At 39.3% G+C, this 72,089-nt stretch overlaps 1 protein-coding gene and 1 long non-coding RNA gene across 5 annotated transcripts; one reads left to right on the forward strand and one right to left on the reverse strand.

The window, feature by feature from the left end:
• Nucleotides 1-1,518: 1,518 nt before the first annotated feature.
• On the forward strand, nucleotides 1,519-52,748 carry MAP3K7 (mitogen-activated protein kinase kinase kinase 7). Of its 4 annotated transcripts, none has more exons than XM_082049718.1 (17): nucleotides 1,519-2,152; nucleotides 14,703-14,813; nucleotides 16,426-16,491; nucleotides 17,443-17,488; nucleotides 18,403-18,541; nucleotides 19,663-19,787; nucleotides 23,235-23,363; nucleotides 25,460-25,590; nucleotides 27,057-27,138; nucleotides 28,307-28,458; nucleotides 29,087-29,246; nucleotides 31,766-31,846; nucleotides 37,929-37,996; nucleotides 44,000-44,108; nucleotides 46,902-46,963; nucleotides 47,514-47,629; nucleotides 49,600-52,748. In XM_082049718.1, exons 1-17 carry the CDS (start codon nucleotides 2,063-2,065, stop codon nucleotides 49,778-49,780), a joined length of 1,848 nt encoding a protein of 615 aa, XP_081905844.1. In that variant the 5' UTR covers nucleotides 1,519-2,062; the 3' UTR covers nucleotides 49,781-52,748. The 4 variants fall into 4 exon arrangements, with proteins under 4 accessions (XP_081905844.1, XP_081905845.1, XP_081905846.1 ...); XM_082049719.1 differs by having other exon boundaries at nucleotides 37,932-37,996; XM_082049720.1 differs by lacking the exon at nucleotides 31,766-31,846 and having other exon boundaries at nucleotides 1,520-2,152.
• On the reverse strand, nucleotides 28,786-37,909 carry LOC309438408. Its single transcript, XR_014183789.1, has 3 exons — nucleotides 34,218-37,909; nucleotides 33,551-33,657; nucleotides 28,786-29,213 (listed from the first exon to the last, which is right to left on the reverse strand). It is a non-coding gene; the product is annotated as an uncharacterized lncRNA (long non-coding RNA).
• Nucleotides 52,749-72,089: the final 19,341 nt, after the last annotated feature.

Genomic DNA, 72,089 nt, shown 5'->3' on the forward strand with positions numbered 1-72,089 from the left:
GCAACATCAACTCAACACATTCAGGATATGAGTCTGCTCCCCACGAACACAGAAATCGCTTGAATGATGTAGTCACACTGACCCAACCTGTTCTGGAGGCTTGTTTCATCTCACATGCAACACAGTCAACCAGTACAGTCACCATGACTGCTTGTCTGGGATTTCTGGATTGCTACAAATCTGGAAACCCTGGACAAATTACTAAATCTGACTGTCTAGAGAAAGGCAAGAGCAGAGTAAACAACCCAAATGACAGTCTGTCACGTGGTGCAGTAGCTGTTGCATAGGTGCTCTCACTTTAGTTTTTCTAACAACAGCTGAAAGCATGTCACTGCCCATCTTCATCCCTGATCTTCGCTTTCCTAGTAAATTGCTTAAACAGCTTTTGCAGACTAGCTCTGTAAACCAGAGCCTATTTAAGAGAATTCACTGTGAAGCACAGCAATTCATTAGCATTTTAGCAGAAGAAGATCGAGGAAAGCTTACTAGATCTACTAAAATTACATACTATTAATAGTATTGTACAATAACATAACTTTTTATATATAGCACCAAGGCTAAACATATCAAAATGAAGCACAGCTGTCTCAGTGAAACACAGCAGCTACACCCACTCATCCCAGCATAGAATTCACACCGCGGGTCACCCTGAATACTCTGCCGGGGAGATTTACCACCAAAACACTGATGTGTTGTTTCAGCCACAAGTGGAAGCAGCCACCAGCTGCTGGAAGAGTGGGATGAGATTCCCATGAGCTGGGGACTGGAGAGGGAGCAGTTAAGGTCTACGTTCATTCCAGAGTCCTATCCCTTTACTGCTATGTGTTTACATCGTTCACTTAATTACTCTCCGCTCCCCAGCTACCCTCCTACACGCATGCTTCCCCTTGAGAAAAAGCCGCTAAACAGCACAAGCCACGCAACGCTGCAATTCTGCCTTCAGAGCGAACGCGTCCCCAGAGGCACGGTCCCCCCACAGATACCTCTTCCCCTTAGGAAATACATAAATACATACATATATATATATATACACACATACATAAGGAAAAGGTACATTCAGCACTCGAGGCGCGCTGCCCCGCACTCGCACGGCGGTAACGCGCGGCGTGCGGCTGCCTCAGCCCGGCCGGGGCCCTCTGTCCCGCCGGCCTCCTACAGAGCAGAGACAGCGTGCGGCCCCGGGGAACAGCCGAGGCCGTGGGGTACGCGGGACCGGGCAGCTGTCTGCGGTCCCGGGAGGACCCCCTGCCTCTGGCCCTCCGGCTCTGGCAAAGACTTGCCGCCAAGACAGCGACGTCCTTCCCGCCCAAGAGCAGCCAGCGCTGCCCGCCACTGCCACGCTCCCCCGGCAGCCACCACCGCCCAGCCCGCTCCTGCCGGCCAAGGCCGCGGCTGCTCCCCCTGGCGGAGGCGGGCGACGGGGCGGGGCGGCGGTGGGCGTGGCGTGGCAGGGGCCGTGGCCGTGGCCCCGCCGCGGCCGCCTGAGGTGGAGCCGCTGCCGGCGCGTTTCCCCTTCCCGCCCCCTCCGTCGGCGCTCCCTCCTCCGCCTGCCCGGCCGGGGCAGCAGGAAGCGGCTCTGATGTCAGCGGCGGCGGCCGCGGCGCGGCTCTGAGCGGCTCCCCCACCCTCGCCGCGGCCCCCTGCCCTGCTGGTGCTGCCGGAGGCGGCCAGTTTAGGCCCCGGGGGTGCCCCCTTCCTTCCACGGGGGACGCGCGGCCGAGGAGGTTCCCAGGCTCCGCAGAGGCCGCGGCCTAGGGCAGTCAGCGCGGCGCTCCGCGGGGGTGCGGGCAGGCGCGGGATGCGGAGCGGCGGCGCTGCCGCCGGCGGGGCCTCCGCCCGTCGCCACTGAGGCCCGCGGCCGCCGCGGATGCGGCCTCGCCCCGCGCGGAGGCCCAGGCGGCGCCTCGGCCAGGCCCTCCCCGACCTGCGCCCGCGAGGAGGGCGGGAGCCGCCGCCTCGCCCCGCGTAGCCCCGGCCGCGGCCCAGGCCCTCGGCTGCCCGGCGCCGAGCCCTCCGCTACCGGCCTGCCCTGGCCTCTACTCCCCCAGGTGAAAGAGGAGGGATGTCCGCTGCCGCCTCCGCTGAAATGATTGAAACCCCCCCGGTCCTCAACTTCGAAGAAATCGACTACAAAGAGATCGAGGTGGAAGAGGTGAGTGAGGGCCCCGCCGCCGGGCGGCCTCCCCCCGCACCCCCCGGGCGCGGCCTGCTGGCGGGCCGGAGGGGCCAGCCTGGCCCCCGCCGTGGCGCCTGCCGCGGCGCTGCCGCCGACGGCCCCCGGGGTTGCCCTCTCCGGCGCCGTCCCCGCTGGCGGAGGGGCCCTGGAGGCTTCCCGGGTGCTTGCGGCTGCCGGGACGCCCCCATACCTACCCGGGGGTTCCCTTCTTCTCTGGATGCTGCAGCGGTTGGCACTGGAGAACAAAGGCGGTGTGGCTGGGAGCGGAGGTGCCAGCTCGCTTGCACCAAACCTGGCACTAAGCGCTCCACTGTGGAGAAGTACAGACTTATTCAGGACTTAAAACTTAAAGTTTTGCCACCCACTTTATTATGGATGGCAAATACAGTTGTCAAATTTTGTCACAAGAGGGAAGTGTTAATTCTGATGTTTCTTTCAGATCTCTGTTTCTGTATGCCCTGTTCTCCTTCTGCCACCTAACTGAACCATTGTGTATATAATCATCATACCAGTGTTAATTGTATGCTAAATTTCAAGCTCTGTCAGCTGTAAGGATGTACATATCTGTTATTATTATTTTTTCTTAACACAGGCTAGTGATGTTGCTCTCATGGGTCTGTAACATTTCATTTGTGACTTGTGTTATCCAGGAAGTGACATTTTAGTTATCATATAACATAGCTGAAAGTAAGTATTTCTATTTTTTCTGTAGAAGTTTAATAGTAAAATTATTGGCTTAAATTCTTTGAGGCTGAAATGAGATGGATAAAGTACAGAATTTCATATGTACTTTTCATCTGTCTGGATTTCCTGTGAAAGTAGGATAGGTGTGATCTAGGATAGTTTATATGCTTTACTAAAGAGCTTAGTAGTATGTGGATAACACAATGTTGTTTAACTCTCAGAATCAGACAAAAATATTGCTGCTGTTGGATTTTTTTTTTCCTTCCTCCCTTGCTAAGGTCTCTACAGGAATGAAGTTGCTTCACGCAGGTCCATACGGAATTTAATGAGGCCAGCTTGTAGAGTGTGGACCTAGAGACTCCTGAAACAATCTTTGTGTTTTTATTCATAGCTTAACATTCTCCAGTAATACATTCTTTTTCTTAAAAAGTTCATGTGGAAGTTAATTTAATTTCGTGTAGTAGCTTTTATAGATATGACAGCCAGTGTTTCATATTTTAACAGGTTTGATAGATACTGACTTGTTCATAATCATTATTATGCTGGGCTCATGTAGCCATAGGAGAGTTCACAGAACATAAAATCTGCAATATTTCCATAGGACACCAGGGCACTTTCTGCTGTATTCAGATAGTGTTGTGGTAACTTTGGCTTTTACCATAGCAGACACTGGAAATTCTCACAAGACGATATCTTCCAAAAGACTGTATTTTCCCCTTTCTATGAATATGGCAAGCATGATGATTTTTGACGCTGTAAGTCTAATAGTTCCTCTTCCCTTTATGCATTTAATTGAAGTGAGACAATTTTATGACATTTGGGAACTGCAAGTATTTTTGTGTTTGATAATACGTGGACATCTTTGCAACACCTACTAATGGACATGCTTTGGGAGAAATGGCTTTTCTCACCCAAAGAAGAAAATCAAAGTTGATAGGAATGTATCCATCATAAAAAAGGTGCCTTGTGATGGCTCACAGAAGTGAGTAGCACTTCTAATATGTTACATATAGCCCTTCAAATTAATAAAATGCTATACAAATCTTTAATCTTCACAACACCCTTGGGAAGGCTGTTAGCAAGGATTGTATCGCCCTTTTGCATGTAGGAAATATGGAGCTGCATGGTGTGTGATTCGTGTAACTAGAATTCATCATTCCAAGGCTTAGCGTTCAGAGCGTGTCGGTGCTCTACGTACTTGCCTAACACCTGTGGAGACAGAACTATATGCACGAAAATGTATGCAGAGATTATACCTAAGCAGCAATTTGTGCTCTATTTAGTGTGATTGTTGCATTATCCTCAAAGTAATATCTCTGTTGGAGATAACAAAACTCATGTGATATAAACAAGGGAGCTCTGTTGAAAGTGTTCTCTTCATGAGAAAATCTGATGGCAGCTGGTGTAGCATTTGGGGTTACGTTCTGTGTACCTGTCCTACTAGAAATTCTTATAGGCAATGAGGAAACCATAGTGCTGAGCACAGTCTGAACATCACTGTATAGAGAAAGAAATAAGATCTACTTTACAATGAGAGAGGTGAATTGGCAACTGTACTTAGACCTTGCTTTTCTCAACTGTGGATGTTGACCTCTTACTCCTGATGCAGTTCCAGCACAAATAGTCAACTTTGCAGTCATAATATTACGTATATCTTTACTGAGGATTTCCTGTGCTCTCACTTCAGTCTCAAGAGTTTTCAAGGATTTTTAAATGGCTGTAAAGACACAAAATGTTCAAATTTTAATATGCTTGGTTTCAAAATAGAGTATCAACAGATCTGCAATGGAAACTCAAATGAGTGCTTATATAATCATAGCTTTGCTGTTGTATTATCAAGGCTGTCTTGTCAGCAGATAGCAGTCCCACTCTGCCACTGGTTTATTAATAGATAGATATTGAAGTTCTGGAATACTTGCAGGCCCTGAGTCCTTGCTAATAAATGTGAGATCTATAAGTGGTCTTTCATTTAGGTTTGGCTCAACTACTGGATAATATCAAGAGTATACTTTTTTTTGTTTTTTAGCTATCGTGCCCATGACTACAATCTAACTGTACCGTAATGTTATTTCCTACCAGTCGAACATGTCTCCAACTTCAAGCTGCATTTTCATTATTTAAAGTGCTTGGATTCAAGTAAAATATAGACATAATTACTATGAATGAGTTGGAGTCAAATCAAAATTGATGTGGTACAGTGTGAGCACCTTTGGAACTACCACAGGTAAAACAACACAAAACTTGGGTTGAACATAAATGTTCCTTCCTTCACCATGCAAATTATTGACTTTGATAATGTATTAGATAGACAAATCATTAGAAAGTGAATAAATAAAACTATAGTATTTATCTGAAAATTTAATATAACTGAAATCAAGGTAACAAAAGCCCGAGAGCCCTATTTTAAAATCTCCTATTTAAATCTAGCCTAAATGCTGCTGTTTCTTCTTCTCAGAGAAGAAACACATCATATCCAAGCAATGAACAGACTTTGGTTTTGAATTGTTCTGGCGACCTGCTCCCTGCCACTCTTTGCTGAAAATCCCCTAGCCCTTCCTCCATCACGTAACCTGATAACAGTCCCATACCTGACCAAACTGCCAACATCTTCCTCACAGGATGCGTATGTGCCTTGGATTGCACAGCCAAAGGATGCATGTCTGGTCACGCATGATGTGGCCCTGCCCAGTCTCTGGCTGATGTTGCCAGGTTGAAAATCATTGCCATATTTGTGGAGTTGCAAGTTACTTTTGAACAGTCTAAGAGCGTAAATTCTTTGAAAACTGTTGTTTAACAATCAGCTGAAACACTGTGTCATACCCTGGAGTTTATTTTTAAGAATCTATGTGGGCAACAGTAATAAATTCTGAGGAGACTTAGGGTAATGTTTTCTTTTAGGTGAACAGGTAAGCTTTCTAAATATTTATTTTAGAAAACCTACTTAAGGTGGCAGCAACTAAGGATCTGCAATTTATGGCATGTTCACCTACCTTAGACATTTTTGAAACAGTTGAATAATTTCATTAACTGCCTGAGAAGTGTGCTGAGAACTACGTGTTTTCTTTGCAATTATAGTGCAGAACAGTTCAGAGACAAGAGAATGAGAAATACAGTATGACAACTGGGTTTTGCTCCGCTATATTGTAGTTAACTTTTTGAAAATTAACGAGACGCGGTAACCGATTATGTCCATTACACTACATGGTAAAGCGGATTTATGTAAACTACTGCAGAACATGGTAGTGTTAATACCTCCATGTATAAGACATCGTAGTTTTTATGTCTTGGGGGATTGTGTCCAGTTGTGGAATACCCATTCTAAAATCATGCAAAATTGGGAGGTGTTTGGATGAGAACCACAGGTATGACTTAAGATCTGAACAATATTCTTTGATACCTGATGTGAGTACAAAAGGCTTAGTTCTCAAGAGCTGAGGGTGGTAGTTAGGAATCCATTTGAAGTCAGTTGCATCTTCAATTTCTCAGCCTTTTTCAGAAAGTGAGCCTTCAAGGTGCAAAATTTGGCATCTAGAAGCAAAGGTGAAAAACATGTTGAAAACATAAACCAGAATTTCTGTGATTTCACTCTAAACACATTTCTGATTTAATTCAAATTACTATTTTAATTTGTTTAGTTATGCTAGTGGAAGACTATCTTCATTCATCCGCATAAGAAAATAGCTGAAGTATCAGCTGGAGTGTTAATTTATAGCAGAAGTTACATAATGCTGATTTCATGTGGATGAAATTTAGTGTGCAGTAAGTGTTAGAAAATGGCTAATAAACTAATTAAACTGCCTTTACACTTATTTCTACACATGCAGATTTATTGAATGAATCAATTTGTGTCCTGTAAAATAAACTTGGATTTTACTCTCAGAAATAATACATGGGAAAGAAACCTCACAGCCTCTTCTATTCCAGTGATGAAAGCAAGATGTGTATTTATGAGAGAATAATAAAGTTCCATGTCTAATGCAGCAGCTAAGGTCACAACTGCATGACAGTGTAAGCACTATCAGAAATTGGGTTGGAGGGAAGGCCTTTCCCTAGGAAAAAAACTAAAACAACAGAACACCCTTCACATGTCCCTTATTTATCCCACCCAGTATATTCTAGCAGTACCTTACTGCCTGCAGAATGGTTGTTTTTTCCAAAGACCAGTAATTTTAGACTGCATAGCCCAACAAGCCCAACTCATGTTGTAGTCTTTCACACTGAGTGCCTCATTACCCAGCATTTTGTGCCTAAAACTAGAATCTCCTGTCTGGGCTGCTGTAACAGAACAAATTGATTCATATTAGAACATCAGACAAGTGTTTTGTTAATGGTTTTAAATTACTAGTCATTAAAGAGTTCTCAAGAGTTCACTTCTTGAGACAGATCTGTAAAAGTCTATCAGTATGTAAAAAGCTGGAGTGAAAGCGTAACCTGATAAACTGTTATCTTTGCTTGAGATGCATGCGTTTCTTGGAATGACTGAGCTATCGAAATGCAAAAAGTGTTGGTTGTGTCTTCAGAGCAAAAGAAGAATTTCTGGAAATACGCATAGTTTTAGGAACATATATGATGGTACTTTGATTCTTCATAAATTTGTTCTGGGAAAGTTGAAAAAGAGAATGATTTCTTAAAACACAACTAAATTCAGACAGCCGAGTCCCTAAATAATAGCTGTTCAATGTTGTGCAGCTCTAACAGATGATGTCCTAAATATGGACCAACTGCATTAGTTTCTGGCAATGTATATTTATTGAGAATATAAATTGATTTTTAATAACCAAATTTTTCATTAAGAAATATTTTTTCTTATGGTGTTTTGTGTAACTTTAATTGAAAACTGAAACTTGGAAACTAAATCTAAACTAAATCTAAACTAAATTGCTTAGTTTACTTAGAATTAGTGTGGTTCTGTACAGGGTTTTTTTGGGGGGGGAGTGGGCAGGGAGAGAGGTTTGGAATTTTTTTTTTGCTGCCCTATGAATCCCAGAAAGGGAAAATAACATTTAGAATTTCGTTGGGCACTAATAGAAATAAACTTAACCAGTCAAAGAATGTAGCTGTAAGAATTGGCATATCTGAACTACTTTTGAAAAGTACTGCTAGGGTATTGGCCACAGTCATTTGAGGCATGGGGCTGATTTGCTTCAACCTGCTTAATAAAGCATAGCACACACACAGGAACCAAAGTGGGAATTTGAGACTGGTTGAATGAATGATAGAAAATGTAGGCATGTATTTTAGGGGCTGTATACTGCTGTCTGTGTGGAAGCATGGACTTTTTGTGGTGTTTGTTTTGTTTTTTTTTTTTTAATTGCTTGTCTTACTTCCCAAAATCGTAAACAAACATGTCATGTACATACTGCAAATTATGAAGACAATTCTCCAAAGAACACTGCATCTGCTACCCAGGGAGCTATTATGTTTTATTGCTGTCTTATATATCCAGCAAGGTTTTTTTAGAAAGAAAAGCACTAAGTATCCAGCATGCAGAGCTAACTAATGTGGAAACCTCATGGGTAGAGAGGAAAATTTGTTATCTTTGTATTTTTGAGTGAATGAAAAAAAATCTGTGCAGTTAATGCAAAACTGAAATTAATTCTCCTGTAGTTTTGACATTTGATAGGGGAATAAGGTACATCTGAATAAACGGAGATGCATTTTTCTTGTTTTACTTTGGGGGGAAAAATTATTGGTCATATATATCCCTTATGAGAAAATGCATCCTTGAGGGCTTAACATATCTGCAGTCTCTATTTCCTGCATGATTTCTGGTCTACATACTTACCAGTCAGTATAGTCTACATACTTACAAGTCAGTATCATGTATCTTTGTTTATGTAGAGCATCTGATACTATTTGTACACAGAGGCAATGTTTGTTCCAGGGCTCTTGTATGGTTCATATTCTTTAAATAAGACTCTAAATACATTATCTGGAAAACATGCAGATGCCACTGTCTTTTGCCATGTCATTTTGTCACACAGTAAAACAGTTTTTTACTGGTTGGAATTTTATAGGGAGAAGAATAAATGTGTATATACTTCTTAATCTTTAAAGCTCTTTAGGCATTTCTGCAAGTTTAAAATGTGTCTGTGCTGTGTACTATCTGAGTGATACTCCACAAACTTATTTCTATTTTGTGGTAAAGTAGAAGCCCTCGTGTTCTATTTCTAAACATGTCATCTGCCCTATATTTCTCTTTTTTCTTCTAGAAGATATTTAGATAGCCAAAATCTTTTACCAAAAGAATGTGTTTATTTTTAGATCATTTTCCAAACATGCAGTGCTACAGATCAACTGCTGTTTATTGATTTGTTGTGTCAATAATTCCATTAACTGTGCTTCATATAATTCAGAATATGCACTACTGCCCAAACATATGGTGTGGCACCAACAGCAGGGGACAAGAAGGAATGAGCGTGAAGAAACTAAAGTTCAGGCAGTGCCTCCCTCCTGTGCTATTAAGTTACTTAGTTCCAGCACACGGTGCTGAAAGAAACTACGTAGTGTTTAAACTATTCTGACAAATTGTAAGACTCACTTCTTTAAAGAATAATTTCAGTGAAAACTTAAAGGAAGAAAATTAAATGTAAGTGGAATCTACTACGAAAACTCCGTTCTGTCAATTATAAAGGATGTTTTTACAATGAGTAAGATATTTTTTCCAGATTAAGTAGGAAAGACATACTGGGCTTTCACATATGGTAAACTTCAAGTTTGTATCGGATCCGTTGTTGTTTCTGACAGTTGGTGCTTTCGTATGCTGTCCAAGAGGCTGAGCTGCTCTTCTCTGTTTTCCCTGTATCCTAGGTAAATAGCCAGTGCATTCATGTCCTCTTCTCAAGTTCAACCCTCTGCCTAAGCAGGCACCAAGTCACCGATAAACTGTTATGAAACCTTGACTGCATAGTCATTTATCAAACTCTTTTCACCAGCCATCAAATTTGTGTATCTGATGGTCACTCACAGCTTTCTATTACATAATTAAGATTTAGATTGCCTGGTAAAACTCTTCCTGTTGGTACCTGACACCGATTTTTAGATTTTTAATTTTTTTTTAGTCATCTTAAAGTGCATCTGTTTCTTAGAATTTGTTCTACTTTTCAAGTAGAGCCCAAGTATTGTGACATTCATGGCACAATGTAAAACGTCACACTGGTGGTGCACTCGTTTATGTTAGTTTCTCCATTGAATAGAAATGTTATTTAAAAATGGAAAAATTGACAAATAATGGTTTCTCTAGTATGTGAACTGGAAATACCTGTGCCAATTCTTGGTATTAAACTTGCAAATAGTCATGGATTTATCTTCAGGGGAACAGTATGCAGTTGTATTGGCTTATGGGTTGAATATGACCATGTGGAATGAAATGCAAGAAACTGTTGGGGTTTCTTTTTTTTGGTTCTACATGTAATTTTATTTTTATATACATGCGAAAACTAAATATATGTAGTATATATTGCATATATATGCCCTCCAAAGGGGCCTGGATAAACTTGAGAAGTGGGCCCATGAGAAACTCATGAGGTTCAACAAGGCCAAGTGCAAGGTCCTGCACCTGGGCTGGGGCAACTCCCAGTATCAATACAGGCTGGGGGATGAAGGGATTGAGAGTAGCCCTGTGGAGAAGGACTTGGGGGTACTGGTGGATGAAAGATTGGACATGAGCCAGCAGTGTGCCTTTGCAGCCCAGAAGGCAAATCATATCTTGGGCTGCATCAAAAGAGCGTGGCCAGCAGGTCAAGGGAGGTGATTCTGCCCCTCTGCTCTGGTGAGACCCCACCTGGAGCCCTGCATTCAGCTCTAGAGCCCTCAGTAGAGGAAAGACATGGACCTGTTGGAGAGGGTCCAAAGGAGGCCACAAAAATCATCAGAGTGCTGGAACACCTCTGCTGTGAGGACAGGCTGAGAGAGTTGGAGTGTTCAGCCTGGTGAAGAGAAGGCTCTGGGGAGACCTTATTGTGGCCTTTCAGCACTTAAAAGGGTGACAGATTTTTTAGAAGGGCCTGTCGCAGTAGGACGAAGGGTAATGGTTTTAAATTACAATGGGAGATTCAGGCTAGACATGAAGAAGAATTTTTTTTACAAGGTTGTTGGTGAAACACTGGCCCAGGTTGCCCAGAGAGGTGGTAGATGCCCCATTCCTGGAAACATTCAAGGCCAGGCTGGACGGGGCTCTGAGCAACCTGATCTAGTTGAAGATGTCCCTGCTCATTGCAGGGGGGGTCAGACTTGATGACCTTTGAAGGTCCCTTCCAACCCAAACTGTTTTATGATAAGCATAATATTAAAATTATACCTGTAATACATATAATAAATTTGTACGTATGGGCATATACAAGTCTTTTCAGCAAGGAAGGATATGAGTATCCAAAAAAAGTAAGCACAATCCACCAGAAACTGTTGTGAATTATTAAATCAAATTGCTTCATTTTATTGGATGTATCTGAGATGTATCTTTTAACTGATCTATATGCACTGTTTTCAAATAGCAACTTATTTTCTGTGTCACTGGATTAAATGTAACAGCCGTGGTCAAAAAACATGGAAGAATGTGAGAAAAGGTACAGTGAGAAAAGGAGCATTCTAAAAGGAGTCTCAGTCTTGTGCCATAAGGCCAATTGTATCCACCTAGGAAAAATTATACGTGCATCTCCTTTTCCCAAAGTGGAAGGAAGCATTCTTCCCAGTTACTTGACCAGTTTGGGTTCTTCCATATCATAAGGGAGCACCAGACCTTGAATTGCTGTTGCCAGTGCAGTTCATCCTGCCAGAGTTGCTCTGTGACATCCTTCTCTCCTTAACTATCTGTCCTTAGTACTTCTCAGGTGAGAAAAGACTGATCTCTGAGTTACGTGACAGTGGGCAATTTCCATGTGTTCAGTAAATCAGTAGTTGTGACATGCAGACTTATGGCACACACGCAGTCTAATGAGATTTTTCTTAAATTGGAGGTCTGGTCATGTACCGTGCAAGGTGGGTAGAGGGGCTGTTATGGACAACTCTTGTGCCAGTAGAAGAGGCTGAGGTCTTGCCAACCCCAATAAATTGGGCAATTTTATTCAAAATGTGGTCTGAGAGAGGAGAAAATATCAAGGGAGACTGTTTGGGACTTTTAGGTCTTCTGGTGACTCACTGTTTCCAGTTTGTTTATGTGTACTATTTTAGTAGACTGCTTGACTATCATTCATATAGCTTGGTGTTTCCAGTCTCAGTTGTGGACTGCAAGAAAATAGCTGATGTGTGATATATGAAGAGTCCCTATATGGTAGCTATGGAAGGAGGTTACAATCCAGAGGTCCCTTTATAGGGTCTGTGAACCACTGTTGTGGAGGGTGAGAAGCCAGGAGACCCTGAAAGGCTAAGAGCAAAATGAGAGAAAGAAAATGCTTCTTTGTGTGTATTAAGGAAACCAGAAGAGGAAAATGCCATTGATCACCATTCTTGGGCAGTCATCTCTCACAGCCATATGTAACCTTACAAAAATAGTAAGCATACTTCTCCTTTCCTCATTTTTCTTAATGCAAAATCTTGATTTTTTTTTTTCATTTATATTTTTCCCCTCTTCAAATTGTGCCTTTGATTGCAGACTCGCTCATATTCAACATTAATGTTTAACAGGTCTTGAGCTGTGCACCTGCAGCCTTATCTACCCCATTCTCAGGGGAAATCAGCTTCAATATTTATTTATTTATTCAGAAAGCATGTAGAGAGAACCTAACCCAAGCGTGGTTTACATACATGGTAGTCAGTTTGCTTTGACATGGAGCCTTGACAAGTACAGTCTGGTGCTTGTACATTCCTGGCTACTGAGTTGCCTTCTCCAGATTAGCACTCTTAATTTACATTCCAGATTATTACTATACTGGGGGGCATCTCAAAAAACAAAGAGGTAAATTTATTAAAATCATTTCCTCAAAGTATGAGCATTCAGGCAGCAGGCAGTTCACGTTGTTTCAGCACTGGGAATGTGTGGTTATATACTGATCTACAAATCTCACTTTTAAGAAACCATCCCAGTAAGGAGTGAATTCACTAGTGAACTTAAAATTAATTATATTGTATCTCTATATTTTAATTTTGACTATTCCTTCCTCCCTTTCTATCCCTAGCCCCCCCCTTCTAAGAATATTTTCCTTCTTTATTGGATAAAGTCATAAATAACTGTGATTTTCTGGTGAAGAGCTTTGTAATTTTGGAAGGTGCGGTTTTCTATCCAAAATAATATTCATATTGTGTGCATTACCCATATAAGGAAGAGAGTAAAATTAAATTCTGCCATAATAAACTGCTGTGATAATCACATTTGTAAATGCTTTCAGTCCATTCTCTCCCTACTTTTCTTCCTTTCCCTTCTCATTCACCTCCCAAAAAAGTGTTTATTTCGTTAGAAGCATCTGTGGTGTTCTTCAGGATACATTACTTGAAATGAAGGACTAAGAACATGAGCACAGAATGCCATTAAAGCCAACAGTGAAGAAAAGCTGCTAGGGCCAAGTACAGAATGTGAGACCAGCCCACTTAGCTCCTTGCCCGTTTCTTGCCCCCCACCTCATCCTTGTCATCTGCCCTGCCTTGCATTTTTTGAAGTTGGAGGAACTCCTGTCCTTTAGCTTTTGTGCCTTTGTGTACCCTTCATTCCCTCCTCTTCTTTCCACCTTTCTTTGGGCCATATGTGTAACAACTTGCTTGTCTGTGGTTTCCTGTAGCAGCTGGAGTCACTGTTTTGGTGACCCTCTAGTTTCAACTTTACATTGCATATGCATGTTTTGTTGTTATTTCTGTATGTTGCCATTTTTCCCCTGAAGAGCACAAAAGAAGTGAAATTTTCATTTACCATAATGTATAGCTCACCAGTAACTGAACGTGATCTCGTAGAAAAAGGACACTTCTCTCTAACCTGCTTTCGTTTTCATGCTTTGTTTCAAAGAACTTCTCCAAATAATAATGGTGTTAGAGCTTCTTTACAGCAAATGTTAAAGGATTCGTGAATAATATACTCTGCAGAAGCTGCCACGACTGCTTTTGTGAAGTTACAGTGAAGACTTATGACTCTTATCTAGTTTTGTATATTTTTAGGCAATGTTAATTCCAAGTAAACTAGAAAGCAGACTTCAACAAATAGAGAAAGCATAGTTTGTACAGCTGCTGTGTTTGTTTAGAGGAGTCTCAGGAGAGTTTACCGTTCTCACACTATTGAGGCATCTGTAAGAAGATGAAAGGATAACTTGGAGCACATTGAATACCTTATCCAGGCTTCAGCATAGGCCTGTGCAATTGTTTGCATATGCATGTGCATTTCAGAAGTTTGAATTCGTGTTACTAGCAAGCATAAATGAATACAACAGATAGATATAATTTCACTGGTCATATCTGGATACATTCAGAACCCGCCTAGATGCGTTCCTGTGCGATCCACTCTAGGTGAACCTGCTTTAGCCAGGGGGGTTGGACTAGATGATCTTCAGAGTTCCCTTCTAACCCCAGCCAGTCTGTGATTCTGTGATCTATAAAAATAAATTTGCCATCTTTCCTCTAATTTTCTTCTGAGTTAAGAAGAAAATAGTTAAGATCACATTTTTCCAAAATACTATTACTGCATGTTAATAATAAAAAGTTTTGTATGTGTTTTTTCCAATTCTTCTGTAAATGATCTCTGGAGGAAGCTTAGCTAAGCACCTGTTGTGCTTTTATGGCATAATATTAAATTGCTTCTGCAAAATTCAATTATTTGTGTCTTCAGTTTTCTAAGTTAAATTTCTTTTTTTGTTTGCGAAGTTCTGCCCAGCGAACGAATCCACTTCAAGTTTTAACTCATGTGTTTTGTATTGTCTTGTTCTAGGTTGTTGGAAGAGGAGCCTTTGGTGTGGTCTGCAAGGCAAAATGGCGAGCTAAAGATGTAGCCATTAAACAAATAGAAAGTGAATCTGAAAGAAAAGCCTTCATTGTAGAGGTACAGTAAGTTTTCTGGAAAACATGGGGTTTGGTAGAGATTGTTCATGAGTGCATTTAGTGTACTGACAGCTGTGTCTGTATTACGAGGTAAATGCAGCTTGTGGTACCCAGTACAGGTCTGGACCCCTTGTCATGCGGAACAGAACACCTGTCAGAGCACACAGTAGCGCCATTAGTTTACTTCCCATGAAAACTGGAAGACAAGGAGGGAGAGAGGAGGGCACACAGGTCAGGGAAAAACCAGTTCCTGGATTCTGTCCTGATGTCTAGTCAGTGCACAGCGGAAATATCCATTGGAATCCTGGAGCCAATTAACGCTCCAGGGGCTCCAGCGTAGCTTCTTCACACCATCAGATCCATGCTTGAAACAGTTGCTTAGTTTTTTCAGTAGTTCAAATAATTGCATGTAAGAAAAAAAGAATGAAAGTTTATTAATATGTGTAAATCACTTAAGGGCAATCACTCCATTCAGTGTCTACTTCTTCAGAAAGATCTTGAGTAGTTCAGAAACACTGATAAACTTTCCGAGATACACAACATTTTGTAGAATCAAAAGTTAGACATGTAGTTTAAGTGAGATACATTATGACATGCTGCTTAGTATTTAGTCAGTAGGAATCTAGGATGTTAAAGATATACCAGATATGTTAAAAATAAATCCGCATAATTTTGGAACTAAAAATGTAACACACTGAAGGGTTAAAGGAAGCATATTTGTATTATAATAGGCCTCTCTATATAAATATCTATATATAGTTTATTACTGTGGAAAGTTCTTAATGTTACTACTTTGAGTCTAATTTAATACTGCGTACATCTGATCAGACTCTTTAGAATTTTTGTATTTGAAAGAGGTCTGAGAAAATAATCCCAGAAATACTTCAGTAGTTACTGAGATTCAGGAAAGTATCAGTTGTAATAACTCCGTTCTGTTTTTTCAGAACTTCTGAAGTTTATAGAAAAACTAACATTAGCTCCCTAGATGATGAACAGCATAAACTGCTTCAGAAGTCTGTGTAAAGGGAAAAAAAAATCCTTTTTTACTTCTACTACCTCCCAGTAAAGAAAAATTTCAGTGCAAAATACTCTGATTGTCATAGTATAATCAGCAGTAGGTTCTTGGAACTATGTTACATGGCTTCTTTTATAGGGTCGTGAGTAGTTTGGTTTGTTTTTTTGTTTTGTTTTGTTTTTAGAACAGTAGTTATCTACATTGTGAATAAAGCCATTATGATTCAGATTGTTTATGTAGTCAGACAATAGGGATGCCAAAACTGGAGGCTCTAGGAAGAGCACCAGACCTGTAGAGGTCATAGTTGCACAGTGCTTATGACTTGGGTGATTTTACAACACCATGAAAAAAAATACATTCTTTAAATTTAATTTCATTAAAATTTATTTTAAATACAACTCCAGTTAGACACGAACCTAATTACATAAATTAAAATGCACACAGGGACATCAGTCTTACAATTCCTAAAGTCACCACCTAACATTACACAGATGTATAGAAGTGTAATTGCTGTTGTGGTGTATGAATTATAGATGTGAAAAGAAAGCATGAGCCCTTTTTTTCTGTGGTTTGAAATAAAGTGTGATTTGTTTTGCAGCTTCGACAACTGTCACGAGTAAACCATCCCAACATTGTCAAGTTATATGGAGCCTGTCTAAACCCAGTAAGTTACAGCTTTATCAGGACCACAAAAGGTGACTAGCTTAACATGTGCAAGCACCAATGCACAAAGTGTGTATTTTATATACAAAAATGTATATTTTATATTGATTTTGTATGTTGTAACCATAATAAGAAAGTATACAGATATGTAGGTCGGTTGATATTTTCAGGTTTGGGGGTGTTTTTTGTTTGGTTTTGGTGTGGTTTGGGTTTTTTGTTTGGTTTTGGTTTGGGTTTTTTTGTTATCCCCTATGAGAAATAAATTCAAGAAAACCACAAAGCTATTTCTAAATGCCTATTATACTTCAGTTTGCCAGAGTGGCATCTGGTGCATTACGTATATAGTGTCATTCATATCTACGGTCGTATTAATTGCAAATCAGAAGAATGAAAAGAAAATACATTAGCAACACATGATTCACAGCTTGTAAATCAGTTCCTATTCTCACATGCAATTTTCTGGATAAGTAAATCCTTTCTGCCACAGCTGCGAACAGTCCCACAAATTCTCAAATCAGAAAAGCAAGTATCATTGACAGGACAGACATATCCTTAGCTAATTCCAATATCGGCTATTTAATTGGTTAAAATAATGCTGCATACTAGTGAAATTATTTTGACATGGTATTTTACATTTTTTATAAGTCACTTAAAAAAAAAGTAAAGGCACGTGAATTGCAGTTTGAAGACAGCATTTGCTTTTCAAGATTGTGGGGGGAGGTAGGTCATTCTCTTTTTACTAACTTACAGAGGGAACTAAGTATGAAACTGATTTTTGGTGTTAATTCTTAAAAATACACCATTCGAATTAAGTCTTCATAGATTTTCCATTAGCTTAGGTACAGAGACTTTGCAGTTCCTCTCAAAGAACTTTCCTTTCAGTTTACAAAAGCTATTTTTGGCCCCTACATTTAAAACATCCCTATTTTTTTGTCCCCTCCCTCCCCCAAAGGTGTGTCTTGTTATGGAGTATGCTGAAGGAGGTTCCCTGTACAATGGTGAGTATCATTTCAACACAGCGTCTTTCTGGAGGTAAAGTGTTAGAGAAAATATGGTCTAATATATAACTATAGGTCCACACCTGAAAGGAAGTTGTAGGATGGAGGGTGTTGGTCTGTTCTTCCAAGTAGCAAGTGATAGGACAAGAGGAAATGGCCTCCAGTTGCACCAGGGGAGGTTTAGATTGGATATTAGGAAACATTTCTTCACGGAAAGGCTTGTCAGGCGTTGGAACAGGCTGCCCAGGGAAGTGATGGAGTCACCATCCCTGAAGGTGTTTAAAAGACGTGTAGATGAGGTTCTAAGTGACATGGTTTAGTGCCAGAGTTAGGTTAATGGTTGGATTCCATGATCTTGAGGGTCTTTTCCAACCAAAATGGTTCTGATTTGAAGTTCTTTCATACATATCTCCATGCTTTGAGATACACAGAAGTCACCTGGACAAAAAGAATTTTAAGGAGAAAGGAGTATACTTTTAAAAAAACACTTTTCAGTCGACTGGTTTGTTTCTTTATATTAGTTTCTTATATTTTATACCAGTCATCTAAGGTTTTCTAGTGGAACATCTGAAAAGATTCTCCCTTAACTTGTAAAATCCCTGAACATTTTGTTTAAGGATCTATTCCCTAACACTTTGTTTAACATAGACCTGAGCAGGGCTAGCTGAGGACAAGCAACACCTTTCATATTGAATTTTAATATTTAAAATTATGAAAAGCATGCTAAAAATTGGAAAATATTTTGACATTTCCATTATTGTGACAGTCTGCAGAAGGATATTTTCAGTTGCAGTGCTGAGGCATTGATAATTACTTAGATTCCATAGAGCTTTCTGACTGGTATGTTGTTAACTCCTTTGTATCTGTTGTAATATGCAATAAAGTTCTTTTTAGTTTGTGCCTTTGTTTTGCAGTGCTGCATGGTGCTGAACCTCTGCCTCATTATACTGCTGCACATGCCATGAGTTGGTGTTTACAGTGTTCCCAAGGAGTCGCATATCTCCACAGTATGAAACCAAAGGCTCTAATTCACAGAGACCTGAAACCACCAAAGTAGGTTTATGGCTCATAATTCTATGTGTTCTTGCAATGGGAGTTTAACATCATTTACAAAAATTTCTCTTTTTTTGAAAGAAATGCCTTTAATTGTTACTAACTGTATTGGATGTACTGTATTCTAAATGAAAGCTGTGCATTTGAAACTACAGTTACAGAATGATGGTGCATATTACAGGAAATGGACTGTGCTCAGTTACTTTCCATTGAACTGGAACTGCTCCTGCCCTGCATCATGGAAGAGGATTTTTATAGGAATTGGATTTCTAATTACAGGCATTTAAAATGCCCTGATTTTACAGAGGGTTGTGGTGTTGAATAAGAGAACATTAGGTGGGGGGCTTGTTTGGTTGCTTGGTTTTAACAGCATATTTAATCTGATACATTAGAGCTCTTTCCCGACATGACCATCTCTGTCTCCTCCTTCTGCTTGTTCCACTACCACTGCCAGAATCTCCCATCACTTCCCACTGAAACAAAAATGGGTAGTTTTCTGCCTGGTCAATTTCTTGATCTCACTCATTTTACAGCTTCAGATGTGGCTTCACAGATGAGGTGGAAACAGAGATTTGGGGATCAGCAGGGGGATTTTGGTGGTAGCCTGCAGTTATTACCAGATAAAATTACAGCTCGAAGCCACACTTTATATCTTGAATTCTTTATTGTATCCCCAGTGTTGATTTAGAGAACTGTTAACATGTCACTTTAAATGCTTTCATTTAAATAAATAGCTACATTGACTGACATTAATGGCAGTCTTCTGTGGTAAAATTGTTACAGCACTTGTTTTTCAGACTCTGCTTAGTGGTTTACTATGGCTAAAGACATTTATCTAAAATCTAGCATGTAGAAATGTTAATGCATTACAATATATATTGGATTATTTTAAAATATTTCACATGTTCAGATTTGGCACAAGTGACCTTAATTCTCAAATTATGAAACTAAAGCACTGAGAAGCAAAGCCTCAGATACTCAACTATATTAAAATTACAGTTGTTGGGATAAAAATATCAGTGGTTTATTACCAGACTGTTTCCTCCTACAATTTTAATTTGGTTTTGTTTGGTTTTGTTCTTGGTTTTGTTTTTGTTTTGTTTTTTTTTTTCCTTTGACAGCTTGCTCTTGGTAGCTGGGGGGACAGTTCTAAAAATCTGTGATTTTGGTACAGCCTGTGATATTCAAACACACATGACCAACAATAAGGGAAGTGCTGCTTGGATGGCACCTGAAGTTTTTGAAGGTAACAATAATTTACAGTGTCAATATTATGTGATCTTTCTAGATATGCAACTGCAAATTAATTTGGTATAGGAAGTAAGAGCATCATGTAATCTTACTTTATTTCAATCAGTGTGCTGAAGTTTGAGGTGAAAAAGTCTTGGCGGAAGTCTGATTTTTATTTAAAAATCTGCGTGATTGTATATTGCCAAATGGTGTTGCAGAGTTTTGAACAGCACCACTGAATTGACTCTCATTTTAGTATCAGACAGTTAATTACATGAAGATGTTGAACCTTTTTTTGTGTCACTGCTGAGATTTACGTAAGGAGTACCTTTAGACAGCTGCTGTTTCTTATTTTATAAGCAAGTAAAACACTGCCAGAGGGCAATTTCCCCACGATTGTTCTGTTTCCGAGATCCTTATGTCATTTCAAACTGTTCTGACATTTAAATACAGTCGTTACTTTCACTTCCTATTCTGATCAGCTTTTATCTTTAGAATCTGCCTGTTAGTGTCTCTAAATTGAACATAATTGCCTTCATTTTCAGTCCTCCACTTTCTTGTAACTCCATTTTTGTTTGCTTTTTGTGTAATCTAGAGTTTTGATGTACTTCCTCTTTCCTACATACTGAGGAACTTGTTATTAACAGTTAATTTAGTTAAGTGGGAAAACAAGCTATTTCTTGGAGCGTAGCTGGGGAGGACTGATACTTGATAATTGGATAGGTATAATTGCTGTGTGTTTTTCAGATACATAAGCCAGTGAATATTAGATTGCAAATTGAACACCTTTTAGCCAGTCAGTAATTCAAATTATTATTGCAATTAGCAGAGTGGGCTGGAGAAGTCATCTTCCTGCTTTAGGAAGCAGATGGTCCTGGTTTTGATCTATTTGGCAAGTGCCTATGTGCAGCAGTTGCTTCCCAGATTCTGGATCCAAGTGGCCTCTTCTCTTTTACTGTCCTCGTTCCATAGAGAAGCAACAAATTATGTGTGGTTATATGCATTTTTAGGAGGTGTTTCCCCTCCCACACACCACTTGTGGAGCTTTTGTTTTGAAGTTACCTTTTTTCCCCGCATATTGCTTGGAGGACCCACCCAAGAGTGATCTGTTGCACTTTGGTGCCTAAAAATTTCCCATTGTGTCCCTTTATATTGAGGCACCTATTCTATTTCTTTAAGTCTATCTAGGAGTGCTTCTTTCCTTAACACTTGTTTACTATTAAATTAACTTGTATCAATAAGAGATTTTTTTTTCTTCTAGAAATAATCAATGGGACAATCAGTGTTAAAGCTAGATTTTGAGTAAAAAATCTTAATATAAAACAGATTTTGAAAGAAGTATATTGTAGTAGGAGCTTACAGTGCATATCCTGATTCCTCTGGTGTAGGTATTCAGCAAGGCAGAACAAAGAAATCTTTTACTGCAAATTTATTGTTGAACAGCAACAAAAGCCTTCTCTTCGCAGTTGGTTTTATATACTTTGATCTGGAAGCATTTATTGATAATGACACAAATCTTTATAAGAGTATCAAGAAAAGAAAGGAAATAGCTTCATTGATGCAGCATACCGATTACTCTTGAAACAGTCATTAAACTACAAAAATTATCACGTCAAATGTCAAAATTATTAAAAATTTATTTGCTTATGCTACTGCATCAGAATTTACCAATGGAATAAATGCTAATATTATTTGATTACTGTTCTACTACTAACATTTTTAGATTAGAACAATGAAGGCACAAGATAGTGTAGATAGCAGAGTGCTTATAGAAGTAATTGTTCTAATATTAAGATTTTTTTCCCCCCATTTTAAACATTATGGCACCAAAAGCCTTGTACAGACCAAACCATCTAAATGAAATAATCATTTAGATCAGTATAAAGCTCCAACCTCAGAACTCTCATTAGAAGAAACAATTTTTAAATTGCTTTGGGATAATTGGATAAATCAAGGAATTATTGTGTCAATCTGTTATCCTACCTTGCTCTGGTACATAATGAAATGATACAGAAAACTCTCACTGCTTTTCAGAATTAGTCCAAGACTTCCAGGCCACAAAACAGAATTTTCTTGCTCAAACAGGAGAAGAACACTTCTTCCCTGTCATACACTGTGTGTCACCGAAGTGCTGTGGCTGTGTAGCTGAGAGAGACTGTTTTACTTCCCTTAGCAATCTGCCTTTATTTACAGATACTCTTTTTTCCAAGCACCTTTGAAAATAAGCTGACAGATAAAGCTGACTTTGTTGTTCCCCTTCAGTAATTTTTGAACTCGTTAGCCATGTTTGGCTACTTTGATAGAGGCATAAAGACTTTTGGAGATGCCAAGTTCTTAGAGAGTTTTGTAAAATCAGTAGCTGGGAGAAATCCACGTTAGTACCTCTCACTTCGAGGGGACTTGCGGTTTGTGCTGCAGCCTGGCTCTCCTGTCTGCCTTGCACACTGACTGGGGCTGCAAGAACTAGAGTGAGAATGCCCTGCTCTCCCTGCACAGTTCCTCAGAGGTCTGGCAGCAGAGGAAGATTGCTCATAAAGGGAGTGGAGACTGTTGTGGCTGGATGTGATGTGATGAGTACCCACATGAAAATAAGGTTCTTAAGTTGCTCTGTTTATGAAATTATTTATCTCAGTGATGCTTTCTGATTACATGTTAACAAAATAATCTCTTGGCTATTCCATGCCGATTTTGATACTTGTTCAAAGACAGATAAGCAAATCTCTATAATTTATGTTCACACATTTATTCTCATGTCATTAGCCATTCACATTTATTTTTAGTATTTCCATGAGTTATGGTTACAGAGCATACATTCTTTATTTGCAGTCTCTGAAAATTTTTATTCATTATTATATATCACCTACGCATCTTCTGCACCTTTAACAGGAGTCTTAGAAATATTGAATTTGCGGTCAAAGAACTTTTAAGTAATGACATGATAAAAAGTAAGAATAATAAACAGGAAGGAAATAAGATGGTGAGGAATTGAGGAATCTAATAATTTGTTCATGTAGTAACTTACTAGTTCTGCTAAAGACCTCTAATTAATAAAGAGGAATGGATATGACAGAAATGTTAATGGCTGGCATATTGTGACTAACGTGGAAGAAGTGAGTTGAAGAAAATTTAGAGGAAGTAAGCGTAGTGAGTTAAATCCTGAATGCAGGAGATCTTTGCAACTTTATAAATTGCATTTTATATTATTTAAGAAAACTGACACATTCCAGGATGCTTCCAAGTGAAAGAATTTATTTCCGGAGAGAGGCATTCTTAACAGTCTTACAGTTAAATGATTTCAGTCTTAAGTTAGCATAAATCGGCCAGCTTTATATAACTCTTTTTTCTCAGCAAAACAAATGTGAAGTGAAAGGAAGCATATAGAGCTATTTATCAGCTCAAGCTGTACTTCATTTTAATGCATTATATAGAAAAGAGGCAAATTATGTTGATGGCTTTCTTCCAGGTAGCAATTACAGTGAAAAATGTGACGTTTTCAGTTGGGGTATTATTCTCTGGGAGGTAATCACGCGTAGGAAACCTTTTGATGAGATTGGTGGTCCAGCTTTCCGTATAATGTGGGCAGTTCACAATGGTAAGTTGAACATACTTTATTGCATTTGAAGTTGTGTATTTGACCTATAAATTTGCTAAACACACTTAACTGTGCAGCTTTAAATTACTAGTTTTTCCATTTTATGCTTCATTAAATATGCATTTTTGTCATAAAGACTTAATATATAGACACTACCACTTTTGTGTCAGTGTGGGGTTTGTGTTATTTGACTGCTAAAGTGCTTGCATCTCCCGCTACGTATAACTAGCATGTGAACAAACAAGGGAAAAGAGACACATTCTTTTTGTTATGACACTACATTCTGAAAGTGATCCAAATCAGGTGTTACAAAACACTCCACAACCTCTCTGTCTGGATGAATGACAATTTTATTAGCCAAGTTGTTTGTTGTGGTTTGGTTTGGTTTGTTTTCCTTTAACTGGGCATCTATAGTAAATGTATGAGTTTAAGTAACTTGACCTGTCTTTAGAAATGCCAGAAACTGTCAGATTCCTGCCAGGACCATTAGGCATTAAACATATTACTTTTTTTTTCGTCTGTTTCTTTGTTGTTGTTCTGCTGTTTGAATTGTTTTACCTGTGTGTCTAGGTACCTGCAGTCATGGAGCAGGACTCTACTGTGCTAGGTACTATACAGAACAGATTCTCAGGAGCATAGAATATAAACAGGAGACAGTGGTTGAGTTCAAACAGACAAAAGAAAGCAGTGGTAAAACACTGGTCAGAATCATAGACGCTAGTATCTTCATGCTAGTGGTGTAATGTTTTTGACAGTGTGTGTTTGAGGTACCATGCCAAAGCAGAGTTTTAAGAAGAATAAGGTAGTGATAGCGAAGTAGTTCAGTGAATTTCTGCAAAGAGTTTCTGCCGTTTGTGAAAGACAACACCAAAGAAAGCACAAACTTGTTTGGAAGATGTAGTTAACAAAGAATCACTGAAGGCTGGTGCTTTGCCTGAGTGTCATTGCTTCCATACTCAATGATAGAAGCTTAAGGTGAGCACAGGCATCCTGTTCAATGAAGAAAGAAAGGGATAGACAGCAACAGGATGGATGAGCATTATAGTCTTAATAATGCACGAAGACAGATGTTTGCAAATGGCATTTTTGAATGAAGAAAGAGATTTTTCAGGGGCACGAGTTATTGACATTGGGAGTGATGATTGCCTTGCATAAAAGCATTAACTGTAAAAGTAAGTGTAAAAGTAATAGTCATAAATCAGAAAGCCTCAATAAGGTGCAAAAGTGTCCCTTAGAGGAAGACAAATTCCCTATCTGTCCCAATTTTTGCTCTAAGAACTTGTCTCTTTTTCTCTTCTTCCTTTTCCCCCTTTGCTTTTCTTTTTTAGGAAGGAAGTGTTAGTGTGCTTCATCACACTTGAAATCATTGTGGCACTTCATGTATTACTTGTTGTACTTAATACATTTTTAAATACTTGCTGCTTTCTATGCAAAATGTCCCTGCATCTTATGTAGCAAACACAATTGAATGTCAGTTAATTGTACTTACTCTTGAAATAGTAAGAAGAATAGAAACTTGAAAAAAAAGACAGCTAAACAGTTATGCAGCAGTTGAAGTAAAATACATAATTAAAAATGTGTATAGGCCATGAAAAAGTCACATGAAATTGGTACTTCCAGTGCCTAGTAATTTTTCAGGAAGTTCTTAAAAGCAATATGAGCCCTCAAAAATACTTTTTTCCGTTTTTTTGTTTTCTTGTGAGTACAGTGGTAGGAACCAAAGACTGTCACTGCTTGCTTTGTAGCTTGTTCTAGAGCTTTATTCTTCAGAAAGCGGTAACATATTCATTAGCCATTGTATTACGTTGTATTGGGTCAGTCCGTAAATTTATTCAAACAACTACTACAGGAAAAGTTTAATTTTCTTTCTACTTGTTTGTATGTAATTGTAACTTGTATGTAGTGCAGAGGAACTTTTTTGGTCATTTTTGTGTTTGTAAGAGAGAAAATTAAGTACATGCTAGTTCTTTCAGTTGACACCTAACAGTACCTTTTTCCTGCATGTATTTAGCAAAATGCCAGAAATAGATCAGTCGATGTCAGTTGTCCTTTAGTCTGTTTAACAAATTAAGGGTTTTTTCTAATTCCAATCGTAGGTACTCGGCCACCACTGATCAAAAACTTACCTAAACCAATTGAGAGTCTAATGACCCGTTGTTGGTCCAAGGATCCCTCGCAACGACCATCCATGGAGGAAATTGTTAAAATAATGACACACTTGATGCGGGTATTTAAATATATTTTAGTATCTTAATAATTTCTTAACCTATTAAGTTGGGAAATTGAGGGAGTGCGGTCTGGACAACCCAGTAGTGAGGTGGACTGTGAAAGGGCTGAAGGAAAGAAACCAGAGAGTCGTGGTCAATGGGATGGAGTCTAGTTGGAGGCCTGTATCTAGTGGAGTGCCTCAAGGGTCAGTACTGGGGCCTGTATTATTCAATATATTCATCAACAATTTGGACGAGGGAATAGAGTGTACTATCAGCAAGTTTGCCGATGACACAAAGCTGGGAGGAGTGGCTGACACACCAGAAGGCTGTGCTGCCCTCCAGCGGGATCTGGACAGGCTGGAGAGTTGGGCAAGGAAAAATTTCATGAAATATAACAAGGGCAAGTGTAGAGTCTTGCATCTCGGTAGGAACAACCCCAGGTTCCAGTATAGGTTGGGGAATGACCTATTAGAGAGCAGTGTACGGGAAAGGGACCTGGGGGACAACAGGATGACCATGAGCCAGCACTGTGCCCTTGTGGCCAGGAAGGCCAATGGCATCCTGGGGTGTATTAGAAGGGGGGTGGTTAGTAGGTCGAGAGACGTTCTCCTTCCCCTCTACTCTGCCCTGGTGAGACCACACCTGGAATATTGTGTCCAGTTCTGGGCCACTCAGTTCAAGGAGGACAGGGAACTGCTGGAGAGAGTCCATCGCAGGGCAACAAAGATGATTAAGGGAGTGGAGCATCTCCCTTATGAGGAAAGGCTGAGGGAGCTGGGTCGCTTTAGCTTGGAGAAGAGGAGACTGAGGGGTGACCTTATTAATGTTTACAAATATATAAAGGGTGAGTGTCACGAGGATGGAGCCAGGCTCTTCTCGATGACAGCCAACAGTAGGACAAGGGGTAATGGGTTCAAAGTGGAACACAAGAGGTTCCACTTAAATATGAGAAGAAACTTCTCAGTAAGGGTAACATAACACTGGAACAGGCTGCCCAGGGGGGTTGTAGAATCTCCTTCTCTGGAGACATTCAAAACCCGCCTGGACACATTCCTGTGTAACCTCATCTAGGTGTTCCTGCTCCGGCGGGGGGATTGGACTAGATGATCTTTCGAGGTCCCTTCCGATCCCTAACATTCTGTGATTCTATATGCCTTTTATCACACTCCAAAGATGACCTTGCATGTTTTCTCTCTCCTTCTCTCTCTCTTTGATATGAATTATCAAATTATTGCAGTAGAGAAAGGAAATCAATCCTCTCCTTATGGGAGAGGTACACTAACTCATAACACATTTAGGGAAATTAATAAAAATGATCACAGGTGTAATTTAGTCTATCACTAAAGTAATTGCATTTACTACTCAAATATATTATTATAAACATAACATATAATTTATATTTATAAATTATGAGGTACTATTTCAATAATTTTAAAGCAATTGTTAATTACTTTTTAATCAAATTATTGTTGTTTTTTCACAGTACTTTCCAGGAGCTGATGAACCTCTGCAGTATCCTTGCCAGTATTCAGATGAAGGCCAAAGCAACTCCGCCACTAGTACAGGTACACTTTTATAAATAAAAGAACAGCAACGTGAAATGATGCAGATAGATTATAAAGCACATTCTCATGTCGATTTTGAACTCAAATTGGGAAAGGTAACCTTTCCAAAACCTTAAGCATTGGCAGGAGTCTTTTTTTTTATTTTTTTTTTTTAAAGATCTTGTACCACTTCATATTTTGTGTTCTCAGCCAAATTATTTTCCTGAAGTGAACCTTTAATGAAGAACAAGCATATAATAAAAGCTGTCTCTGAATGTCCAGGTTTAAGGTCTCCTCCTTTTTTCCACAGGAAGGTTGCTACCAATTTACACTTTTTCACTCATATTTAATGTTTAGGAGTTGAGCATTTTAATTTTTTTTACTATTCTTGAAAGCTGCACCTGCTTTCATTTATGATGTCTGCAATTTAAACTTGCAGTTGTTCTATGTTAAGATGCAGCAAATGCAGTCATTTAAATGAAGTGCACGGAGGTCACTAGAAAGGTGAATGGAACTAAACGTGGGCTAGGCTTTCAGGTAGTGTTGCCCTCATATAAATCATTTTAATAACAGAGAATAAAGATTGTTTGGTCTTCTCATTTTTTGGAGTACAGTTTTCCCACTTCAGTTGTTTTAAATCTTAGGTGTCTTCACCTTCCACTGCTTGGCTGGTTTGTTTTCTGTCTCCAAACAAATTGCTGTTACTTTGGATAAAGTTTTCCTGGCTACTTTGCAACTTAGTGACCTACATGTAGTATACTACAAAATCTTTTCAGCTGCGGCATTGTACTGACTTTACTAGCTGTTCTTCACCCCTCAGCACGTGATTTTAAGATATTTATCACTTTAAACTGTGAATATACATTATCTGTTATTTTTCATGTATTTCTGCTCCTCTATGGTTTATGGTGGACTTAGTCAGTAATTGCGAATGAGCTTGCTGGTTGTGTTGTTAATATAACATGTACCTCAACAATTTCAGAGCAAGCTGAAGATTGACTTCCTTGTAGTACTTCATCATGTATTCTGTCTTTTTCACTCCTTTTACTTTTTACATTAATGGATCTGTTATGATCTTGCAGTTCGCTTTAAAGCAAAGTTAGGCTTCTGAGAATGCTCAAGTGAAGAGATGCACTTTAGTATTTTTAATGGAAATTCTCAAATATTTTTCCTTGTTATTGATTTCTAGGTTCATTCATGGACATCACTTCTACAAACACAAGTAACAAGAGTGACGCTAACATGGAACCAAGTGATTTCCAAGGAGCTTCTACCAATGACACTATAAAACGCTTAGAGTCAAAATTGGCGCAGCAAATGAAAAATACAGCAAAGCAGCCGGTAAGCCAACATAAGCAATTTTGAACCATAATAATGAAATGATCAAAAGTGTTGCAACTATTACAAAACATTAGTGTCTTCTTTCAAAAACAGTACAAAACTGGAACCAGTTAGTTATAGGAAAAGAACATGAAAGGGTATGGAAAAATATTGAGTGATTCCAAAACGGTAAACTGGAAGGCTCTAAAAAGATCGCCAATTAAATAAGAAAAAAGTTCATTTAAAAGTATTCATAAGGTTAAAATAAATAAATAAATAAATGAAATTTGCTGCCTTAATTTAGAATCAAAATATTGGCATGACATGAAAGGATGAAACATTTATATGAATTTTTAAAATACTGTGTTTTATTTCAAGTAGGGTGAAAAAATACAAATATTCTCTTGTGACAATATTGGCCTAATTCTACTCATTTTTCATCTGGTAAAGTTAGATTCTTTTGATAGCTGCAGGTATTTGCTTCTTCTATGCCAATAGTAGCTAAATTATTACCATTTTTGAATGGTATTTTCTCTCTCATTTTTAAGATGCACATTGTAAAAATATATTTTAACCTACATACTGTGCATATCACAGAGGGGCTCCTGCAGAATTTTTTGCTTTTTTAAAAATGTGACTGTTGAAACAGGGTGATCCTGGCCGTTTGAGTTTACCCCCCTCTCGTGGGAGCAGCGTAGAGAGCTTGTCAGATGCTCGTGCACGACCACCGTCAGCCCTTGTTTCGGGAGAAGCCAAGAGGATGAGTGCTGACATGTCTGAAATAGAAGCAAGAATAGCATCCATCACAGGTAAAATTAAAGCGTGTTTGGGAGTTAGACTAAAGAATTGGAAGGAAGGTGTAAAACATGCATAGTCTTATAGAGGGCTAATGCCATCAGCCATGTGAAAATACTTTAACTTTTCATGTAGTCCTTATTAATTGTGCGGGAAAATGGCTTCATTCACTGTTGTACACTCAACAAAGTTGAGTATTTTAATTGGGTACTTTTAAGGTTGCAGAAGAGATCACTTTTGTTAAATGAGACTTTTACCTTTTTAAAAAATCGTTATGAAACTTTTAAATATGAGTTTTATTCCAAATGCACAACTTTCTCCTTTGCATCTGAAATAATGTTATTCCATCTCTGACAGCATAATTATTTCTAAAATAACATTTCCTTCAAGGTTATTCCTACAATATTTTGAAATTAAAAGGTGGCTTTAAACTTCAGCATGTTCCCAAATACATTTTAAAATCCACTTTGACAGATTGCAGAAACCTACTTAGATTTTTATTTATCAGATAATTAAAGCCTTGGTATATTTTGTTTAAAACAAACAAAAAGCTACAGCTGTTTTGCCAGGTTTACTTCAGGTAGCTATAAACTGTTGTGTCTAACCATTGAATCCTTAAGTGAATTGGAATTTATGTGTAAGTAAAAATACATAATTTTATGGTGAAAGCAATCTTTATTCTTCCCAGAAGAGCAAATTAATAAAAATGTGTATACTTGGCAAACATTTTCTTGTCTCTTTTCTTCATCCAACATATTGTTTGTTAATCTATGCAAACTTAAGGTTTTAAGTTTCATATGTGAAACTTTTGTTACGATATATAACCACAGATTTATATAATCAGACAAAATTACTTTGGTTAGTCCAGGGTTCTCATATTTTTCTACCGATCTGAAAATCAGGGTAATCAAGTAACTGCAATTAATAATGAAATATGCATCATATTCTGGCTTTCTTGTGCACCATGGCTGTTTCATTTTTGTTCTCCATTGTATTATGATTACTTCAGGATTTTGTTTTACTAAATACTGAAGTTACTCATTATATTTATCTTGCCCTAAACACTTTTTACTTTTGTGTTCCTATTTCAAAGCCTTATTTCAAGATTTGTCTTTTGTATTGTCAGTCCCTGACTGGATGGTTGTGTAGCACATCTCACCATGAATATCTCTAAAGGTTTCCTAACACAGAAGACAGCTGTGTACTTACCTGATAATAACAACATACTGGTTTTATTTTAAAATACGTCAGGACTCATTTTGGTAACTGATACTCTAAAGTCAATGTACATTTTTTACATTAGTGGAGATAACCCGGACCTCCTTTGTGTGAGTTTTTAATTTTCCTGGTTTGTACATTGCTCTGAATACTAATTATTATTTCAAAATATTCTAAGACTTTTTTTAATGACTGGAGGGTTTCTTTTTCTTGAAACAAAAGTATATATTGAACATACTAGTTACTTTTTTTAAGAAATCACTTCAGGCAATAGTGGACTACTAGAAATAAGATCAAACCCATCTGACTGTAACTCTTTCAAAAAGAGCTGAAACCGCACTGTATTGGTTTTGCTTTGGTTTTTTTACTCTTTTTAACTGTGTGACAGAAATAATATGTTGTGAACCTGAACAAAAAATTGTGGCTGGGTGAGAATTGGGCTGTTGTTAAGAGCAAATCAGGTCAATAATTATTTAATCTTCTTGTTCCATCTGTTGCAAGATTAAGTGTAAATCACATAATGCACATCACCATTGCTTTTTAAGTTTGAGATGGATATGCTGCAGTGCTCTACCTTTGAGAGATGTATTCAGACTTTTCTCTGAATGGGAACTATTTATCTTAAACTAAACAAGTACTAAAATAAAAATTTAAAATGTATTATTAGATTTTATTCCAAAGTAGATAGTGTTTCTTGAACATTGTTCAAAAATTAAAAGGTTGGTAGTGATATCCAGTTTCTAAAACAAAATATCTTCACTAATAGGACAAAAGAATGAGAGGCAGGAATGATTGTCAAATGTGGTAAGAGTAAGCATTTTTTCAGAAACAAATGAGGTTTCCTTTAAAAGGACATGATTCAAAGAAACGGAAGTACCCAACTATTAATCTTGTTTATAAGATAGTTTGTACCCCACACTAAAGATAAAATGTTGTGTAAGTTCAGGCAATCAGGAATTTAATCTGAGTATACAGGTGATCTGAAATAATTTAATTTGTTCTCTGTTTTGATAATTACATTTGATTTTTTCCCTTCCTTGTTGCCATGCTGCTTTCTGTGTTTGACTTTTGTGTTGCTAACTATAACTAATTACACGGTGTTGTAATGACGGCTAGTTCTGCATTTTTTGCTTTTTAACAGTTGCTTTACTATGTGTAAGCATGAGTGGAAGGCAATGCAGTTTATTCTGCATGACACATTTTTGCATGAACTATAGTTAACCAAGTTTATGAAAATGCAATATTAGAAGTTTAATAATTTTGCTATTGCCATTTTAGTGTTTTGCATGTGTATTGTATATGTGTATTTTTTCAGCCTATTCCAAGCCTAAACGAGGCCATCGTAAAACTGCTTCATTTGGCAACATTCTGGATGTCCCTGAGATCATCATACCAGGTATCGCAGACCAGGTGAACGGGTCAGTTGGTTAAGATGCCGGAATAATGATCAGACTTCTAAAAATACTTCTTGCTCCAGTTGCTCTAGGACAGAACTAGAAATTATCCCAATAATTTTTTCGTAATGTCTCTGTAAAGAGCAGTGTGATATTTTAGGATAAACTTACTTTTATCAGTAAATAATTCCATCTTCTAGTTCAAACTTACTTCTCTTGATAAAGGACTTTTTCCTTTATGAACTTAAGAGTCTTCTTATAGAGGAAAACTATATATGTAGTTGTCTATTACAATACCTCATTTAGTGAAAATGGACTTAAGTTGAAGAATTCCTGTCTAGGTAATTATCTTGCTCTAATCTTTGTGGTGTTTGAGCACCCATTTTTAATCTAATCAAGTATTAGTAGAAAAAAAACCCAAACACTTGACTACATTATGCACAGAACTTCAAATCCATGTTATATTTGTGATTAAAAAAAATTAACACTTAATCTATGTAATTCTTGTATCTGACTCTGCTTTTCTAGAGCTAAAATGTGTCTGCATGAGGTATTTATGTTGTGTTTAAGTCAATGCAGGCTAAAATTATTGTTATAGAAGAGGCTTCTGACAGGAAGAAAATCAATAATCAGGCACCATAGCTGGTAATTTCAGCTTGGACTTTAATGAACAATTCTCATATATCCCAAGCCTATATTTAGTTAGCAGCATATTGTTTCCCTTTTCCATTCCTTTTTTTTGCAGTCAGAGTGGATTTCTCTGTTTTAAAGTTGAAGGCAAAAGATTATTCTGTAGAAAAGTTTAATTCAAATAAGTATATTGAAGTTTACTTATAAAAACACAGAATGTCAAAAAGTAGATTCCAAAGAACAATAGCACTACCCATGAAAATAAAACCTGTTTGGCATTGAGGCAAACAAATCGGCAAGGAAGTTTTCTACTGTAGCTTTGCACTGACCTGGCCAGCCATGACATAAATGAAATCCTTAGAAATCCTCAGACAGCATGGGAAAAGAAAGTAAAGAGATCCATCAAGTTTCACGGTGTCAACATGTGATGAGAGCCTGGTAAACAAGCTCTAGAAACTGAGAGCCTCTACTGGCTGCATGTAGCAGCACTGAGGCATCCAAGAAACCTCAAAACTTTTAGAGAACTGTTAAAAAGTCAGTGAAATAAAAGGCCACAGGGTTTTCCCCAAAATAAATTGTACCAGTCTATTGGTTTTACTTGCTTAGGTAGAGCAAGTCATTTAGATAGTCTTCAGTTGGACTATTTTAATTGAACTTGACAGGATGGGAATTCCAAGGTGAATTTGGAATAGATACAAGAGAAATAGCAACCTGTAGAAATTAAAGAAGGTGTAGGGTTGAGTAAGCATATTAATGAATTTTCTCAAAATTTACTCATGAGGTATTTAGGTCTTAAAAGGCACGACAATGAAATTCACTGTTAATGCTTTAGCAGAAGTGACTACTCATAAAAAGGAGGATTAGTGTATCATGTAGGATGAGTTTTGTTGTGACTGGGGAGGTAAAAATAGAAATAGGTTAAAATCCAGGGTCGTACACTGTGGGTCATACACTAGCAACAATTTAATAAGATGACTGTAAAGGAACAAAGGAGCATAGCAGATGCATGCAGATTAATCTCAGGTAGTATAAGCCACAAATGCAAAGCGGTTGTGAAAAACCATGTGAAATCTTACTGTTCGTTTCTGTGAAGGATAAGGCGGCACTAACACTATTTTACAAGTCCTTGTTGAGGTTTAATCAGGAATTCAGGGCAGCCATAGAAAAGAAACATACATGGGCTCTGAAATAACAGCAAGAAGAGTTACTTGCATGGTATGGAGTCTGTGAAGAAGAATCTATAAGCATGGCTTTTTTAGCCCACAAGATGAAAGCTGAGAAATTAATAATTACTTTCTATAGATGAATCTGCAGCTGAAGACTAGGAAGAGAGCACTACTTAAGCTAAAAGACAGTATGTGCACAATGGAAAAAGGATATAAGTTGTCTGCACTTAAGCCTGGGCTTTAATGGGTTTTCTGGTCATCAGAACAGATTTCCCATAAGAATCATAGGGCTGGAAAAAAGAGATTAATCATTACATGACGGGGATGTGATCATCTGCCCAGTAAACTAATTATCTGTATACTTAAAGCAGTTATTCAAAAGTACCATGCTTATTCTTTTAAAGACAATATAACATGGCCTGTTTCTCACCTCTTTCCTTACTGTCTCAGCATGTGGATTTCAATCCTGGCCTCTTAACACACTTTTCCCCTTCTAGTATATGCTTCTGAAATACCCAAATTGGCATATGAGTCTCCATCCTGCCCCGTTACATTCCTTAGCATTTCTGCCACGTACCTGGCTTCTCCAAAATTCCCTGGGCACGTCCGTCTGTCTGCAGGGCGAGCAACCCTTCTGTACTGCGACCCACTGTGTGCTGCTGCCGGTGGTTCTGCTGAGCACGTGGAGAGGCAGCTGCTACCCAGCGAGGGGAGGCCGCGGGCAGGCAGTGCAGGCAGGGGACGCAGCGGGCAGGAGTGTTACCGTGAGTCAGCTGCTTTGGGGCAGGGCTATTTTAGAAGTATGAGTACTACATCTGCTGTCACTGGGGTTTTTTGTAATGTGTTGCCTCGGCTGCTTTTCGTCCATGAACTGATTATGCTGCCGAGGTCGTAAAATACAAGTGTTTATCAATTGAAGGTAAAATGTTGGCAGAAGTGGAGGCTTTTAATATATATTTGCTCTTTTATCTAAATATGTTTAAATAAGGGTGAACAGATCTTTCATTTAAGATGTTATTTTGTGTGACGAGCTTACAAAACTTGAAAAATGGATCAACTAGTTCCTTTTTGGTGTAACAACCTGGCAAAGTAGTTTTCAGTGGTGGTATCTTGCAACCAGATATCCAAGTGAAGTAACCATTTTTTCTTCTCAGATTTATAGTATATAAAATATATATAGCATATATATAATGTGTCAACATTTTATGAAAAATAAAAACATTTTATGAAAAACAAAAACCCAAGCAAGTATAAAAGGCTTAAGTAGTTACATGTTTAAAGAAACAATAAGAAAAATCTAAGTATAGTGTATAATATGATCAAGAACATCTTTTTGCTACAAACCAGTCAAGCAGCATCTAGCAAATATACCTTCAAGTACAGCCTTTTCTTCACTGACAACATTAGACAACCCACATATATAGCATGCGTGCATTTGGCTTTGTAATTTTGTCATCTGAAACTGTGCCACAGCATTCAGATTTTTATAGCATTTACACTGCATAAATGATTACTCAAGAGAGACACATTTTGTTGAGTGTCTTTAGAAAGTGGATTGGAATTAGATTCTATAGGTCTGTAGTTTTTCCATCTACTTCTAAAACTAGTATAAGCCAGAAATCCCACTCTTGTCTCCTCAGATCACTTCGTTCTGGAATTCAGATCGATGTTTTAACTTCTTTAAAATGTCCTCTAGCCCTGTTACATCCACTGATCATCCAATACTGTGAGGGAGGTTTGGGTCTTGTAGGTGTGTAAGGAAGAGAGAGTACTGTGCGCAAATAAGAGACTGTAAAAGGAGACGTAAGTATCTGCTAAAGGGCAGGGAGAAGAGTTCATAGCTGGTCTGGATGCTTGAGGGGGTGATCAAAAGCCTTAATAAGTTGTATAATTTGATTTTGCTAGAGTATGTGAGGCAGCACATGATGGAAGTTTCTTGTACCTTTTGAATTTCAGTTTAGGAAAAACGAACAATATGAGAAATTGGGGGTTTTTGAGACAATGGAGTATATTTGTGATGTTTGATTTTTAATCTTAAAATCCCATAAGCCATTGTAATCCTGACATAGTACATCAAGCTACTGTATATTAACTTATTTGCTTTTACATAAATCTTAGTTTTTATAATGAGAAAAAAATAGTTTTAAATGGAGGTAGAGGTAAGAACAAGATCAAAACTGTAAGAGGAGAGCATAGAGAAGTAGCACTGATAATTTCAAATAAAGATTATACGTTGTATATTACATTTTTCAATTGACATTTGTCTTGAATCTGGAGCAATAAGTATTTGTTGATTCGTAGTCTCTTTCAGCTTTGTCCAAGCTATTTGCCAGATGTCTGCAGTAGTTACACTAATTAAAATGGCATTGCCTAGTAGAGCTTGCTCTTCCCTCATGCTACTAACTTGAAGATATTTCATTTAAAGGTGTCTTTTATTACAACACAACACTTTTGGCCCCTCCTTCTCCCCCCAAGGCATTTTCTTTGCTTTCTTGCACCCCACCCTGATTATTTTAACATTTTGGCAGCCATGTTCTAATATTTCAGCAACACATGTGCTGGGTTCTTTAAATTCACGAATGTTGCTAATCTGAAATTAGAATTTCAGATATTTTTGCAAGCCTATTTCAGCTGAGCTAATTTTAGAACAGTGTTGTTGAATGAAATGTGCGCATAATTTTGTATCGGCCGTGGGTGGATCGCCCATATCTTGAGATGAGCTGTGGCAGCCAGATAAAGTATCCACAGTACAGAATTCTATTAAATGAATAATTTTGTTTGTTAAATGATTAGGTATTGAAAAAGTTCACTGCAAGTGAACAAGTTCAGAAATTTTGACATAGATTTGTCATTCACACGATCTCTAATATCGAAGTATTAAACATAATATAGCCATTGTTGCTTAGGTAAGTATATACTTCCCCTGAATTTCAGAAGCAAATGATCAAGATTGCAATTCAGATTAATGTGTAGTCAGAGCAAAGAATATATTCCCATTCTATAATGCTTCTTGATTTTCCTACGTGCTTGTTTCTCGTAGTACTTTCTATAAATGTTAGACTATAAGATGTCATGACAAATGGTAAAGTGACTCTGAGAATTTTTTATTGTTGTTTTGTGGTAATGTGTTCCTACATGTAATAATACCCTTATTTAAAAATTTAAAGTATGACACCATTAAATGTATTGATTCAACATTAAATAGTCTTACATTTTTGTAGTAACTGTTGCAAATCAAAACACCTGTCAAGATAGGCCATGGAGTTATGCGGAGGAGATGATGCTGAATGAGAAGTATCTAAAAGGTTAAAAATGTGATGCCTGGGAGGGAGCTGGGCTGGCGGGTGCTGCGGGTGAGGGGCTGCGGCTGCAGGACATGTTTCAGATGCTCCCCTCCAGTAGCAAAGTTACGTAATGCGGAGCTAAGACCAAGAATTTTGAGCATTGTCAGCTGTTACTCGGGACAATTTGGTGTTTCCTTTTGGACAGCTGACCTGCTCTCAAAAGGCAATATAAACAATCAGTGTAATAAAAATCAAAGTAGCCAGGGAGATTCCGTTGCATAATCTCCTTTTATTTTTAAGGAGACTTGGTTTCCTGGAAATGCCTTTGATTGCGTGTCAGTGTTAACATTTAAACTGTTTTATGTAGCTGTCAGTGGTGGATAATTGCTAACAGGTGGAAGGAGAGGAGGAAAAGATTACAGCATTGTGTTCAGGAGGTTGATGGTGAGATGTGATTTAGCTGAACAGTCCCCTTTTCACACTTCTCAGAGCATGAGAACAGGACATAGTTCTGTTCATCTGAAGGAGACAAAGCCCGGAAGGAAGCACTTTCACTTCTAAATTTTCACGCGGGGAGTGGCACGCGGGCAGAAGTCCTTGCCGTGTTCCTTGAGCGCGCCAAAGAGCAACAGGTTAAAGCTGGCAGCCTGTTATCTTCGCCGTCTAGCTTTTAGAAATCCCCATAACGTAACGCACTTGAAATAGTTGTCGTCATCAGCTCCTGCCCTGAGTACTAAGCCTGATCAAATACATGTGACAGAAGATGGTGGAGTAGAGTGCAGCAGCAATTCATGTGGTAGGAGTGGTTATTGTATTAGGGTGTACTTTTTGTTGACAGGCCAGCATGTTTTGAGTTAAAATTCTGCAGCTGTCTCTCTCTCCCCCTCTCTCACTTTCTCTCTGTGGATTTGTACAAATTCCAAGCTCCTTTGCAACAGTCGCACCCTTCTTATTTTGTTCTGAATAGATTTCACTGGTTTGTTTTTGTTTTGTTTTTTTCCCAGCAGGAAACGGACAGCAGAGGCGCAGATCCATTCAAGATCTTAGTGTTGCTGGAACAGAGTCCAGTCAGGTAACATCTTTCTCGTCTCTTTATCTTTCAGTAAAGTGAACACCGAATCTGTACAGGGAAACTTGGTCTGGAAATCTTCACCTTTGATGCTTTCATAGAAATGATGTGGAAGCTTGGCAGGCTGTGGTGGCATCTGTATTGCATTTAAATTAGATTCCTTGAGGGTAGACGGTCTATGAATGAGCTCTAGGTGATAAGTGTTTTGTGTATAGCTCATGCAGCATTTGTCACTTTTATGTACACATAGTTTTTGTGTACCATTTAATTTGGCTGGGGGCAGATGTCATACAGGAAATCCTTTTCATCTCTCTACACATAGAAAAGAATTGTAATTACCACTTCTGATTGTCTGAAGCAGTTATACATACATTAGGCTCACGTTCTGCATAAAAATAAAAAGCATGTGCCACGGTATTATAAATGTCTTTATTAGTAATCTCTGAATCCTGAATAGTAACTTAGAGTAGTATCACTCCATTTCTTGTGAAAGGTTTACAGGAGGGTGCTATCACAAAGTTTTGTTTAAAATGAAGGCTGTCTAAATAAGGTATTTTATAATACCAAGGATTTTTATCTGGTACTCTAAGTGCCATGGTAACAGATGCGGTGGTATGCTACATAAAATTTAAATTAAAGTAAGAATATCTTAAATGATAAAAGTACAGCTAATGCTACATTTGGATATGTTTATTTTGTGGTTTTAATTGCTTCATTGTCTTTTTCAATAATTCATGGAGGCTATTTGATCATTAGTGTGAACTTGCAATTCTGAAATCTCTACTATTATTTGGATGTGGGAAAACAGAGTTTAGCATATTTATCAGATTAAACAGGTTTCCATATTAAACAGCCTACTGCAGTAATCTAAAATAGGTGGTAATTTCAGGGTTGTGTATTTGTCAGGGAGGTCAACATTTGATCCTCCTTCAATTCCATGGCCTGTGCTAAGCCACAGAAACCTCATCAATTCCGCAGGTATTACTAACATCATTTATTCTGGATATCTATCAGAAATTATTAGAATGACTCTTAAATCCATCCTAATATCTTCACAGTTGGTAGGTTTTTTTAAGAAAGAAATGAATCTGCAAAATTTAATAAAGGCATAGATTAGCCTATTCCTTAATTGTGGAACTAAAATTATGCAAGACTTGGGAAAAATTGTGACAGTACATCAGTATCAAATTGCACTGACTGATGTATAAATATATTTAATTATAGCTTTTGTATTTAAAATTTTTCATTCTGCTCATTTTAAGGAATGGTACATATTTGAAAACATAGAATTTCAGCATTTTCTTCATATCTAATAACTATTATAAGACCTTTTTTTGAAAGCTGTGCTACTGCTTGTATGGATGTTGTACCTAAATTGTCTTTTTGATCGGGGGTGGGGGTTACAGAAAAGGGTTTTGTTGTTTACCTCCCCAATTTCTGATGAGGGTCTACAGAAATACCAGAACTGCATTTTACTTTCTTGTTTCAGATAGTGTACATATTTGGAAATCCAAGTGGAAGAATTACATTTGTCTGCTTCTATCTTGCAGTTTTTGGAAAGGTTATGGTAAAATCTGGAAAACATAATATTTTAACAGGTGTGAAAAATTCACTTTGGAATAAATTTTTGCACTGTCCATATAAACAAGTAGTTAATTTTCATCCCCTTTTTGGTGTGAGAAAGAAAAGTCTACTGAAATTAACAATAACTTTTGACATACATACTGTATATTTAAAAAAAAAAAAATCAATCTGAAAGCAATGAAGAAAGCAAGCAGAGTGTAATTATGGCGAAAGACTTAAGATTACTCTTTATGGGTTTCTATAGCTCTGGACCTTACTGCTTTGAATTTTCATTAAAAATCTTGGACTGCTATCCATACAAGCAATCTACCAGCCAAAGCAGAAAAAACACCAGTGACTCACGTAGTTCTGGTCAGTTTATCATATCTCCCCATATGCATTATACCATAGATAGGTGATCCTTCCTAATGTTGAAATCCCCCTCCCTCTCTTCATTGCAAACATCCTTCTTCCCCACATTCCATTCTCTCGTACACCCACCCTGCGGCGCAGCCTTCGTCACCGAGCTGCTGTGGCACCGTGTGCCTCCACTTCCAGCCCTGGTGAGCCCCTATGCCACTCAAAATTGAAAGATTATCACAGTCTTGCCTTTTTTTTTAAATTGTGTCATTGGACAGAGTAAAGCTGATTAAAAAATCTTTTTATTATACAACTTTTTCCTGATAACTGCCACTCTGTCAATAGCAAACAATTTTGTTATGACTGTATTTTTTTCTAATTAGGAAGGTTTTTCCAATTCAGAATGGATTTTTTGTTAAGGTGAAGGAAGACACTGGAGTTGATAATGACAAATATACTAAAGTTTGGGGTGCTTAACAGAAAGGGTAGACCAAGACTTGTCTTCTTGCTTAAATGCTTGTCTGTTTTAATCTGACCTTTTATGTTTTATGATTGTATGTATATTTGCTTTCTCTGTACTGATAGAATTTTCATATAGTTTGTATGGCTGATGATTATTTTTATTTTGTTGAGACACTTAAGGCATTTTGGGTATTACTTTTACTGAGGTTATCAACAGCAGACAGTAATAGTGCTTTGCAGATGATTTTACTACTCAACTGACCTTTTTATATCAACAGTTTAAATTAGAAGATATACTAAGCCAAAGACTTTTCCATCATTGGATCAGTTGTTGAAGTGGTTCGGTGTTGAGAACATGTGTTTAATCTGCTTTTTCTCAGATTTCTCTGGTGCTTGGTGACCTTAGACTGGCCTTACTCCAAGTGACATGAGAAGCACTGATGCAACTCTCTCTGTACCGTCAAATGCTACATTTCCATCTGTTTCCATGTGTATATCGTGATGCTCTGTTCATTTTTCCATGTTTTTTGGTTTTTTTGCACAGAACTGATTCTTCATTTTCCTCTACATGCATTTTAAAATATTGTATGGTGCCGTCTGCCCAGCACTGCTGCTCTTGCCTGAGCACTTTCATAACACAGAAACAGATGTGCAGACGCTGAACTGCAGCCATAAAAACTTTCAGGGGCTCTTTACACACGACAGAATCTTTGTAGAATTTGATATTTTATACAGATAGACTGAGAAACATATTTGGCATAATCACTCAGGAACTTCAGGTTCTGATCAGGTGTCTAGTGAGGTAGGGAGGTGTCCTTGCCTATGTATATTTTATTGGATTGCTTGTTTTGGTACATCATAGTTCCCTCACAGTGCTATCATAATATCAAAACTACCTCCCTCTTACAAACCTTTTTTTTTTTTTAAACAACTGTTGCTGGGCCTTAGAGTTACTACAGTTGACTTTGAAGTAGGAAAAAAAACAATATACTAAAGAAAAATGTGTACTATATTGAGCAGTTGAGAAGCAAGGTCAGAATGTATGTGTTCACATGCATGCAGGCTAAGTGTGATTATTTGTGAGATCTGGTATTATATAGGTGAATCATTCTGTCAGTGAGATTGTGAAATTGGTCCTCCCCTCTCGCAGCAAGATAAAATCCATGAATGAGGAGACAGGGCTAGTAACAATGACTACTTTAAATTGGGTTGCCCATTTAAATTAAGCTTGCGGGGGGGATTATTCCTTAGAGCACACCAGCTTTTCAGGCCTGATTGGAGAGTAACCCAGTGACAAGTCTGTTGAGTGCAGTGAGATACCTGGTGGAAACAAGGATGAAGGGATCCCTGTTGAAAGGGGAGCAGAAACTCATTGCTAGAGAGCACTGACCGGCTTACCTGTCAGAGGATCTGGTGTCCAGGAGGCCTAATAATCTATAATGCTATACTCTAACAGGTGTTCAGTTTGGGGAACTTCCCTTGTAATGCTTTTTAGATATGCTTCAGATACGAATCCTTCACTTCTCCCTAGTAATTTTGTCTGAACAACGCTATCAAGGAAGTGTTGTTTGGTTGTTTTTTCTGTTGATGGATGAAAACAATCTGGTACAGCAAGCAATGTGGTACAGCATTGAGAAGTTACTGTACCTAGAGTACTTCTCAGGTGCCCTTTTCTATCAACTGTAGATACTCAGCACATCTCTTTCTGCTTAAAGGACTTACTGTGAAAAGCACTTGCTCTGTCTTTTGACCTTGCACATCAGGGTGTGTTTATCGTTCATATCTGAGGACACTGACAGTAAGCTTAGCAAGTTAAGCCTTGCTTAATGTCAACAAAGACTCCGACACTAAAGCTTTTTCAGAATGTCTGATGCCGTCATCCTGATAATATAATCCATCAGATTATTTGTACAGTAGTTTATTGTCCTCATCCTGGTTACTGCCATAAGACACTAAATGGTTAGTAAAAATGAAACTACTCCTGTTAATGCTGCTTGTGTGAAGAAATACAAGGCTCACAGATAAACGTTGGTCCCAGTTTGGCAATTCCTTTGTTCTTACAAAGTTTCGTGTCATTCTCTGTTTATGAATATACTTCCTTTGATAGGGCAGAATGTACTCTAATACGAGTTTCTTCAACATCTGAAGACTGAAATAATTTGTGAAAATTAGACAGCTTAAGCAAAAATATAATTACATGTAAAATAAATTTAATTTTTTAATTAATAATTACTTGCACTAAAGCCACCTACTTCTTCTGCAAACATTTTTCCATTGCTTAAGCAAGTAAGACTGAAATGTTCAGCATAGGAACAGTGTTAAGTGCTGCAAAATAACGTTTGCTTTTTAAACAGTTTTTCAACGAATAATTGAGCTGTGTTTGACTTCCCTGTTGTACCCAGCAGACTTGAACTATTGTTCTTTAAAGGATGTTTCATTTTAGAAAGCATGGGCATTTACCATTATAGGTCTCATGTGTGCAATTTAACAGTATGCTCTCCTAGCCTCTTAAACTGAAGCAATTACAGGAGAAACATAATGCAGTTGAAATAATAGATATTTCTGTGTTTAGAATCTTGTTACTCTGGATTGTTACTTGACTGACGGAAATCCTGGCTTTTAAAAATTAAATTATGGTATTTGAAAATTAGGGTAATAAAGAAATAGTTTTCAGGTAATATATATTCGAGTGCTTCTTTTGAAAAATAGGGACATTTAATTGCTTTGTGATAACTACACCACAGTGAAAATGGTTGTATACTTCATTTTTTTCCCTGCAAAACTTGCTGGGGTTTATGGTCTTAAGTCCTCTAGTGTGTTAATTTTATGTCAGTGAGGGACTATATGAAATACAAGAATATGTAGTGCAAATAATAATTCTGAAAAAGAAATTCAGTAGAATAATGAAGTCTGCATTATGTTTTTGCTCTTTGGTAAACAAAAGGATTGGAGGTGTCAAGCTGTATATATGGGAACTTCCTACAGAATTTTCCTTTAGTTCTTAATTTGCTTTGTGAGAGATGTACTAATTTTCTAGTTGCTTTGGTTTAATTGATTGATCCTTTTTGATGAAGCACTGTTTTCATGTTTTCTGAATATGAATCACATAACCTCTGAGCTAACATAAGAACCGTAAGAAAACTAGATTAATACACCATAGGCCAGTGCAGTTACTAAGCTGCATTCCATTAGCTGAATGTCATTTCATTCATTGATTAAATATTCGAAACAAACTTTATTTCTTCCTTATGTTATTTCACTGAATGGTGGTGTGAAAATTACTAGACATACTGTCACGCTTTTGTATAAAGGTCTTGAATGCATTGTTGAGTGCTGCTTTTTATTACACTGAATAGTCAAATTATGTCCATTTCTTTTTATATGGTAATGGTAGAGTAGAAATGGGGATGAAATTATCACTGTAATGCATGTAAAGTTTATCAGGCGGTCTGGAGAGACATCAGAGTAGAAGCTTGGGGAGGAACGTATTTGGAAGGATTATAGGTTCAGGTTTCTTCACATGTATTTTTCTTTTGAATAATGTTATTTAAAATGAACTTTTGAAAAAATCTTCGATTAACTTTTCTTGTAATTTTATTTTGTTTTCTTTTATAATTTCAGGAGAGTAGAAACAGCAGTAGATCATCTAGTCCTAGTGTAAGAATGATCACTCCATCGGGACCAACCTCTGAAAAGCCAGCTCGTAATCCATGGACACCTGATGATGCAGGTAATCCTTTGTTCGTTAGTCAACTTATTGCTTATAAAAAATATAAAATATTGATTTTATTATGGTGTGGGATGTGTACCTAGACGTTAAAAAAATGAAGCAGTGAAAGTCACAGTCCATTTCAGTTGTGTTTAGATTAAATCATTATGTTACTGCTTTGTTTTGCTTAAAGAACTTTTTGATATAGATTATATTAAGTTACGTAAACTTGTAAGCATTTTGCTTGTAAGAAAGTGCCATACAGATGCAGTGATAGTAGTATTTAATACAGATCTTTCAGCACCAGTTTTTTACTGTAGTATGGTTTTGGGGAATTATGGAAATGGACATTTTAGAGTATTCTAGTCTTGTGCATTTGTATTATGAATGCACAGTCAAAGCTTTCATTGCTCTGACATGTGGAATGATGCTATGTAGGTGAGTATCAGCTGGAATACAATTATTTTTTTATCTGTGTAATTTTGCTTATGCAGAATGTACATGTGCACACAATCTTACAGTTTTCAAATGAACTAATGAGTGTCTGAAGAAGTTTTGTAATTATTTCTGTTGTAGCATCACTGTTCTTTTATTATGAAATAGAATTTAGATTGAACATGATTTAATAGTTGAATTCAATTTTAAAAGTCATAATGCACTCCATTATGAAAAGAACCAATACTGGGCTGCATGAAAACTATGGATTCCCCCAAATTGCTTTTTAGAATATAAGTAAAAACTACATTTTTGTTACCAAAATGTACATGTTGAATCTTAAACTTAGTCTCAAGCTGGTACCTCAGAGTGCCTCATATTCTGAAATCTTTTCCTTGTGATACATTTCATCTGTGGCTGATCAGACTCTTTCATACTTTTCCTGTAACCAACTGCAAAATTAAAACTGACTCTTGCACAAGCATGTATTTATGTATATATATATAAAAATATGCACTCTTGTATTTTGCCAAATATAAGGTGATTCTGTATGGAAGATGTGTACTTTTCCCCATCCCCTGTTTTAGTGGAAGGAGGGCAACATACTCTTTTGTTTTGCTTCTATACTTTCTGCTTTCCATTGTCACGTTGCCTAATCACACTCTCTGCCTCGTCACTCATCATTTCCCAAAGCCCTTGCCCACTGCCACAGTCCACCCTGTGCCCTCTTTTGTATTGAGTGGGCCCTAAATTGCTTCAGGCAGTGAGCACTTAGGAGAATTGCCGCCTCACACAGAAGCAAGCTCTTCCCGATCAATAGTTAATCGGGAACTGAAATTTGCTGAGTGTATGTCAGTGCAAAGGTAGTTTGTCCAAAGTCTTTGGCCTTAAATGAAGCACAGCACTAGAGCTAAAAGTCAGGTCCGTTGTCTGACCCACAGAAATCCCTCACCTTATACTCCGGTAAATACAGAATGTACCAAATGTATGTTTTGTCTTGTCAGGTTTATGCTGTCCATGAACAAAAAATGGTTTGGAGTTCTAAAGAAAGAAATAATTTTGGGTTTCTGTAAAAGAGGGTACTTTTTTAAGTTAATGAGGTAAAATGAAAAAATGAGGATGCAGCTGAATCTGGTCAGTCACAGGAAAAGCTGCAATTCGGTGACACGGTGCTGAAATGCTCAGGAATGTGATCTGAAGTATTTTGCATGTATTGATGTATTTGAAACATTGCAATAATTTCGTTGCTGTAGCAGTATTCCGTATATGGCAATAGTCTAAGGCAGGGAAGGGCTTTTTATATTGTTCTCATTTAAGGTACTGTGGTGATTAAGTCTCTGGTTTTAGGGTTGTTGGGTTTTTTTTCTTCTGTTTTTTCTTTTTTTAACCACCTTCCAGTTTCCTTACAAGCATACACTTAACCACTTTTTCTCCATTCCCACCCTCTTATTTCTGTTTCCTTTTGAAGCTGCTCTTGGAGATAGCATAGTCTTTGAGGGCAACACCTTAGTTTCTCTACCACGACTACTCTGTGGCAGGTGCTTTTGGGGTATGGGTAAGCAGCCCCTTTTTTTTCCCACCTACCCTCCTCCATATAATCCTCTAGTAGCAATAATGCAGCTATAAAATCGGTAGTTTCTCCATGCGTCTTTACTCCTGTGTCTCTTAAAGCTTAACAGTAACCTTGCGATCCCCAGATTGTGGGCTACCGAAAGATAGGACCTGTAAGCATTCAGAAACATGTTAAATCTGGAATGAAAGCACTAGAGAAATCCAGAGTAACTGCAGTCTAAGAAGAGAGCAGCCCAGCCCAGGAGATAGGTTGGTTGTTGGGTTCCTTGCTACCCACAAAATATCTCTAGAGAACAGAGGAGATGCCCGAGTGCATGTTGTGAGGAACATACTTAGAGACCTCACTGGGAGCAGGTTTCAAAACTGCACAGGAGGTTGTGCTTATTTTATTTTGGCAGAGCTGGTTTGCACAGCTTCTAATTTTAAAATCATTAGATGCATGGGCTGGCTGGCTGATCCTTCATAAACAAGAATGAAATGGCAACTTTTTTATAAATAGACAATGTGATTGCAAACTGTACAAAAATAGTTTTTTTAAAATCTGTATGCTGCTACATGGCTTCTAGAAGTGTAGGATGATACCCTTAATACTTATTTCTTCTTGGTGTGATAGGCCGTCATTTGAAGTTCTTAATTTTATCAGAAAAACAAAATGATTCGTCTGCCTTGGGATTGGAATGCTGCTAATTCCATTTGCCTTTCCACATTCAATTGTGTATTGTGAAATGACTTAGAATTCTTGGTTTTGCCCGATAAGAATAGAATTAACTCTGAAAATACATTAACATTTTCTTGGTATTGTTACAGAGACCAATGGGTCAGATAACTCCATCCCAATGGCATATCTTACATTAGATCATCAGTTGCAGGTAATAAATATATGCTTTATTAGTTTCTTTATCTTGCATTTCATTCCAATGTGTGAGTTTTGGGCTGTAAAATATAGTGCTACATATTTACCTGTGTTTATATTCAGTCTAACTTTTGACTAAGGCTAAAAAAACATATTATGTAATCTGAGATTGGTTGACTCAGATTTGATGAAGCTATTAAAAACAAGTCCTGGGAAACACGATCTGTAAAACCAAATGTAAGTGGAGTTTGACTGTTAAAATAAGGCATGATTTGCTTGTCTGTTACTGGGTTAAATTGTTGCATTCACTTTATTTGTTGTGTGGGGGACTAAATGCTACTTTGATTTTTGTGACAGAGAGAATATCAGATTAATAACTGCAGCTTTGAGGTTTGAGTCAACTTTGACATCAGTGCAGTGACATTTTCCAGGGCATGGTTTAACACTTATTTTTAAAACCTTACAGGTTTTTAAAAGACATTATAAATACACTACAGAGACATTCTAGCACACTTTATACTAACATATCAGTTCATTAGTTTTTAACATGTCTGATTTATTTTCAGCCTCTAGCACCATGCCCAAACTCCAAAGAATCTATGGCTGTGTTTGAACAGCACTGCAAAATGGCACAGGAATATATGAAAGTTCAGACAGAAATTGCATTGCTGTTGCAGAGGAAGTAAGTGAAATGTGTTTAACCTTTTCTGTGCTTCTGTTATCTGTGACTATTATTTCTGGCTTTATGAAGTAACATTTCATAGAGCATAAATATTTTCCAGCCTTAATCTCAAAAATACTGAGCTGCTCAATACAGGTGAGATATCCAGAGCAGGTAATTGAAGGTTTTAATCAATATCTGGACAAGTCCTACGTTAATGTGTGTGGCACATCTGTGTGTGACATACTAATAATGTGTACTTGTATCGTCTCAAGTAAAAGACCTGGACTGTTGAGGAGCCTTGGATTTTGATTCCAGCACTGTCCAGTAAAAGATTTTCAGTTGTAACATGTAGATAATCTTTTGGGTAATGGATTATGGAACTTTGACTAATATGTCAATGTTACTCATTTGGCAGTTAGTTTTTATCTCATGTCTGACTTTTGTCAAGCGTCAAATTTACAACAGTATTATCAACACACATCTTGTGTTTTTCTATCAGGGGTTTAGGACCTAATGCTTGAAAGCCATTATCCTCATGCACTAGAAATAAATGCTTTCCTGTTACGTTGTAACTGCACAGATTGTTGGATGAGGGCCAAAGTTATTACTCATTCAGAACTTCGGTTTGCAATACGTTCTCTTGTGTTCTGCATCTCAGCATTTCTGTTTCCTGACGCTGGGGAGCAGGTCTGAGAGGCCACATACGCTCCTGTGCTACACCAAGGAACCAGCTTGTTACCCACTGCAGGCAACAGCTGTTAATTAGAGCTTGCCCTTGGTGTTTGTGGAATAGCTAATGAGAAAAATGTGTGTATAAACCTCTTGCACAGTAGAAATAGCATACAGAATGGGGGAAAAAAGCTACTGTAAGCTTGACTTCCTATCATCTATGCACTTCTGGCTTAGCATCCAGAGACCAATTTTTTTTCAAGTGCAACTAGAATTTTTAGACTTTGTGAGGAGATGCTGAAGCTAGTATGAAGATATTAATTTTGGTTTTGTTTCTGTTATCTCTAAATGTCAATAGATTACATGAAAATGTGTTTCTGTTTTAAAACTGTTAATTCTGTACCTTTAGCTTCCTACTTTATCTTTTTTTCTAATAAGTCTGCATACACATTTCTCCCATACTGTTTTTTTCTTAGAACATAATTGCACATGGATGTTAAAACAAAAAATAGTATTGTGGTTGATGAATTTAATGCTGGTTAAGGTAGTTATTAATTCAGCCTTTAATGAATGATTAAATTTTCTTTAACTGTAATTATAAACCATATGGCAACAATTAATTAACATGAACTTTCTCCTCTACTATTTTGTTGCTAAAATATTGCTGGCAGTTTGCCTTCTTGTCACCTCATAAACAAATAGAAAAACAAACTGCTACATCAGTTTTGCTGGATAATTTATAGCAAGTTTATCAGTGTGTTTGTTCCTCTAAAATTGATGGTAAAAAACATATTGAACACTTATGGCATAAATTAAGTGATGACAGTTACAAAAATAATTTGCTTGATTCTGCCTTTCCACTTCTTTAAGAAGTTCAAGTCCATAAGACTTCACTAAAATTTACCAAAATTATTGCAGTCTTGTGTCTTAAGTTGTCTTTTGAGTTTTTAAATGTACATATTGTTAAGCAAAATAAGAGTTCAATATATTTATGAAATTCTGTGTGGATCCTTAGATATTTTACTGTGACCTGTGGAGCTATGCTTGAAACTCATCATATAAGGGACAGTTTTAGAGATCGAGGCTATGGCTTGCAGCTATTTTAAAGCTTAAATGTGAATTTGATTTGGAAGGTAATTTTTCCCCAGAATACAGTAAAGAATAAGATTTTTTGTTGTGGGCAACTTTTATTTTTGCACAAAATATCACCAGCCATGAGTTCAGACAGATAATCAGATACTGATTTGAAATATACGAAGTCATATACACACAAATCAAAGTAGATTATAAATGACAAATTTTTTTTTTTTTAATTTTAGACAAGAACTAATAGCAGAACTGGACCAGGATGAGAAAGACCAGCAAAACACATCCCGTCTGGTACAAGAACATAAAAAGCTGTTAGATGAAAACAAAAGTCTCTCAACTTACTATCAACAATGCAAAAAACAATTAGAGGTCATCAGAAATCAGCAACAGAAACGGCCAGGCACATCATGATTTCCTGGGACCTTTCAAATGAAAAATATGCACAGAAAAGACTGATTTTTTTTTTTTTTTAATTTTATTTTATTGTTATTATTATCCCTTATTATGACAACTCATGAGTGTTAGCTTCTTGCTGTGATCTGTATTTGTCTACTACACTTAACATCATTTAATTTCCTTTTTCCTATGGTGGACATCCAGTTCAACAGGTTGATCGAATAAGGTGAGGAAACAGTGGCTTGAGTTAACCAACGGCGCTCAATTGAAAGCCAGACGGTGGCTGTATGCATGCTCCTGGTGTGAAGGCTGGCCTAACAAGTGTTAAAGTGGCTGCTACATTGTAAGATCTTATTTTTAGGTTTTGGTGTTACCTCAATAAGAGCAAAACAAAAACTTTCCTGTTTAAGAATGGTTTTGTTCCAGTGTCTCATCTCAAACTATTAATACAACAATTATTTGCAGGACTTAAACAAGCACCAAACTGCAGAAGTTACATTGACTTGACCAGAGTCATTCATGGTGCATTAGCGATGCCTTTTACCTGTAGACATAGTGTATTTTTTCCACATGCAAAATGGTAGGCAAACTGATGCCAGCATCCTTGGTTCAGTGCTTGATAGCCCTGCATTTTGACTAATACATTTCTTGTAATCTTGGATTCATAAAATATTTGAAGTAAAAGGCTGTATTTTCTTTACTTTCTCGGGGGAATGACCTGCAATTCCATTTAGTTGCTGGGCAGAAGTTCTGAAGGTAATTCACTGGGCAAAGCTGGTCCCTTATATAAAACAGAGAAACGTATGAAACTGTGTTTTAAACCTTTAAAGCTTTTGTCCCTTTTGTCCTTTGGAAGGGAATTCAGAATGCGGAGTCATACAAAAGTTGAAATACTTGCTCCCTTCATACCACCTCTTGGATTTTGGGGTTTTTTTCTTACAACTTATTTGCTGAAAACCATTTACCATAAATGTAAATAAGTTTGTTTTAGATAGGGAAGAAAAGGTTTGGGGAAATGAATTGATTTTAAATAGCGAATTATAAAATGGAGTTGAGTATGCAAATAGCGGAAGCTATTAAAAAAATGAAGGAAATGGCTTAAATCTCCATCAGGAATCTCAGTTATTCCACTCATTTGAACATGGTTCAAAGGAAGTCCATCACAGAATGCCTGCTGCCTTTGTGACTAAAGAATAGCATTTAATGAACTCAAGCAGAATATGTAATGATCAGTGTCATTATTTACCATTATTACGTGGGAGAAAATAGCTACTTGTTTACATTGCAGATTGATTATTTGGATTATGAAGTAACTTTCAACTGGTACAAAAATAAGGCACTTACAAATATAATGAGAAATTATTCCTTACATAAGCTCTTGGTGTACTCAGTTTTGGGCAGGGTTTTAATAACGTTCTTTTACAAAAGGAAAATAGAAAACTGAAGTTTAGCTGCTGAACCCTCAAAATAAAAGAGAACTAATCTGAAATTTGAGTTATGCTAATTTCAAAGGAGTAATTATTCATAAGAGCTAATGAGAAGAACTTGGAAAAACATTAAGGGTAAAAACCTCACAGGATTTTTCCCTTCCTGCCTACCTGACAACTAACATTAATATTATTGTGCTTATCTGTGAACAACAAAGGTGACAAACCGTTTACTGAACGGTGTCATCCTGTCTTGAAAATAAATCCGTTGTTGGCAAACCTTTGGGAGTTACAAACCCTTCCCTCGTTTTATTTAAATAAAGGAAGGGTTATCATTCCCAGAACCTTAGCAGATAATTTGATTAGTTAGCTGAAACTGATATTGGGATCAACTTAAGGGCACACATATTTATAGCAAAATGTAATTGGCAGAGAAAATAACTGTAGTATTAGGAATAGCACAAGTTATCCAAAGCATTGCTGTTCACATACATCTGTCCATCTACCGAAATGGGCATGTTCTGTGATCAGCAGCTTGCTTGGCATATGCTGAAGCATGAAGTAGAGCAGCATAAAATACTAATGCTCAACTTCAGATGCATGGTTGATAATTACATACACAAAATCATTTCCCAGGACAGTTTTTACACTTTGCCTTGTCACCAAACAGATACACTTAAGGTAAATCAGTATTTTATATGAGAAGTTGCTTTATGGCGAAGTTTGAATAGTGAGTGCAATGCTAACTTAATGGTACATGATACAAAAGTCTGTTCTAACAGTTGCTTCTGACTTTTCAGGGTTTACATTAAAAAGGGTCTCAGATCGTAATCTAAGTGCTCTGCTTCCATGCACCGTTGAACTCGGCTCCATTCAACAGTTGGGTTATATTGCTTTTGTAACTTACAAAGGGAATTTGGAGTTTGACCTTTTGCCTTCCAATTGTCCCTTTCTTCCAGCAAAAATTTAAGAAGTATGTGCGCAGATTTCTCAGTGCAGTGTTCTGTGTGGCAAAATCTGTGTTATCATTTAAAAAACACCTGTAAGGATAGAATATAGTGGTTTTGGATAAAAAGAGTTTAACAGCTTAACTTTTAGTGACCTTTATTATTTTCATAAGGCTCTTGTTTTAAAGTTGTTTACAAACGTATTTTTATTTTTCTGTTAAACTGTCTGGAGTGTTCGGGATTTTTTTCATGTACTCTTTTATCCAGTTAAAGCTATTCCTCTAATAATGGAGGTTAAACATCTAGTTTTGTCTGGGCACTGCCTTCTCAGAAAAGGTAACAGGCTCTGCTTTTTGTTACAGTATGTGTTCTGTAAGATACTGTGTAATTGAAAGTATGCTTCTGTACACTGTGCAGTTCTACCAAAAATGCTTTTTTTAGCCTTTTTGGTTTTTTTCTGATGAGAAGTTGAAGATTGTAATTCAAAACTTGTACATAAATTGGTGAATGATTTCATATGATTCAGGAATGAGCAGCGTGGCTTTCTGCTACAGGGTTTTATTACGTTGTCAGGAATCTAATGAATAAAAGCTGAGAGACTTCCACAAACATGTAGTAATACCCCAACACTTGCCAGGGCATCCTTGATCTCCAATGGAATCCCAGAAGGGGTGGGGGATAGTCATCATGCAGTTGTTCCCACCGCCGAAAGAAAATTCTTCTGCTATTAGCTCTTCCCTTCCTGCATGCAGAAGTAGGATGTGGGATGAATAGTCCCGCTCATAACTGAACATCAAGGTATTTTAAGAATGCCACATCTTTCACACAGGTGTTCCGCAAAATGATTAGCGCTGGTCTTCTGTTGTTCAGCTCAGACAGATTGCATTCCCTGGAACTTCTCTATTTTGTTCATAATGGATTTTACTGCCTAGGAGTTTCTGTTGCCGTACCACAGACAGAAACAACCCCTGAACCGTTCCCTGCCTATGAAGAACACACAGAGTCTTGCTTCAGATCTGGTCGAACTGTTTTGAACAATGCGGCCATTTCAGGTGGCCTGCTCAAACCCGCAGGAAAGTTTGAAAGGATATGGGCAAAAAAAGTGCAGCACACTCCACCTCTCAAAATGCAGATTTCCCTGTGGTGAACTGGTTGAAGAGGAGGATCTTAGGAAAGTAAGCCTGTGTGCATGTATACGCACATGTATACACACTTACGTACTCATGTATAGGCGTAGACAGCTCCATATATCAAATCAGCATTGGTGTCTTTTTATTTCAAAAATCTGAGTTTTCTGTAGACAGTTTTTATTTACTTTGATCGTGTCACTAGATGAGTGGTGCTCTGAGCCTCTGAGGATTGAGTTCTGTAGAGACAGATAAATACAGGTGTGCGTATATGAGAGGGCATCATTTTCTATGCCTGCATAACCCTTTTCTACTTCTCGCAGGGACAGTTCAGATCTCCCACCACACTTGGACAGATCTGCTATAAATGTTTTGACTTTGAACCTACATCCTGATTCTGGTCATGGAGGGGTACTTAATGAAAGAGCAAACCTGAAATTCAGACCAAATACTTTATTAAAAAAATACTGTCTTAAAATACTTAGAACACTGGTAATCGTAGGGCTTTAACCTAAATAAGCATTAATGAATAAAAGGAATATAGCTGTGTGCTTTACACAAAATAGCTAAAAATTAGAGATGCTACCAAAGATAAAATATGCTTGTGTTTGGGTAGTTACATGTGCGTTGTAGACAACTCCCTTCTAACGTGGATAACAGCAGCCCGGGTACTCTTACGCTTGGGAACTGTTGCCACTTATGGATGGAAAGACAGCAGCAGATCTTCAGGTTATAAGGAGTTAAGAGCGCATCCAGCCTTGTGAAGCAAAAGGCAAGGGGAGAGGCAAACCTGGAAGCGGGTGGGGTGGAACCCCTGTCTCCTTGGCATGAGACCACAGTTCTTTGCCAGTTCTGGGGGAAATGGGGTGACCCAGTGCATCCCAATGGCAGCTCCCCAGCAGCATCCAGACTGCAGCTGTGGGTTTTGGCTTCCCCTAGACCTCGTCCTGTCCTGAAGCAGCGGGTGCTCACTGCAGAAACACAAATCCACTAAGGCTGGTACGCAGACTGGTGGAAATGGAAGGGTCTTCCCTTTTCCCAGCCGTGCTTTTCCCTCCCGCTGCTGTTGAAGGGGGGAGGCTGTGGAGCAGCTGCACATAGGCTGCTCTCCTGTGGTATTCAGGCAGAGGACCAAGGAGTGACTTGCATTCATACAGGCTCAGCACGTAGGATGAACACAATTTTAGCTCACTGCAGAATATTAGAAAAAAATCCCTACTAGTAGGAGACTTGATCGTGTGACGAGGTGGTGGACACACCTAAAAGCTCTGTTTAGGTCTGTTCCTCTTGTTTCTCATGAGGAGCAGCAAGGTGGACTTGAAGCGTTGGGCTGTCTTTGAGAGACATGTGAAGCCAACACCGCTGTCCTGGTAGTTCCTACCATGTGAAAAGGGGGGTGGCCAAAAAGTCACTAAAGAGGAGAGCTGTTAGTACTGAGCCTTTTATGCAGCATAGCTGCTGTCAATACAATATACATTTAAGACTACTCAGACTCCTTTCCAAAACCAGGCAAAGTTACAAAGATTAGGCTAAGAGAGGGAATAAATTGTCCCATCATCTGAAGATATCCATATTTGCCCAGCCACCATTGCAGAAGTGTTCCTGTGGACAGCTTTGTTCTCCAGGGCCCCAGAGAACAGGGCCCCTGCCTGTGCCCGTCACTGGAGGACTCTCGAACAGCTGTCTCCAAAAAGTTAAACCTGGTACGTGCAAATCAGACTCTTATTAAAGTTTCTTACATCATCATTAGCAATGCGGCTGGGGCATAGCCGGGAATTGTTTGGGAGGTAGGAGGTGAAGCTAATTTAGCTCGGCCTCCGAGTGCTGCCTGGGGTCTGCGGGGCTGCTGGGCGCAGACAGCTTCTGTCGGGAACGTGCTGGGATAGGACCTGAGGGAGGGACGGAGGGAGGTGGCGCACAGAACCATTTTGGTCGGTGCAGCTGTGCTTTGCATCACAGCAAGTGCCACGGCTGAACGCTGGCAGGCCTGCTGGCCAGAGCTATGCCACTGATTTTCATCAGACGTCTCCAACCACCACTCCAGGTGTCTTTGAGTGCTGCCACACACGGAAGAGAAAAGAAAAAAATAAATAAATTTTTATTAAAAATGCTGGGGGGTGCAAAGCAAAGTTTGAGGTTTAGGGTGACTTTTTATGCTCACCAGAAGCACTAGGTACCAAGGGGTGGCTGAGGAGGGATTTATTTTGTTGTTTTAGGAGGAAAAAAAGTAAAAACCAAGGGTAAAGGTCATCGAGCATGCTGTATCCCACATCTTTGGATGAGGGAAACACCTGTAGCCTTGGCACAAGTCCTGCTGTGAGTGCACTGACAAACGAACCATGCGGTGAAACACGTGGTGTGGTGGGGGCTTTCTGTTTCGTGGTTGCTTTTCTGAGTGCTCTGACTTGAAGTGCAGACAATTAAAAAGTAATTTATAAATTAATATTTAGGAAATCTGCAGTTTAGATCTTTTTTAAAAGAAAAGAGCTGTCCATACGGGCAGCGTAATGCAAAATTATCTGTTGTAGACCTCTGTCTGCCAGGTCCCCCATTGCTTGCAGGATGAATGAGCAGAATGTTTTACAAAAGTGCTTAAAATAAGTTTAGTAGCGCTGATCACGTTCTGTTTCAGTGTTCCTCCTGCTGTGTAATGTACAAATACGTGCTACCTCTAAAATATGCCTTAAATACAGAAACATCCAGGCAAGGCATTTATTCATCTGTGTTCAAACCACCGCAGCAGCACTCTTATGTTTTGAAGATTTTTGCAAGATCGTCGCAACAGATTTCTCCATGCTATCAGCTCCATCGTCTGCCTGCGGTCCGGCCTGAGCATGTCAAGAGAAGAAAAGTGGCTGTCTCCACAAGCCAGTCAAAAACTGAATGCAACATAAGTGTTACTGTAGTCAGTTGCATAAAAATATTGCTGTACAGTATGGCAATGAATCACAATCTATGCTGTTCACTTATTAACTTGGCATAAATACAAATCCCTTAAGAATCAGATGATGAACACTAAGCACTTTGAGCTCTACTCAACTTTTATGATCCAATGCCTGGTATTTACTTGGACTAATGCTCCCCATGGTAGCTGCTCAGACCTAATTGCTGCTGTGTGAGCAATGATAATGCACTGGTGTCGGTTCCCCTTTCTTTCAGGAACAGCAGAGTTCAAAAATTTTCAATATGATTATGAGTAATCCGTGACCCTGGAGACCTTTTTTGTTTTGTTCTGAAGAGCTGAGGAAAAGGAAACTACAGGTTTCTTTTTATTTTCAAGAGCTGAGTGTGCTTGTCAGGGTTGCCAAGCCTACCCCAGTGTATCGGGGCAGCAGTGAGTGGAAGAAGTTCCTGTTGTTGTGAGCTTGAAGATACACAAAATTCTCTGTAATAAGGGTCAGGGTTGTAGAGGGATGATGATGCTGTCTCTACTCCAGTATATGGTTATTCTTCCCATACTGACCATTTTCTCAGAGCTCAACCTAAGAGCATGTAACTGAAGGGGTGGTAGAAGTATTCACAAAGACACTTCTCCTGCTTGCTTTACAGTCAAGGGAGAGATGCGTTCCTCCACAGTAATTCAAGCCATGAGCTTGAATTTAGGCTCCTGAAGTGGACAATGCAGAACATACATCTCTGCCTTGCAAGTCAGTATCCCCATAGACTACATAGGTGGATCTGGGAGAGATTACTCTCAGATGCCTGAAGTCTAGTGTTTGCAAATACCCCAAGAAGTCCCCATTTGTCAGCATCTGCCCATCTCTTGTGCTTACACTGCTGAACACATTCTAGAATTTACAATCATTTAATAGCCAAATATATAATTGACCTGCAATTTTCACAGTAAGAGCACGCAGGATAACTTACCCTGTTATTTGGACCAAGGGTAATGTTTGACATATAATAACCAAGTTTATCTAATTATCCCTAGAATTAGTACTATCAAGAGCAGCACAGGCCATGTGCATCCTTGGTGTGTCTGCAGGAGGACCTGTGATACAAGGAGGAGTCTTGTAGCCACCACAACTCTTCACCTCAAAGAGCAAGAGAGATGTCAAATCATGGCAGTGGTTTTGCAAGGTGAATGCCTGTAATCTAGGCTAACGTGGCCGATTTGCTCTGTGTTTGCCACCCAGCAGACAAATTAATGGCATGAGTCATTGTCAATTCCTGCTAAATAAACCAGTGACCTAGAGATGAAAGGCTCTATATGCAAATTGTTTGTATTAATTGCACTGTGGGCGAGGATAGATTTAATTTCAAGGACAGGAATATTAACCTCAATTCCTTTCCTTAATTGAGTGTGGAGAAACAAGAGGCGTAAGCAGAAGAAGCAGAGAACAAGGACATGGGTCATTAACACTGTCATCTGGTCTCACAGGCAGCAGCATCTTGTGAAAAATGACATTGCAGCAACCAAGAGGCAAAAGCTTATTTGACAATGTACAGAGCTTGGATAAAAAGATAATTTACAGCAGTGATTGAATTTTCACCAGTATTTGGATGCACAAATCTCAGCACAGGCTTACAGTGGTAAACCAGTAGCTGGAGCCAATCTCCCAACAATCCATAAGGCAAAAACACCAACAAAATGCTGCAGAACTGCCTCCACGAGTGATGCTGGCCCCATTGGAAGCCTGTAAGGGAAAAGATGTGGTCTTTAGGGCTATTTTTATTACTCATATATAATACTTGCAAAGCATTTCTCACCTCAGTGCTTCTAATTACTTTCCAAAAGGCATGATTACAGATAAATAGAGGCCCAAGAGAATGTAGCTGGCCTCCTGGAAGGTCCATACCTGATTTGGGAATAAGATTCAAGTTTTCTGCCTGTCCATCTAGTAATACATCTAGTGGGCTCCAGTGATTCTGTCCCTGATTAAATACCAGTTAAGCAGCACAATTCAGGAGAGGTTTCTTGTATCTACCTTGGCTAGAGAGTACAGCCTTTTAGTCAGCCAAGAGTGGGGTGGTGGGTTTTTTTGTTTTGTTTGTTTGTTGTTTTTTTGGTTTGGTTTTCTTACTGCTGTTTGCAGCTAAGTTGATTAGACTGATACAAATGGTAGTAAACCAATTACAAACCAGGTCAACTGTTGTTGCGAATGTGAGATAGCAATGAATGAATGGGTACAGCTTTTGGATACACAACAGGCTGATGAAATTACATCTTAATGTGAGATAATATGTCTCCTACATATGAAAGGTTTTAATTAAAGACAGTGGGGTTTGGGCTTGCTGATTCTGCTTAATTTGCTGAGGGTCATAATTATTAATGAAATAATTCAATCCGAGGGACAACTTTCTGATAGCGCTCTATAGAACCTGAAATTCAGGGAGAAAGTAAAATATTCTAAACCAAACACATTGTTACATGTTAAAAATGCTCTATAAGCATTGAAAAATTGTGGTATCATTTTTTGTTGAAATAAGATGTTGATGGGGATCTATTTATGTTATACCCTTCAAGATCTTCCTTACAAACGACTGTGCTTAACTACATTAAAATGCTGTGCAGTTAGGAAAGAATGTGCCTAAAGCTGCACCTCCACATGCAGTGTTCATAAGAAGAAAGAATTTCTCACCAGGCTCAAATTCTTTCATTTCTACTATTTAGAGGATGGGAAATGCAAGATCATCTTCCTTTTACAAATCTAGCAGTGACTGCAAAGCTGTAAATAAAAAATGCATTACCTTCTTGGGACACCAGTGAAAGAGCAAACAAAAATTAAATAAATTCATGTTTCTCTTTTATCTGGAGAAAATCCTTAAGGCTCTACAAAATAATAAATGTTGCTAGTCTCCTAGCTCAGTTACTTTTGCTGCCCTGGAGGCCTGTCATTTTGAGACTGTGGCCTACTTGGCTTGAGAAACCAGGCCAAATTATTTAAAAAAAAAAATAATAATCCCAGAGTTTATTGAAAGGACCCAGAAAATACAGCTGAATTCGGGAGGATACAGCCAAAATGCAGCACACCTGACCCAGGTTTCTTTTTCCCATGTTCTTCATCACGGAAGTTTAGGCAAGTACAGAGGTCTTACACAGTCACCTTCTACTTGTAATCTCTGTTCTAAGACTGGACACGTGCACAGTTGGATTTCAATCTCCCTAATTATTGACCTTATTTGCCTATATATAGAAATAAATATGATAGACACAAATTAGCCTCTAAATCCAAGCAGAGTGAAAAAGAAAAATGTGTTATCCCTCTATTGTGCACACTAGTAGATAAAAGCAATGTATTTTCGCTGTGTAAGCGGTAATAAATACATGTAGTTTTTCTGCAGGATTTCTCAGCATCAGCTTTGCAGTAGCCAAGACACAGCATTTACGCTGGATCTGCAAGAAATCCCAATAAATTTGAAGAAGTTAATTAAACAATATTGAGACTGCCAGCAGGGCCTAAATCACGTCATGCTATAACCTGGGTTTCCTAGAGGTGAGAGAGACTTATGCTGGAGGAGGGCTGAGCGGTGGGGAAAAGCGCCTTTTTTGAGCTATATTGCTCACGGAGCCCTTCAAACCATGATGCTCTGCTCCGTAATTGTGATGAAACCCTGAACAAAGTCCTGGCAACAGAAAAATGGTGCCAAATAGCCCTCATAATCTCTTTTGTGCAAGGCAATTTTCTCCTTGCATTAACGTGTCAGAGCATTAAGGGCTTTGTACTTACTAAGACTTTTTGTTTTGCAATTTCCCACAGAGCCATGAATTTTGTATTACTGAAAGCTGTGATTATGCAAAAATATGGCTGGGTCTTTTTAGTTTTGCTTTTTTTTTTTCCTTTGCCCCTTGAGGAATATTGCTGCTTTTGAAGAAGAGGCTCTGCTCTATAGAGAGAACTCGGCAGGCCTGATGACTTAAAAATTTGATTGCCAATGAGTGAGTTTTCAGTTGCATGCACATTTCATTTTGACGCAGTGGCTTGGGAACCTTCCCGAGCTAATTAAAATGCACTAAGTAGTCAGCTGGTGGTGCTGAAAGCTGCTTTACAGCTTGGAAATGGGAATTGCAGCGGTTTCCTCCTTCTGGTTTGGAATTGTTGGGAAGAATTGTCATGCGGACCTGTTCAATGCACAAAGCCTCTCTAATGGATGCAAAATGGTTTTGTGTCTCAAATTAGACATTGTTAATAATTTAAGAGCAAAGAAAATGTGCGCCTGGATAGAGACTGGGGTTTGCGGCTATTGCAAAGAGCCTACTTCAAGCCCAGGCTGACCTTGATGGCAGCTGGACAGGCTTGGGCATGAAAAAGAAGTTGGATTATAGCGGTTAACAAGACGTAATTTTAGAAGGATCTGAAATCAGCCTTTATTTTTCATAAACAACTTGGATGCTACTTTTGGTTTAGGATTTCCCACATTAATTAAAAAACAAAAACAAAAACAAAAATAATTTTAAAATAAAATAAATAACACCAGTACTTATGTTATGTAGATGAGTTAACAGAGTAGCCTTTGAAATTACTGAAGCAGCCAAAGGATGCTGCACTATTTGCAGCTGCCACTAAAGAGCAGATGGACAAGCGCAGGGCTCTCCCGCTCCGGGTGGTGACTGCCCTGGGTAAACCCTGGCGTAAGACTCATACCCATAGTGGCTTCTTATCTTTAACCCTGAAAAGCTTCAAAAAGTCCTTGCTGGAGTCCAACTTCTGCTTCTGCAGCAGGCAGGGCTCTTTTGGAGGCAGAAATGTGGCATTTGTACCACTCTTATCCTTCTACCTGGCATAAAAGTTGACAACAAGGCACTTAGAGATGAGGCATCTCTGTGTTTAACTATGTGGTCCCCCTGACCATATATTTTTTTCAGCAGTGCAACCTATCCAGACTTACTGGTGATTTACCTGACTGAGTGTGACAGAAAGCAAAATTAGGTGAGTTTTTGCATTTCCTTCTGCCAAATGAGCATGTAGACTCACAATCACCTACGGAAACTGGAGAGGTAGAAAGGTGAATTTTCCTCTTCTCGTTGCAATTTAAAGAAAGTCTGTGGAAACTATTTTGGTGGATCTGCAGTCTGTATCTTATTTAAAATTAAAATTGTCCATTGAGCAGATTTCCACTTACTCTAGCAGAGCTCTGGTGATTTACATCAGTTAAGAATCAGCTCATCATTTCCTTTACAGCTACTTATGTCATTCTGTGGTTATGAGCACTCAACAGAGTGTTTAAGCTGCATTTTTAAAGAGAAGAAACCCTCAACAAGCTTTCTTTTGCAAATACAAATTTGAAGGAGTATTTCACCATGAAAGCATAGCTAATTTTCCTCTTCCAGAGACTTTAGTGCTGAGGTTCAGCACTATTTTAGGTATAATCATCTGTTTAAGAAAATGGAAACGTTTCATCCTGTTGCTCTCTGTGTCAGTATTGGTACTTTATATTATTTTTTACAAAAAAAAACAGTATCACAAGTCATTTTATTTAAACTGAGCATGTTAAACATGGCTGTCCTGAAGCTCTGATGTACTATCAATTATTCAATAAGCATGAGGTTTACAACTTAGCTAAAGGTTATCATCTATAATAGATATATCTGCTTGGGTTTTCCTGAAAGCCAGGCATTTTGACCTTTTTGCTATACAAAAGAGTAAACTGTTTCTGTGTCTGTACAAATTATGATGAGACTGTGGTTTTCCTCTTGATTTTGCACTGCTCATTTTATACGATCTTGAATTTTAAAAAGTGTTAAGTTACAGCAGGTTTATGCCAAAATATGAATGCAAACACTGCTGTACTCTCTTGAACAGTCTCATTACAATATGATCTAAAACGTCATATTAAAAACAATTTTGGGTGCTGTCAGACTGGAACTCAGAATGTACTTCTGAGGACAATGCTCCTTTCAGGAGCAATTCAAGTTTTCTTGCAAATGAGGCCATTTCTAGTGAGATAATATTTTTCGTAAGAGCCAGATGGTTTAGCTATGTGTGTTGCATGCTCAGAAAGATTTTTGGCACCTTGAAGCCCACGTGAAGCCGAAGTGAAGTCTATGGGACTTAGTTTCCTAAAAGTTTGAGTTTTGAAGATAGGCACTAGTTGGCCAAATCATTCTGATCTGGTATCACAGTACTGTAAAAAAAAGGCACCGCCTTTTCGGCATTTATACGCAAGGACAAGGCCACCTTATTTTTAGCCCTTCCGTAGTCACTGGCACCCCTGAAATTGAAGCCCCTGGACTTGGGGTGACACAGACTACAGAAACTGGGCACTTAAACCTTCCAGATACAAAAGTGGGAATTGCTGAAGAGTGGGCCAGCAATTCCACATCCAGGCACTGCTGAATGTGTCCAAGTCACCATCAGTGGCTGAAGAGATCAGTCTTCCAAGTGCAATGTTTACTCACTTTAAATGGGACATAGGCTCTGAAATCATTGGATATATGTAAAATTTTTAACCTGGTCCTACCAGAATCGCAATTTCAAAGACACACAGAGAAGTTTTGTGTTTGTAGTGAAACCCCAGAGCTGCCGCATTTTAGTATTTGGGGGTATTTTCGCCCCCTCATTATTCATGACATGAGGAAGAACCTCCCCATTGGGAAAGAAATTTTCTGGAGTAATACTCAGTGCTGTGGTACCTTGCAGTTAGTTTTCGTATGTGGTTGGCTGAGATGTTGTTCCTCTGGTTTACTCCTAAAGGAAGACATAGCTGAGGCTTTGTAGGAGAACTCTGTGCCTTCCATGAACCTCTACTGAAGCAGGTAGAAAACATTAAGTAATCCATTACTTTAAAAGAAGTATTGTTTAAACCAGAATGCCTGGAAGCACCTTAATTCTAGACAACTGGAAATCATTTTCTAAAACCTCTTATTCAGTAAGAATCATTTAATTCTTTGAAATGTAGGCCATTTTTAAGTCATTTTCTACAACAAATGGGACCAGCTCAATCTGTTCTTCACATTTTAGTGATTTAAAAGGACATAACTGAATTTTATTTTAATGGTAATTGCAAACTCATGCAGAAAATGTAAATGCGCACTTCCCGATTAGCTTGCAGCATAAACCATGGCTTCTATTAATGTATTCCAATTTGTAATTCTTTGCACAGTATGAGATCTGAAAGCTGTGATTAAAATTAATTAGGTTAAGTAAAGTTTATCCCCCCTGAGCACTGCTATTTGAAGAAAGAAATAGTAAAACACTAGCTACATCTGGCACCGCAGGAGGCTAAAACATCACAAGGAGTAGTGGCGTTGCTTTTTCAGAGGAGTTGCATGCTGCTTTTTTAGCATACCTTAAGCACTGTGTAATCTTTTCTATAAGCTAATGGGAGCTGTTAAGTTACTCTTTGCCTCTTGTAAATGCTCTGGAGCTACAACATCTGCATGAGCATGTGACGAACAAATCTTTGTAATACAGTCAATGACGTAAATTTGCCGGTGGCATCATCGCTACCAAGCTAGACATCAGAGTGCTGCCCCACCACCGTGGGAAATGAGTCTCCCAAGTTCAGGAGGCAACAGAAATGTCCTGAGGGAACTCCTGGAGTTTCTGCTTGCTAGTTTATTTGGTTGTTGTTGGTTGGGTTTTGGCCAAATCATTTTTAAAGGATATTTTCTAGAAAGGTTTTTTTTATATTTGGATTAAAAGAAGTATAAGTGTTGGGAACATTGAACTTGCTGGGATGGAAAGGCCTTTGTGAAAGAAAAGATTGTCATGCTCTGACCTCCCCGCTCTGGTCTGGAGACCAGGACCCTGGCTGGAAACACTGCATAACTCACCTGGGCAATGCATTTTACGGTTTCTGATTTCTGTCACTCCAGAGGTGGCAGCCAACACCTCAAAATCTTGTATTTTGCCATTCTCTGTTCCTTCAGAGCAATTCATTGACTAATTGAGCAATTATTTTGCAGGTGAAACTTTTGCAGTCAGCATCTGTCACAGCTGAACCCTTGTATTAGTTACTGAGTATTGAATATGCTTGACCCAATAATCAGGTTTGTGCTAGAAGCAGAAAGGTATTTTTGGAGACTGATGCCATTTGGTGGCCTAAGACAAAGCCTTTGTGCTTCTCTGATGAAGACAGGCTGTGCCCATTGCGGGAAAGTAAGAGTGTTGTGCCAGATATAACTTGAAAATGTTTTGCCCTGCTGGTGAGCCCTCCCTTTGCTATCTCTTGCAGACAGATCTCACCATGAGCTGCACCCAACAGAGCCCTCCCTGCTCCCATGAGCCAGGTTCCTATGCTCAGAGCTCCTCTGTCCTTGAACAGTTGCTCATATGCAGCTCAGAAATTCAGTCTGATGGGAGAGTGAGGAATGATAGGAGATGTGGTCTGGGCAGGGAGAACAAAGCATCCTTGTGGAGGGTGAAGCACAATGAGCTTAACTCACAGCACTAACACGACAGCAGAGAGGCACACTGACATAGGGCTGGCCCCCAAGTTACTCCAACTCAAAACTGAATGAAACTTTAAGAGTAGAGGAATTTTTAAAAATCTCAAATTGAAATCGAAAGCATACTCCAAGTCAGTAGTGAAGTCTGAAAGGAATTTTTCACGTAACCATCTCTGACACTGCCACAGCATCTTATTAGGAAAGAAACAGACTTCAATTTTGCTGTCGTTACCCTTGTTCTAGTCCAATATTAACAAGCATGGCAATACATGATGTGCGGTGCCTTTCTCACCCAACCAAGCAGCTGCGCTCTCTCACCTCATTTTGCATCGCCTGAAGCCAGGCGCTGTGCAGAAAGCTCAGTCCCTGTGGAAGCATGAGGCCGAGCACGGCACAGGAACCACCGCAGGCAAAACCGCTTGCTTCTGTTTCTTCGGCCTAAGAGTTGAAAATGAAGAAATGGGAAATCCATTAAAACGAAAATGCTTTACACTGACTCCCTGAGAGTAATTTCTGAACAAGAATTTCTTACTGTCTATGGTATTTCTGGATTAGAAGACAAGACCAGAGAAGATGCAGTTATATGATCCTTTAGCTATGCAGCTGCCTGAGCCAGTAAAAGCACTGCCATTGGGGTGATAAACAAAAGGAATTAAAAAAAAAAGAAGACACTGCAGTACTGTGCAAAGCCACAGGCTTCTCAAGGTGATTCATGGTTTCTCAGGCTCAGGATGAAGCTCTGCAATCCCTAGGTCTATCATCCTTTTAACTCAGGCCAGGGAGTGACACCCAGTAATTTCTGTTGCAGGCCTGTAATTTATCTGAGCTGTGCTTTAGCAAAGTGGCAGGGAGAATGGAGGCAGTAGCGCCAGACTTGGCACGACGGTAAAGCCTTGCTGAGAAAATGGCACGAGGCTACAACACCCAGCAGACGTGGTGCCTTCGAGCTGGATGCAGTGGGAGAGCTGCTGAGGCAGCATCAGGAGATGCTGGTCCAGATCTGCTGTGCCCAGTTTGAAGAACAACTATCCCACCGGGCACTGAGAGTCTTGTTGTACCCTCCTGTCCTTGGGGCTGCCGTCACCGGACCAGAGCAGGTCTGAGTCTTGCATTCAATCAACAACAAGGGAGAGACCCTACATAAACCAGAAGCCCCTTAACTTGCTAGGTGCAAAGTTCTCCTTGTATTTTTAAATATCTTGGTCAATCCTAGTCCTTCCAGCTGTCCCTTTTCCTCCCTCACCTCTCTCCTCGGCACAGCACGACTGCTCTTCTCCTCCTGCCCTTCTGTGCTCCTCATCCCCGCTGCAGCATACGCAAGCTGAGCAGCACTCCTTTACTTTTTTATTGAAGGAATCTGAGAACAGGGGGAGGAAAAGACATTATAACTACAAAAATAAGTAAACAAATAGGACACGCTGGCTGGCAGTACTGGCAGCACGTAGGTAACCGGGAGTGGGAGCAGCGTGTAATGACGGATAATGATGTGAAAAGGAGAAGCAGCACATTTACATGAGGCTTCAGCAGCTGTGGAACATTCATAGGAGTGTAAAAAGTTAATGCCAGCATGAGACTTTGGGAAGAAGGGTGTCCATCCCCAGCATTCATTCACCCATTCATACCCCATTTTAAGGAGCATGAGAATGGCCAGTCTGAGTCTTTACAAAGGTCTCCCATCCCTTCCAGCCTGTCTTTGATGGATACTTAGAGAAACAGGGCATTGATGCTGAAGTCTTTCTGCTGGCAAAGGGTCCTGGGCTTGGGTGAGCAGCTTGGGTTTCCCTTGAGCTGGAAGTTGCAAAATAAATCATTGTGCTTCATGAAGCTTCATGAACCTTCATAGCTGCTGAAGTACAAAATGAAACAAACTGTAAAGCACCTTGAAAACTGAGATCTTCCCATACAACACTTACCCCAGAGGGCTTCATTTTGCCAAGACAGCGTGTGGTCAAGAATTAGGTAGAAAAGGCTAGTGAAATTAATTTTGTTATTCCTCCACAGTGAGATATTGTCTCAACAATTGTATCTCTTCAGAGGTTTGCCCAACCTATTTCAACTAAGTTTATTATCCTTCCCTATAGAGGTAACAACACCTAGTGGACCACCCTGCAATCAATATTTATCATGTTAGGAGTCATTAGGACAAGTCTGGCTGGCCACTTGCTCTATGAGTTTGGGGCAACCAGCCCGTTCTCCTCATAGCTGGTGCGAGGGAGCTTGGCACGAACTGACTGGGCTCCTGGAAAGTCATTTTGCTGGCTGCTGAAGTGAAAATCAGGCAGTGGTGGAACTGTCATAGAATTACCAGCAAAAGTACACAGAAAAGGTGAGAGGAGCTCTGCCTTACAGTTTCTGGTGGGAGACTGTTGTTGTAAGAGATAGGTTTCCAACTAGGAGGTCCTGTTCATGCACTCCCGGTGCAGAGCCAGCTTTACAGAGCTAGTTCACAAGTCACTGAGAAGACCACTAACTTGCTGCCTTGTCCAGTGCTCTTAAATGGGCTTTTGCTGTGAGAACTTTAAAATTAGTGGTGGTGGTGTTTGTTTGTTTCCTTCATGCCTGATTGGCATATTTTGGGGAAAAGACAATCCTCCAAATAATAGATCTAAAGAGAGGAGGTGATGAACTACCATATGGTAGCAGTATAAACTCTCACTGACCTGCAGAGTGACATGGTCCCAAAGCACTGGATTAGTGAGGTTAATCTGCACCTGAGACTTTGCATAAGGAGAGGCTAATATGTTTCTGCTGGCCTGGCAAAGATTCATAACAAATCTGCAATGCTGCTTCAAAGATCACCATAAACAATTCAGTGCTCTCCTTAGTGTCTACACCCTGCAAATGTTTAAACCACAAGAAACCGCAAACCGCAAGAAACCTGCGAACTGAATAAACAGCTGCTGCTCTAAACTCAGAATCAAATTTACAAGATTCTGCAAATAGACAGGCATTTGCATTGCAAAAGCAGATTTCATATTACAAATATCTATGTCACAATTAGACTATAGCAGAGCTTTCAGGTGTTTAAATGGATTCACAATAATATACTCAAGAAAATTTTTGCTTCCATTTAAAAAAAAAAAAGCTCTAAAATGTCAAAAGATGAAGTGGTACAGGACGTGGATATGTTAACATCTCAGGTAAATGGGACTCATTAGCTTCAATATTTCATACATTACAATATAAGGTATGCACATAAGAAAAAAGTCCCTTGGGTTTTGTAGCACATGAGCTCTCTAGGTCTTCCCCGGTATTGTAGCCTGAATTGTTTTAACACAGCAATTCAGTATGTAAATCTAGCTGTCCTCACACTGAAGAAAACACCACCCTTAGAGCTCCAGTCCTTGAACCTGCTTTTGTTACTACGTACAGAGCAAGCGAAGAGGAAAAGCCAGTAAGAGCACTTCCAGCCCATCCCTGAGAGTGGCCAGGGTGGGATACTGGGGCAGCCATGTCTGAAGCAGAGCAGGTTTGAGGTGATCCTCCTCTCCCAGTCTCTCCTCCTACCTCACAGTTACCTGTGGCTTGGGGATCTCTGAAGAAAGCATGAAGGGTCTGAAGCTCCTTGGTGGGTCTTCGTGCCATGAGTTTATCTCAGTGGCCCACCAAATCTGTTGCACCTTTCTGATGACAGGCATGGTAAGGAAGAGCAGTCTCACGGGAGGTGCACAGCCATGTCAGTACGGCCCTTGCCTGCAGAGAGGGAAGGACCAGAGTGCTATTCAGTGAGGACTGGTGTCATCTTCTGGCTGATGAGTCATTCATCGTAACAGTCTTGATCATGCTGATTGCAGCTACCTTAGTAAATAAAATGGGTCTGTGACTGCTTTTTAGGTCTGACACCCACCCGCTCAGGCAGCGCAGGTAACCCCGTCCAGCTGTTGCAACCTGTTAGGAGCAGTCCTGGACTATGTCTCAGCACTGACAAGAGAGTGCTGATGTGCTAGCACCTTGCCAATTAACCCTATGGACACCAACATGCCACTGCTCAGGCCCTTTCCCTTGGCCTTTTGAGTTTTGTAGCAGAAGCATGGCTGTTGTGTCTGAACTTCACAGGATGCAAGGCCATAATCCCCAGAATAACATTGTTAGTCAAAGCTGTGCTTGTGACGAAAGGAAAGAGTGGGTCAAACGGAAGAGATAGGTCACAGCACTGTTTTTCTTAGCAAAGCCTTCTGGGCTCTGCACAACGGGGTGGCAGGGAATGTGGTGGAGGAAGAACTAGGCAAAGACCAAAATGGGTGAAAAGGAGCTGAAATTCCTGATGTAGAACCCAACAAAGGCAGACAGGCGAGCTAGCAGATGAAAGGAAAGGAGGAGTTTGCACTTGAATAACTCAGCATCACACTAAGATTTCCATCAGTGGTTGTCCACAGCACAAGAAGGAGAGAGAAGCAGCTCCAGAGCTGGGAGCAGAGATGCTGGAAGCTGTGAGCAGCAAGGAACTGAGCTGGAGGGTCTCACAGGGAGCCATGTGGGCTTTGACGGGCTGAGAACTGGAGTGATGGAAATTGGGGGAGCTGAGGTCACTGGTGAAGCCATGAGAAGAGGACAGGGAAGCCTGTGCTGGAGGCAAGGCCAGCAGAGAGCTAAGAGGAGTGACGGGAGTGTTTCCCCTCCATGTCAGGTGGCTGCAAGTGAAGAAAAGGAGCAGGAGGCAGGCAGGAGGGCTGCACTTTCTCTAGCACAGCCTCACAGCTGACATCAGCACTGACCTCCCTCTTTTTTCTTGCTGTCTTGTGGGCAAGCGCTCTCCTGCCAGTTCCATCTCTTGAGAGGAAGAGCGCTTACTGGGTCATTTTATCGGCAACTTAGCTGTCCGTGTCCTGCCTTTAGGGCACTCAATGGCAGGAGAAGTCATGGCCCATATCTCAACAAATGCCCTGATGCTGTCCCACCAGGCGAGCACCAGCCAGCATGAAGGGAGGCATGGCCAGAGCTCAGCTCGCTTGCCCTTTGGTAAAACCTCTACATGTGCATTTCCCCTTTGCTGAAACATTAAAAATTCACATGAAAAGAGGACTGGGGTATGAGCTACCTCCAGCTTTTGTCAGTCTAAATCACCCTATTTTTTTACCTTTCCAAGTTCATTTTCTATAATTCTGAAATAAAACTAAGACCTGATTCCAGAACTTCACCTGTTTATAAAGTGCTCTAACCCAACATTCACCCTGAAGTGTGGGACTCCCCCAACTTCGATGTTGATCTTTGCATTGGTCCATTAGATAATACTCTAAGAAAAAGAAATATGCACAAGAAAAATGCTACTGGAAAATCAGTCTTGGACAAGAAGGGGCATGACTGGTGTTACAAATCTCTTCTAGTCCTGTACACAACTGTGTTGAGTAGCAGAGCTCCATAAACATAATAGCCACTAGATGCCACTATAAGCATGGCCTTATATTTAGAAGTAAGATTTAAAAAAAAAAAAAAAAAAAGTGAATGATCAAGGTTTGCTAATTTTAAAATACTCCTTTCAGTTGTAGTCCATTTTCTTTGTGCAGGCCAGTCATACTTTAGAATGGCATTTTTCCCGTGCAAACCTTCTGTTACCTGTTTCCATTGAAGATCACCATACTCACATACAGAGTATGAAAATGTACATGTGTGTAAATGTGAGTATCCCTTCATGTTTTGCTTTTCCTGAGCCATCCTTCTCAGGAACAACTAAAGTAGAAATTCTCTTTGGAGTTTTCTCATCTGTCTTTCAAAAGCACTTCTCTCACCTCCATCAGGGAGACATTCACCTGTCACCTTGGGCAGAGAAGTGTATTGCAATATCAGCAATGTATCAGCCACGTACTCCTCTGCATACTGACCCCTTTTCTGATGTGGCAGGGAAGGACCATGACTGATTGTTCTTTCACCCTGCAACCCAAAGCGGCTCTGCCCATAGAAAAATTGGGAATGGCCCAGGATCCTTTCAGGTGAAGAATCCTTTAAGCTGGGAAATGCAGGCCAGCTGCAGAAATGGCAGGAAGAGAGGTGAGACTAGCACTTCACCAAGCCTCATCATGTCCCAGCTGTATCCCAGTGTCCCCAGCACTCTGCAGTGCTGTAGGAGAGCAGCAGCCCCATCCCAGGGCTCAGCTGTGCCTCCTTCCACTTGAACGGGGCCATTTGGACTAGGGAAGTGATAGTCTCCTGTACCTAACACTGGTGAGGCCACAACTGGATTCCTGTGTTCAGTTTTGGGCCCCTCACTACAAGAAACATATTGAGGTACTAGAGAGTGCTCAGAGGAGGGTAATGAAGCTGGTGAGGGGTCTGGAGCACAAGTCTTATGAGGAGCAAGTGAGGGAACTGGGGCTGTTTAGCCTGGAGGAAAGGAGGCTGAGGGGAGACCTTACAGCTGCCTACAACTGCGTGAAAGGAGGTTGTAGCATGGAGGGTGTTGGTCTCTTGTCCTGAGTAACAAGTTATAGGATGAGAGGAAGTGGCCTCAAGTTGCACCAGGGGAGGTTCAGATTGGATATTAGGAAAAATTCTTCACAGAAAGGGTTGTCAGGCATTGCAACAGGCTGCCCAGGAAAGTGGTTGAATCGCCATCCCTGGAGGTGTTTAAAAGACACATAGATGAGGTTCTTAGAGACGTGGTTTAGTGACAGTGTTAGGTTAATGGTTGGACTTGATGATCTTGAGGGTCTCTTCCAACATAAATGATTCTATGATTCTATTTATTATTCTATAATTCTACGATTCTACAATTCTATCCTGCACCTCGGGGGCCTCAGGCTACCAAGGCACAGTTCAACACGCCCTCTCCAGCCTTCAGCAGCCTCTCGCCCACCACAGGGGCCAGACGCTCCCCCTCAGCCCTGCCATACTAAGCAGTCGCACTTGATGCTGGCACAAACAGGACACACACGCGCTGTTTGATTAACCTCCTTCCTCACCCGTGTCACCCAGGCCATCAGTGAAAATAGCACAGGTTGTTAAGGAGAAAGCCTTACCCCCACCCACACAGAACTCAACCCAAAACCCTCTAAGCCTGCAGCAGCGGTCAGTGTGCTAATCTGCTGCATCACTCAGCCGGCTTGGTGTATATATATGGGTCATGACTATCATAGGCCAAGCTGCCACTTGAAGTGACCATGGGGAAAGTAGGTTTTTCTTATTGGCTGCCAGTATTGCAAACTGGGGTCTGAAAATTAAGAAATTATTTCTCAGCCTCCATTAGCCATCGAATAGATGTCTAGGAGACTCCTGTTTTAAGACAAGATGAATCTCATCACAAATGGAGAGGTCTCCACCATAACTGCTGACATGGGGATAAATGAATGTAGGTCTTGGGCAAAATGTTTAATTTTTTAAAATTTCAGCATAGTTGCAGATGTGGACTATTTACAACTACAAAGCCAAATGAATCTGCTACTACTCACTGGCAACCTACATCACATTTTGAAGAAGGTTTTGAGAAGTGAAGAGGGTATCTGCACTATTTGGTCAAGAACTGGTGGTAAATACTAAGGATTTTGTTGGTTTTCACAC

Source organism: Streptopelia decaocto, assembly GCF_964273445.1.
Source record: "Streptopelia decaocto genome assembly, chromosome: 3".
NCBI lineage: Eukaryota > Metazoa > Chordata > Aves > Columbiformes > Columbidae > Streptopelia > Streptopelia decaocto.

Excerpts from the sequence above, each read along its gene's own strand:
- MAP3K7 (XM_082049718.1), top strand. The coding sequence starts at position 2,063 with ATGTCCGCTGCCGCCTCCGCTGAAATGATTGAAACCCCCCCGGTCCTC. Across the intron at positions 44,109-46,901 it reads ATGGACACCTGATGATGCAG|AGACCAATGGGTCAGATAAC; the intron begins GTAATCCTTTGT and ends GTATTGTTACAG. Across the intron at positions 47,630-49,599 it reads GCATTGCTGTTGCAGAGGAA|ACAAGAACTAATAGCAGAAC; the intron begins GTAAGTGAAATG and ends TTTTAATTTTAG.